The sequence below is a fragment of the Perognathus longimembris genome, chromosome 6 (genome assembly GCF_023159225.1).
Source record: "Perognathus longimembris pacificus isolate PPM17 chromosome 6, ASM2315922v1, whole genome shotgun sequence".
NCBI classification, from domain to species: Eukaryota; Metazoa; Chordata; class Mammalia; order Rodentia; family Heteromyidae; genus Perognathus; species Perognathus longimembris.
In genome coordinates this window covers 79,298,816-79,368,102 of record NC_063166.1, presented here as the reverse complement: position 1 = coordinate 79,368,102, position 69,287 = coordinate 79,298,816, and the positions used below count along the sequence as shown (strand labels likewise).

The 69,287-nt window shown below is 47.9% G+C and overlaps 3 protein-coding genes across 6 annotated transcripts; 2 read left to right on the top strand and 1 right to left on the bottom strand.

Annotated features, from left to right (window-relative positions):
- Window positions 1-14,802: 14,802 nt before the first annotated feature.
- Mocs3 (molybdenum cofactor synthesis 3) lies at window positions 14,803-16,802 on the bottom strand. Its single transcript, XM_048349626.1, has one exon. The coding sequence runs from the start codon at window positions 16,760-16,762 to the stop codon at window positions 15,380-15,382; it is 1,383 nt and encodes a 460-aa protein (XP_048205583.1). The 5' UTR covers window positions 16,763-16,802; the 3' UTR covers window positions 14,803-15,379.
- A 223-nt stretch (window positions 16,803-17,025) lies between these two features.
- On the top strand, window positions 17,026-38,335 carry Dpm1 (dolichyl-phosphate mannosyltransferase subunit 1, catalytic). 2 transcript variants are annotated; one of them, XM_048349623.1, is made up of 9 exons: window positions 17,028-17,215; window positions 19,025-19,124; window positions 26,065-26,098; window positions 28,712-28,788; window positions 29,105-29,130; window positions 31,699-31,794; window positions 35,024-35,092; window positions 36,429-36,543; window positions 38,048-38,335. In XM_048349623.1, exons 1-9 carry the CDS (start codon window positions 17,055-17,057, stop codon window positions 38,150-38,152), a joined length of 783 nt encoding a protein of 260 aa, XP_048205580.1. In that variant the 5' UTR covers window positions 17,028-17,054; the 3' UTR covers window positions 38,153-38,335. The 2 variants fall into 2 exon arrangements, with proteins under 2 accessions (XP_048205581.1, XP_048205580.1); XM_048349624.1 differs by lacking the exon at window positions 35,024-35,092 and having other exon boundaries at window positions 17,026-17,215.
- A 3,067-nt stretch (window positions 38,336-41,402) lies between these two features.
- On the top strand, window positions 41,403-67,132 carry LOC125353888 (activity dependent neuroprotector homeobox). Of its 3 annotated transcripts, none has more exons than XM_048349620.1 (5): window positions 41,403-41,537; window positions 43,438-43,612; window positions 59,003-59,115; window positions 61,353-61,445; window positions 62,980-67,132. In XM_048349620.1, the coding sequence occupies exons 3-5, from the start codon at window positions 59,008-59,010 to the stop codon at window positions 66,088-66,090; spliced, it is 3,312 nt and encodes a 1,103-aa protein (XP_048205577.1). In that variant the 5' UTR covers window positions 41,403-41,537; window positions 43,438-43,612; window positions 59,003-59,007; the 3' UTR covers window positions 66,091-67,132. The 3 variants fall into 3 exon arrangements, with proteins under 3 accessions (XP_048205577.1, XP_048205579.1, XP_048205578.1); XM_048349621.1 differs by lacking the exon at window positions 41,403-41,537 and adding an exon at window positions 45,992-46,150 and having other exon boundaries at window positions 41,850-43,612; XM_048349622.1 differs by lacking the exon at window positions 43,438-43,612 and having other exon boundaries at window positions 41,421-41,537.
- Window positions 67,133-69,287: the final 2,155 nt, after the last annotated feature.

The following is a 69,287-nucleotide window of genomic DNA, read 5'->3' as shown; positions in this document are numbered from 1 at the left end:
GTTTGGCTGGCTCCAACCAAAATTGCTCATCTCAAAAAGGCAAAAAGGAAGATCATCAGTGAGATTTTCAGTCGCCTCCGCGTTAATTTTGACATCGGGAACAGCGCGGCACGCCCCCTTCCCGTCTCGCTGCGGTGCGGTATGCTTCGGCCAAGTGGCCACGCTCCCTGGACAGTTTGGGAAGCCTACCGAGCCCCCCCAGACCCCCTATGTCCCCACAGACTGACAGAGCATCCACCCAGCCCACAGAGGGACCCAGGCCAGCCCAGGGGGTTCCCCATGCCCAGCCTCACAGACACATATCACTGTCCTCCTCTCCACCCCGGGTGCCTCGATGCCCTGCCGTAGCCCCCGACGGCGTGGCCCAAACCCTGGCAACTGTCCATTGTGTTCAGGGCCCCCCAGGTCCGGCCCTGCCCTCTCCATTTTCCCACTCACCTCTGCCGTGTTCATCCCTCTGTCCCTCCAGCCTCCTCTGCGATGTCGCGCCCGCTCCCATCTCCGAACCTTCGTACTTAATGACAAGGGACAGAAAGGAGGAGAGAGAAAGAGGATCGGAGATCCGAGCAGTGTTTGTGGAGGATTGCACCTTACAATTGCATCTTGCCCCCCCCCCCACACACACCCCCAAAACTCACCTGCCGAAGGCTGGTTTCCCCACGGTGGGGCCCACGTCAGATGATTCACCATCTCATTGGCTATCGGGAGGTGGTGGAAACTCCGGGGTGGGGCCTGGTTGGAGGAGGCAATCCCCGTGGGCGTGTCCTCGCAGGACGAGGCTCCTCCCCCTCTCTCTGCTTCCTGGCTGCCAGGAGGCGAGCAGCTCAGCTCTACCCACTGCCTCACCAGGCCACACACAGGCCAAGGGAGTGGGCAGCTCAGCACATCCTCCTCTCCCGTCCATCTCCTCCACTGCAGAGCGCCGGGCCAGCGTTGTGCTGTTCAGCGTGGGAGGCTGGTTCCCAGCCCCTCTGTCTCTTACCCTCACCGTGTCTCCCTCCGTGGCTGTCCCTGTCTTCTGCCTGCCTCGCTCTGTCCCTTTTGCTCTGTTTTCTTAGTCTCCTTCTCTCTTTGTTTCTGTCTCTTTGTTCTCTCTTCTCTGCCTTTGTCTCCTGCCGTTCTGTGGGTGTCCCTTCTGTCTCTCTGTCTCTCTCTGTGTTCTGTTTTATCTTTGTCTCTGCTCTCTCTCCCTCTCTTCTGTCTTTTCACTTTGCTCTCTGTCTTCTCTCTCTCTCTGTGTGTCTGTTTCTCTCTCTCCTCCTCCTCCTCCTCCTCCCCCCTCTAGCCCTTCTCAGGCATACCCAGGGCTCAGCAGAATGGAAAAGCCATCCTGGCCGCATGGCCTCATTAAAGACTCTCCTGACACCTGCTTCCCGCGACTCGCAGCTCAGCGCCAGGGCTCTCGCTCATTAGCCATCTCCTCCCAGCCCAGCCCAGCCGGTGCCACGGCCATGGGCGCTGCCACCCTGGCGAGGTGACACCTCAGGTTTATGGAAAGTGCTGTAAGACCAGAGTGATTGCAAGTGGTAAGCAGGAAGTGGAACGTGGAGCCTTTAGAACCCGGCACAAGAGAAGGGGATGGGAGGTTGTACCCCTACACTGAAGGACAGAGGCCAGGCTCGCTGTAGTCAGGGACCATCTCGAGGATTCTGATCTGTCCAGGAAGACACGGCTTGGCCATCGTCTGGGACTCTCATGGGACCCCCTGGCGTCCGTTAGGAAATGGCACCTCAGGACACCACGTAAGCTGCTTCCAGAGCAGACAGACTTAGATCAAGACCTCTCCGCCTCTTCAGCAAGAGACGCTTTTGTCGCATGGACCGTGACTGCAGGGAGCCCAGCTGTCAGTCAGAGGTGATTGACAGCTGTTGTGATTGTGGCCAGCACCCCTGTCCATCGAGGGGGGCTTCGTGGGGCAGCCTCTGCTTAGGCAGCCGGTACCGTAGCCTCGCTCCCCGGCTCAGGCCGAGCTCAGGCTTCTGCAGGCTGCAGCGGGTAGGAAGGGAGCGGAGCGGCCCCCATTCCCAGGCCGCTCCGAGCCGGGCTGGGCCGGGCTGGGCCGGGCTGGGCCGGGCTGGGCCGTGGGGTGAGACAAGCCCAGAAATTGCCTCTCGCAAGACCTGCCGGGGCACCAGGAAATTCAGCCATCCGACACACGATGTTTCGATGCATTCTTTTTAAAAGGTCAACTAATGCCAAAAATCCTCAAAGAATAAAATGTCAACATGCAAACTAGATCTGTCTCTGTGCTTGAGCTGCCCAGCCCCCACCCCACCCCCCACCCCCGCCTGGCCCGTCCCGGTGAGCTGGAGACACGGCGACGCATGGGGAGTGCGTGAACACGAACATGCGAGTTAGAGGAAATCATGTCTCACGCTGTGGGGCCGGTGGACAGGGTCTGGGCAGCGAGGGGAAGCGGAGACCGGGCAGCCGCCCCGATGATGCTGCAGTCAGAGGACATCCGGGGCCTGGCGGACCTGAGGAGGCCTCTCCCTGGGCTGCCACTTCCTACAGACAGGAAATGACCCCCTGACAGGAACATGCCCGTCACGCGCAAATCCACCCGGCCAGAGCTGCGCCGCCCACCTGCTGCCACGGTCCCTGTCCCCAGAGCCCACTGGGATCGCCCAGGATTAGCCAGCACACAAAGCCCTGGCCCAATTGCCCCTTCCCCTGCTAACTGCCCCACTCACCAGGCCTCTGGGGGCCACCTCCCACGGGCCCTGGATACTGGAAGGGGAAAACTGCCCCTGGAGGGTCACCGTCATCCCTGCCCTCCGATAAAGATTAACCTCCCCGCCCCCCCCTGAATCCTCTTCTAGACGCTGTGTCATCGCCAGGCACATCTGTCGTTATGTGTTCCTGACTATTTTTTTCTTTTGGTCACTTGTGGGACTTGAACTCAAGACCTGAATGCTATCCCTGAATACTATCCCTGAGGCTAGTGCTCAACCATTTTGAGTCACAGTGCTCCTTCCAGTTTTCTGGTGGTTCGTTGGAGATAAGAGTCTCATGGACTTTCCTGCCCAGGCTGGCTTTGAACCATGGTCCTCAGAGCTCAGCCTCCTGAGTAGCTGGGATTACAGGCGTGAGCCACTGGTGCCTGGCTGTTCCTGACCTTTCTATCCCTACATGGCAGTCAGCTTCTGAAGGCAGGAACTGCTCAGCAGGGCCCATGTAGAGACACAAGGAAAGAAGAGCCTGCTGAGTAAATGAATCTGTGAGCCCCCACTTTTAATACACACGTACACACACACACACACACACACATGTCACTTCTGGGGTGATGATGGTCACACTAAGGGGGACAGTCCACCCCAGGGCCCCTCATGGTTTCTACTCAGAAACAGACTCTGTGTGTGTGTGTGTGTCTGTGTGTGTGTGTGTGTGTGTGTGTGTGTGTGTGCCAGTACTGGGGCTTGAACTCAGCCTGGATGCCATCCCTGAGCTTCTGTACTCAACTAGCACTCTACCACTTGAGCCACAGCTCCACTACTGGCTTTTGGCTGGTTCATTGGCAATAAGTCTCATGGACTTTCCTGCCTGGGCTGGCTTTGAACTTCAAACCTCAGTTTGCAGCCTCCTGAGTAGCTAGGATTGCAGGGGTGAGCCATTATCTACCAGCATGACCTTTGCTTTTGGATCAGATGTTGCTAGGACACTGGGGCTGGAACTGGCCTGTGCAGCCAGACCCCAGAGCCCAAAAGACTCTGTTAATTCGCATCTCTGGAAGGCAAATACCATGTACTCCACTAACCCGTAGATGTCCAGGCTCAGTCTGTTGGAACCGGTTTAAGGCCACCGGCAGGTTGCAGGGCCTGTGCCAGTTTTACGGTTCCTCAGCAGTTGCTCCTCGGCAGCCAGGGGCCACAGGCCAAGCCCCGTAGACTCGGTCTTGGTGGCAGGTCCACTCAGTGGGGGCCAGGGGACTGCTGGGTGGGCAGCTAGCCATCCACAAGAAGACTCATCCCTCGGCAGGTCCAGGGTCTCCAATATTGGCTTCATTTGAGCCACACTGAAAGTCGAAGAACCCAGCATCACAGAAAGCACTAGAAGGTCAAGGACAACTCCAAGGAGCCTAGAAGCTTCGGAGCCAGATTATGTCAAGTCCGAAGCTGTGAGAGCCTCAGACATGGCGTGCACCACTGGGCACGTTAGCAAACGCACTGGAGTGCCCCGTTCTGCGCTTGGGGTGCCCTCCCCAGCAGGGGACGGCACCTCAGGAGACAGTGGGGCCTACAGCAAGGTGGACAGCTGGCGGCCCCCGGGGCGCTGGTGCTTCCTTTGGCTCCTTTCCACGTTTCCCCCGGGGCTCCAAGGCGCTCGGCACCTGCTCCTTGGCCTGGGCCACGGCTGCTGCTTACAAGCGCATTTCCCACTTGGTTACCAGAGGCGTGGCAGAAAGGCCATTGGAGACGGCCTCATTAGCATGCTGTCTCCACGGGGCGGGTCCAGGCTGCAGGCCGTCCACTGGGAGGCCCTTCCTCTCTGTTGTGAGGCTGTGTGGGGTGGGGTGACATCCTGCCGGGACCACCCATGAGCTGGGTGGCCATGAGCGGCTTACTTAACCTCTCTGCACAGTTTCTCTCACTTGGAAAGAGGGGGGGAGTGAGGATCTTTCCTCTCGGGGCCATGGGGACAGGAAGGGACTGAGTAAGGACCATGCAACAGAGTGGAAGAGAGCGCAGGGCCGGCAGCAGCCTCGTTCTGAAGCCATATTATGTGGACTGTTATGTCCCCAAGTAGCAGAAACCCAACTCAAGCCGGCTTGTGGAAGACCATGGGAGGGGCCTATCACAAATACAATCAGCTTCCAACGCAGCTACCCTAGGTCGTGCGTGGTTGGGCGGTGAGTTTCTGTCTTACGATTGCCTCTCTCATGTTCCACTCCTGGCAGCTCCCACCTTTTCCCTCATGACGACAACATAGCTGCGGGAGATCAGACTCACCTTCTCACATCCACATCCACCCAGGTATCTAAATCCTGAGATTTGCTCCGACTGGAGCAGCGGGGATCCCTTGCCCAGCTGTGAGCCAATCCGTGAGGGTCTGAGGAGGAGCGGCGCTCTGATTGGTCAGTCCCGGAGTCTGTGCTCTGGGAGTGAGTGAGGGGTGAAAGGTCCAGCCCGAGGCCCAGCCCGAGGCCCCGCCCGAGGCCCCGCCCAGGCCCCCAGGGCGGGAGGGGAGGTGCCATCCTTGGAGCCAGGGCCAGTGGCTCACGTCTGTCACCCCAGCTTCTCAGGCGGCTCAGAATCCCGGTGTGAAGCCGGCCCCGGTAGCAAAGTCCCCATGAGCTGCTTATCCACAGTTTACCACGCAAAAACCAGGAGTGGAGCTGTGGCTCAAAGCGGTGGAATGAGCACTAGCCTTGGGCAAAGGGCTCAGGGACAGCACTCAGGCCCTAAGTTCAAGCCCCACAACGGACCACAAAAGGGGAGGAAGGGTAAAGAAGAAGGAAGAAAAGGAAAGGAAAGAAAGAAGGAAGGGAGGGAGGCAGGGAAAGAGGGAGGGAGGGAGGGAGGAAGGAAGGAAGGAAGGAAGGAAGGAAGGAAGGAAGGAAGGAAGGAGGGAGGGAGGGAGGGAGGGAAGGAAGGAAGGAAGGAAGGAAGGAAGGAAGGAAGGAAGGAGGGAGGGAGGGAGGAAGGAAGGAAGGAAGGAAGGAAGGAAGGAAGGAAGGAAGGAAAGAAAAGAGTAAATATTTTTTAAAGTTTAATGAAGTTTTCCTTCCGGCTCAGTGCTAGCACGGCGCCTCTCGGGGTGTCAAGCCCAGGCAGCCACTCCGCGCCCCAGAGACGGGGAGAGGGCAAGGGGGCGAGAGGGCGCGTCTTTATTCCCATCTCCTCGCGGGGGCCTCCAGCGATGGCTTCCGTCGGTGCGTGCCATTTCATCCGCACGTAGCCCGGGCTGCGGAGGCGAGGAAAGCGACAGATAAAGGACATGTACAACCTGTCACCTGGGCGCCGGGGGAGGGGGAGGCTGGGTGATCAGATAAACACCACGGCCTGCCATATGGGCCACCATGCGCTGCTGCCAGCGTGTGTGGACTTCAGGCAGAAACGCTGCCGGCTGCCGACTTGGCCTGGGCGCCCAGGGCCTGGACAGCCGGGGGGGGGGTTGGGGGGGTGGTAGCGTTCACTGCGGAATACAAGCTTGCTTCCCCTGGTTGGGGGGGGCGGCACGGCTCTGCTCCCCAGCTCTGCAGAAACTGCTGCTTGCCGTGCACCCCAGGGTGCTCTCAGACACCCCCGAATGGGGTCCCAGGACCAGCAGCATAACATCACTGGAGGCTTGTGGGAAAATTAGGTTCTCAAAGCCACCCAGCCCTGGGGAGGGGGGAGAGGGGACACACCACAGTCTGCATTCCACCAGGTCCACAAGGCAGGTAGAGGCCCCAAAACCACGCCAGCGGGCCCTAGGCAGCCAGGCGAGGGGGCTGCCTGCTGGGGAGCTGACCCTCTAATCCGTCAGGGGCTTTGATTTCAAGGCAGGATGGATCAGGCCCTCCAGGGTGCCCAGCCCCTGCGAACAGCCACTTGAAGGGGGATGCATTTCTTTGAGCTCCGGGCTTTGGAGGTTTGACTCTAAGGTTGCCAGGCCTTGTGGCTTCACAAAACAGCTCACCCCTACTGCGAAGGTGGGGGGCAGGGGGCGGGCTGGTTGAGGCACCTGGGCCGTTCCTTGTCCTTCAGCCCCACCTCCTGGCCATTTGTGGAATGACAGCCTGATACTGCTGGTGAATATCCAGACCCCAAGTCACCCCAGCCCCAAGCCAGGGCACTGCTGTTCTACGGGAAAAGGCTCAGGTTAGGCCTGACCTTGATCTGTGGCCTGCGTTGGCCCATGCTGGCTCCCCTCAGGACAGTTCCCAGGTCTTCGCTCGCCTCCGCTGCCTGTGAGAAATCAATGCACTGCCCCGGCCCCCCTCCCAGCCCGGTCTTCAGATGCCTGGCTCTGTCTGCCACCGCTCCGGCTCTCACAGAGACAAGCACACTGCTTTCTTCCACATTGTTATTACAAATACTCCCATCTTAAAGTTGAACACAGGGGCCAGGAGTTTGGCCTAGTGGTAGAGCACTTGCCCCATATACATGAAGCCCTGGGTTCGATTCCTCAGTACCACAGAAAAAGCCAGAAGTGGTGCTGTGGCTCAAGTAGTAGAGTGCTAGCCTTGGGCAAAAAAGAGCTCAAGGACAGTGCTCAGGCCCTGAGTTCAAGCCCCAGGACTGGCAAAAAATAAAATAAGTTGAAGACAATGCTTACACGGGATAGGAATTTGAGGGTCTGCAGGAAAATATCCTTATGTGTGTGTGCAAGTGCACATGTGTGCAAGTCCTGGGGCTTGAACTCGAGGCCTGGGTGGTCTCCCTGAGCTTTGTTGCTCAAAGCTAGCACTCTGCCACTGGAGCCACGGCTCTGCTTCTGGCTTTGGGGTGTTAATTGTAGATGACATTCTCATAAACTTTCTTGCCGAGGCTGCCTTCAAACCATGACCCTCAGATCTCAGTCTCCTTAGGAGTACAGGCGTGAGCCACAGTGCTCAATAGAAAAAAGCTTTTGAAGAGAAGCAAGGGGGCTGAGAAAGTGGCACTGTGGTAGAGCGCTTGCCTAGCATACATGAAGCCCTGGGTTCGATTTCTCAGCACCACATATATAGAAAAAGCCAGAAGTGACACTGTGGCTCAAGTGGCAGAGTGCTAGCCTTGAGCAAAAAGAAGCCGGGGACAGTGCTCAGGCCCTGAGTTCAAGGCCTAGGACTGGCAAAAAATGCATAGGTCTTATGACTTAAAAGTGAGACTAAAGTGTTTTTTAAGCTGGAAAAAAAAGTTGATTTTAAACGTTTCAAAGCAGACTGGACAAGAGGGATTTTGAAATGCTCTGGCGCCCCCTGCTGGCCCCACGCAGTGCTGCCCAGCGCTGCCCAGTGCTGCCCAGCTCCAGCATGGTCGGTTGTCCGGGAAAGCCCCGAAGCTCCCACCTCCCCCGGCTGGTCCCGAGGATGCAGCCCTGCAGAGCGGAAGCACGCGACACACCTGCGGCTGCGGCTCAGGTGTGGAAGGTGACCGAGGCTCTGTGGCCGCCGGCCCCTCAGGAATCGCTCTGCCACAGCTGGGGACGGCCCAGGTGCACGGAAAGTTCTTGACCTGCCCCTTTGATCCTCCGCTGTCCCTACAGACAACCCCAAGTTTCTCCCTCAGGCCAGCTTTGTGCATTTCCCAAACCTACCAGCTGGGTATGTCTCCTGCCCCTGCCCGTTTATCAGCCACTGTCTACACTGCCTGCCTCTCACTCCCTGGTGCCATTCTTCTCTTTAAACCAAAGTTCTTCTGTCCCCAGAAGATGGCTGAGGGGCTTTCGTCCCCCCGGTGCACGGCATGCCATGCAAATAAGTATTCTCCCTCACTGAGCTCACTGACAAGCCATTTCCATCTCCAAAACGATCGCCCTCAAAGATCTGTTCATCAGCAGGGAGCCGGTGCTCACGCCTGTAATCCCGGCTGGTCAGGAGGGAGATGTGAGGATTGCGATTCAAAGCCGGCTCAGGCAGGAAAGTCAATGAGACCCCCTATCTCCAAGAAATCAACAAGAATCGGGAAGTGGAGGCTAAATAGCACCCAGTGGCAGAGCACCAGCCTGATGTGAAAACAAAACAGCAAGCGCACGGGCCTTGAGGTCAAGCCCCAATACCAGCGCATGCGCGCGCACACACACACACACACACACACACACACACACACACACCAGGCTGGAACCAGAGAGAACTAACTGCTCAGTCAAGGTGAGCTGGGTGTGCAGAGACGGTGTGAACCTCAGGCATGCACACACCCCGGGTGTGCAGACCTGGACACGCACTAATCCCCTCCCACTTGGCAAACGCCGGGAGCTGCTCGGCTCCCGCTCTGCGCCTGGCAACAGCAGGCGTGTGGACAGCGCGAAGCACGACAGGGTCCGGTGCCAGGGAAGAGGGGGCCCAGAGCCGCTGGCGCCGCCGGCTGCCAGCTTGCCCCAAAGCGACGGGGAGGAGATGGCAGGTGCCGCCCTGGGGACCCGGGGACCCAGCAGGGAAGCCTGACGGGTGGCCGCTGTCAGGGGAGGGCTGGACACTCGCGAGGTGCCCGGAGCTCCAAGCAAGCTGCGAGTGGAGCTGCGGCTCAGGGGGTGGAGCACTAGCCTTGCACACAAAAAAGCTCAGGGACAGCGCCCAGGCCGCTAGTTCAAGCCCCAGGCTGGCATGTGTGTACACACACACACACACACACACACGCTCAGAACAGCTCCCAGGCCCTGAGTTCAAGTCCCAAGGACTGGTACAAAAAAGGGGGGGGGGCTGGGAATATGGCCTAGTGGTAGAGTGCCTGCCTCCCATACATGAAGCCCTGGGTTCGATTCCTCAGCACCACATATATAGAAAAAGCCAGAAGTGGCGCTGTGGCTCAAGTGGCTGAGTGCTAGCCTTGAGCAAGAAGCCAGTGACAGTGCTCAGGCCCTGAGTTCAAGGCGCAGGACTGGCAAAAACAAACAAAAAGGGGGAGAGGCAGAGAAGTAATGAATATCATAAAGAGCAAGGCTTACTGAAAGGGAAGGCAGAGCAGAGACTCTGTAGAGAGGGCCCAGAGGAACTAGTGTCTGCTGAAATACCTGGGAACACGGGCTTTAGCTTTATTAATTCTTTCCCACTGGGGCTGGGAAGGTGGCCTAGTGGTAGAGCGCTTGTGTAGCATACGTGAAGCCCTGGGTGCGATTCCTCAGCACCACATACACAGAAAAAGCCAGAAGTGGCGCTGTGGCTCAAGTGGCAGAGTGCTAGCCTTGAGCTAAAGAAGCCAGGGACAGTGCTCAGGTCCTGAGTTTAAGCACCAAGACTGGCAAAAATAATAATAATAATTAATCTCCTCCCGCTCCAGGACGAGAGCCCAGGCGCCAACTGAAGTCCCACACTGGTCCCTGCCACAGAGCACAAGTGGGGTCACGCCCCATGGAGCACACGCCATTCCCTTGCTATCGGCATAACCTTTGAGCGGGAAACCTAGCGCTAAGAGCAGGAGCCCAGGGCACTATGGGAACAAGAAGTGCCATGACCGGCCACAAGTCAGCCACATATCATGTCTGCCACTTTCTGTCTCTAACCTACAGAACCGTTCCCCTTTCTTTCCCTCAAAGGAGAACTTCCTCAGTTTCCCAGGGAAGCTCAAAGGCCCGGTTGGTTCTGGCAGCAGCTCCAGTTCCAGCTTCTCCTGGAAGTTCCCTGGAGAGGCGCTTCCCACGCCTCCCTGCCCTGGCTGGCTTCAGCCTCCTGAGCAGCGGGGACGCCCCGCCTGAGCCACAGGTGCCTGGGCTTTAGTTTGTTTCAGGTAGCTTGGCAAGAGGGAGGGATGGAGGGAGGGCCTCCCTATGGTTACCCAGTTCCTCTAGTCTCAGTCCCCTGGCAGCCAGATTACAAGTGTGATACATTTTAAAAGCAAATGGTAACAAAGTAACTGAAATGTTACCACTTACACTTTCTAAAAGCATATATATACACTAGACACTATGTTGAAAATGAACTATACAACATGTGGGTGGGAACCGGGAAGGAGAAGACAGGAGGTAAAAACCCGGAGAAAGCTAGGGAAGGGTGCCACCTTTCTAAGAAGAACATTAAGCAGGCACTGGTGGCTCACATTTGTCGTCCTAGCTACTCAGGAGGCTGAGATCTGAGGCTTGTGGGTCGAGGCCAGTCCAGACAGGGAAGTCCGTGAGACTCTGATCTCCAATAAACTACCAGAAAACCAGAAGTGATGCTGTGGCTTAAAGTGGTAGAGCGCTAGACTTGAGTGAAAGAGCTCAGAGGCAGTGCCCAGACCCTGAGTTCACGCCTCCTGACGGACCAAATTTAGACAGGAAGGAAGGAAGGAAGGAAGGAAGGAAGGAAGGAAGGAAGGAAGGAAGGAAGGAAGGAAGGAAGGAAGGAAGGCAGGCAGGCAGGCAGGCAGGCCAGAGGTAGTATGGCTGCCTGTAGCTTCTCAAGGCTGAGGTAGGAGGATGGGTGGAGCCCAGGAGTTTGAGGTCAACCATAGGAGCATGGCAAGATCTTATCTCAAAACATAGTAAGTGTTGGGCTGGGAAGGTGGCTTAGTGGTAGTTTTCCTAGCAGGCATAAAGCCTTGGGTTCGATTCCTCAGTATGACATACACAGAAAAAGCCAGAAGTGGTGCTGTGGCTGAAACTGGTAGAGTGCTAGCCTTGAGCAAAACAGCTCAGGGACAGCACCCAGGTCCTGAGTTCAAGCCCCACAACCAACCAAAAAAAAATAAATAAATAAAAAATAAAAAACCGTCTCAGACTTTCCTGGCCAAGCTGGCTTTGAGCCACAATTCTCAGACCTTAGCCTCCTGAGTAGCTTTACAGTAGAATTACAGGCGTGAGCCACTGATGCCTGGCTCTGAGATTACTATATATGTGGTTATAGTGGCTCAAATCCACATTGCCCAGAAGGTGGAGAATCCTGGTGAGAGGCCAGCCCGGCATACACGTTTGATTGTCCTCTTCAAGCAGCCAGTGGCTGGCGTAGGCCTGAACCTCTCTCAGTAACAAAGAGAAGTGTGAGCAGGAGGATCACAGTGCAGACCAAGGAAAACCCAACACAGAAAGGGCCGGCACGGTGGCCCAAGTGCTAAAATGCCATCTATGCAAGCTCAAGATGCTAAACTCAATCCCCAGTATTGCACCCCACCCCTCAAAAAAAAAAAATGACCTGGAGCCAGGCACCGGCGACTCTCGCCTGTCATCCTAGGTACTCAGGAGGTTGAGAACAGAGGATCGAGGTTCAAAGCCAGCCAGGGTAGGAAAGTCCGTTGAGACTCTTATCTCCAATTAACCACCAGAAAACTGGAAATGGCACTGTGGCTCAAGTGGTAGAGCACTAGTCTTGAGCTGATGAGCTCAAGGACAGCGCCCAGGCCCTGAGTTCAAGCCCCATGACCGAAGGAAACAAAACACAAAAACTTGAACATAATTTTTAATTACATGTATGATGTTCCTTCAATACAGATGCTTAGGGAGTATATTTTGCTTACTTTAAGCTAGAAGCAAATGTTTAAAAGGCTAAGAAAAGCTGGGTGCTGGGGCTGGGAATAGGGCCTAGTGGCAAAGTGCTCGCCTCCAGTACATGAAGCCCTGAGTTCGATTCCTCAGCACCACATATATAGAAAAAGCCAGAAGTGGCGGTGGGGCTCAAGTGGCAGAGTGCTAGCCTTGAGCAAAAAGAAGCCAGGGACAGCGCTCAAGCCCAGGACTGGCAAAAAACAAAACAAAACAAAACAAAACAAGCTGGGTGCTAGTGGCTCAAGCCTACAAGTCTAGAGAATGGAATCTTGAGGCCAGCCCAGGTGGAAAAGTCTGAGACTCCATCTCTAAATAACCAGCAGAAGACAAGACTGGAGACCTGGCTCAAGTGGCACAGTGCCAGCTGAACAAGCACCAGGCCTTGAGATGGAACAAAAGTAATGCCAAAAAATAAATAAAGGTTGGGAGAGTGGGAAGGGGAGACCCATCCTTTCCCATGGGACCCTGGAGATCTTAGCACCCCACTTACCCCTCCTCCCGCCTTGACAACCCTTGTTTACCGGCCAGCTTCCCAGGCTGAGGCTGCTTTCCACTTTCATCAAACTAAGTGGGCCGGCCCTGGCCATTACCCGTGGGCTTCGTTCTGGGCACGCCTTCCACGATGCTGGCTCACCAGAGTGCACCGAGGCCGGCTTGCTGTGAGGGGAGCTCAGGATGCTCCATTGCACGTGGCTGGGAGCGTCCTGTTCAGAGACTCAGAAAGACGGTGATTTACCAGGAGGAAACCAACCCACTAGAAGGAGGCGCTGAGCCCAGGAGGAAACCAACCCACTAGAGGGAGGCGCAAATAGGTATACAGCTCGAAGAAAGCACACCCTCCAGCCACAGCGCCCAGAGGCAAACCCCAAATCCCACACCAGCCCTGGACCAGCACCAGGAGCTCCTGAAATAAAACCCAGCCTGCTGGTTCTTACCGTTCCAAAGCCCTCAAGCCTCCAGCTGCCCAGCCACCTCCACCCCACTTTCCTGGGTGGCTTCCTAAACACTCCAGATCCAAGCTCACCGCCCCCACCCCCAGCCTCAGATCTTCCGTCACTAGAACCTCACCATTCAAGTTCTGGGACTAAAATGATCCCGCAAGAGGCCACGCCTCACCAACCTACGCCATGTCATCTTCCTTTCCTTCCCATCCCACCTCTCAGTTTCCTTTCTGTTAAGGCACTGACCACTAATGTAGTTGATGTCGCGCTAAGTGGAAGCCATGGCAACAGAAAACGTCTTGTTTGTTTTAGCGCACAGTTTAGAGCTAGTACACTAAAGGTACCTGATGATGGCTGCGTGTGTGCCCACACGTGTAACCGGTACTGGCATCTTGAACTCTGAACTCAGCGCCTGAGCACTATCATTTAGCTCGAGACTGGTACTCCACCCCTTGAGCCACAACTCCACTTCTAGCTTTTCACTGGTTAACTGGAGATAGCCTCATGGATTTTTCTACCCAGGCTGGCTTTGAACCAGGATCCACAGATTTCAGCCTCCTGAGTAAGCTCAGTTTAGAAGTAAAACCGTTATCAAGTTCAAAGCCGATCAAAATGTAAAAGCCCAGCTGCAGTCTTCACAGAAGATGGATTTTTAAACACTAAACGGGGTCCAGTCTTGTAGTAAGCATCTGTCACATCCTTAACAGCCAATCTTTTGAAGAAACTTCTACTGGAGAAAAACCCCGGTTCTATCTTCTTACCAGACACGGGAACTCAAATTCCCGGCCTGCTTTGCAGGTAGGCAGGCTGTGCGAAGGCTGCCCACCAGACTCCTTCCTGTGTCACTGAGCCCCTCCCTTGGGCTGGGGAGGAAGAGCGGGGGCTGCCCGCTGACTGTGGCCACTGCTGTGGCTATTTCCTCCCGGGCCCCAAGCGATGGGGCAGCAGGAGCTCCGGGGGAGCCCAGTTTTACACATGGTTTGGGGCATTTCTCTTGGAAGGCATTCTCTGAATAGAAATAAGACCCCAAAACATGACCAAAAAAAAAAGACACCAAGTTGACCTAAATATACTCCCAGAACCACTGGAGTCACAATAAGACATGAAAATAAAGGCTTATCTCAGCAAGGCAAAATTTACTTCTGCAGAAGGGGGCACCATCCTCCAAAATCTGACAAGCCGACAAGCAGAACACGTGCAGCAGGCCCGGCCACTCTGCTCTAGTTGCTTAAGCTCAGGTTCCCAATCTGCTCCCGACTGGCTAGCTTTAAGACATATTTATGTAAGGTGACCACTAAAAGCCTTTGAGTTAAGAACAACAGTACACAGCACCCTCAAAACATAATCACACCCTCTGCTGTTTCTAGACTGATTTAAGGCGTGTCCTCGGAGGTGTGTCTCAATTCCATGGGGGGGGGGGGGGTAGTGGTGGTGAAATCAGTTTAAGAAAAACTTTACATTTCAAAAATATTCCCTATCCTAAAGTGGTTCCTCCTTTACTTTCAGGTCAAAGCTGTACTTTTAAGGAAAACACTTTGATAGAAAATGCAGTTTTTGGGGCTGGGGATATGGCCTAGTGGCAAGAGTGCCTGCCTCATATACATGAGGCTCTGGGTTCGATTCCCCAGCACCACATATACAGAAAATGGCCAGAAGTGGCGCTGTGGCTCAAGTGGCAGAGTGCTAGCCTTGAGCAAAAAGAAGCCAGGGACAGTGCTCAGGCCCTGAGTTCAAGCCCCAGGACTGGCACAAAAAAAAAAAAAAGAAAGAAAGAAAATGCAGTTTTTCTCACAGTTATACCGTCATGATAAATAAAGTTAGACTGTTTAGTACATCTTAATTCCAGGCACAACACAGAAGCTGGGGATGTGGTTCAGCAGCAGAACACAGCCCAGCCTATGGGAGACCCTGGGTTGGATATCTAACACTACAAGAAACAAACAAACAAACATAAAATGGACAATTTAGAGAAATTTTTTGACTGCAGGAAGTGGAGAAAAGGAAGCAAGACAGGTAAATCATCCGCAGCTTAAAATACAAAAATCAGGTCATATTATATTTCATGCATTCAAGTCGTCCCGCAAATGTTAAAAACACAGGTGATTCTCAGAAACAGCACAATCCACTCGTGGTAGTCACGTGACACCTTCTAAAGGGTCCAAACCAAACTGAGGGGCTGAGGATGTAGCTCAGGAGTAGAGCGCTTGTCTGGCAAAGACCTATGTTTCGCCCTCGGCAATGCAAGAAAACAAGAGACACGAAAAGTGCCCTATAAAAAGGAGTCTATGACAGAGGCAGTGTTGCACCCTATCGGGCTCCTCCCCGGTATGATTTGTTGGTGGGGTGTACCCGACGCCTCAGTACTGTGGGAATGTGCCGTCGATTTTGGCAGCCCAGGTCATGAGGCCTCCCGCGACGTCCTGCACTGTCACTGGGTCTAAGCCTTGGGCTGTGGCTAAGGACTGCAGGACCCTCACAGCTTTCTGAGAATCATTTCCCAGTTTGCAAATCACATAGAGGGGGAGGGTGGCCCCTCCCTGGGTGGCCCGCTTCCCTTCCCGGATGGCTTCTCCTAAGAGTTTCAGGCTCTCCGCATCCCTCCGTTCCAAATGTTTCAAAGGGATGTGTAGGGCGTGAGGCAAACGACAGATGTCCACTTCCACCTGCGGCCTGACGTCGAGCAACAGGTGGGGGGCCCCGGAATCCAGGAGTCGCTTGTAGTCGGTCACGGAAACCCGCTCCTCCGGGCTCAGTAACTGCAAGGAGCGGCACTTATCGGTGGCCGAGGAGCCGCAGAAGGCCTCGTAGTCCTGCAGGTGGGTCACGGTGGGCTGCTCCCCGCAGGCTGCGCAGTCGGGCCGGCGCCTCCGCAGCTGAATCGTGCGGAAGCGCCCTCCCAGGGCGTCGAAGAGCAACAGGCTGCCGCTGTACGAGGGACCCAGACCCGCCGCGATCTTGAGCACTTCCAGGGCCTGCAGGCAACCCAGTACTCCCGTGACGACGCCGAGCACCCCGCCGTCCGCGCAGTTGGTCACGGTCTCCGCCGGGGGCGGCTGCGGGAACACGCAGCGGTAGCAAGGCCCGCCGTCGTAGTGGTAAACCGTGATCTGGCCCTCGAAGCGCAGGGCGCTGGCGGAGACGAGGGGCCGGCCGGCCAGCACACAGGCGTCGTTCACCAGGTAGCGGGTGGGCACGTTGTCGGAGCAGTCGGCCACCACGTCGTAGCGGCGGACGAGGTCGAGCGCGGTGGCCGGGGTCAGGGCCTGCACGTAGGGCACGCACTCCACCGCCGAGTTGAGGCGCCGCAGGGAGGCGGCGGCCGAGAAGGCCTTGGCGCGGCCGGCCAGGGCCTCGCCGTGCAGCACCTGGCGGGCCAGGTTGCTCACCTCCACCACGTCGTAGTCCACCAGGCCGAGGCGGCCCACGCCCGCGGCCGCCAGGTACTGCGCCAGCGGGCAGCCGAGCCCGCCGCAGCCCACCACCAGCACGGACGCCCCCGCCAGGCGCAGCTGCCCGCGCACGCCCAGCTCGGGCAGCACCAGCTGGCGGCTGTAGCGCAGGATCTCGGCTCGCGACAGGGCGGGCTTGGGCGGGAGCGGCGACACCGGGGCCGGGCCCTCCGACTCCGCTGCTCGCTCGGCCCGCAGCGCCGCGGCCAGCCTCCGCTTCAGGGCGCTCAGCTGCTCCTCGCGCTGGGCCACCTCGGCCTGTAAGGCCGCGACGTCCTCGTGAGCAGCCATAGCGCCCGCCGCCGGAAGCGCGAGGACTTCCGCTTCCGGCCTCCGGTCGCCTAGCGACCGGGGGAAACCAAGCGGCTGTAGGCGGCTGGCGGGGGGTTGGTGAGCAGAAGAGCACCTTGTGGAGAACTAGCCCAATTTTCAAACGTTTCCTAAGTTTTTAGGCTTCCAATGGAACCATCCCGATGCCTTCAGACAAGGGCTCCGTCCCCCCAGCGCCCCCCCTCTCCCCACGCTTGGTACGGTCCCGGGCCGATGACGTAGTTCCGCCTCCGGCGTCGCGCGCAGTTCCGCCATGGCCTCCGCGGGGGTCGGTCGCGGTCGCCCCGGGTCTCGGCGGGAGCCCGGAGGCCGCTCCCGCGGACGGGACAAGTACTCGGTGCTTCTCCCCACCTACAACGAGCGCGAGAACCTGCCGCTCATCGTGTGGCTGCTGGTGAAGAGCTTCTCCGAGAGGTAGCGCCCCCGGCCGCCCTGCCCGAGCGGTGAGCTCCGCTGGCTTTCCCCGGCCCGGTCTCGGCCGTTGGCCGCGCGAGGCAGCCGAGCCCTGCTGGCCCTGCTCCGGCCCCTGTCCTACCCTGCCCGACCCCCTCCGGCCTTCGCAGGACGAGGACGCCCCTCCAGGACAGCAGGAGCGGGTCTTGCCGGGCTCTTTCCTGCCCCCCTGGGCTCCGGGAGGCATCCATTTATCATCATGCCTCCCCCGCCTGTGTCTCCGAAGCGCTGCCCCCATTGTAATGGGCGGCGAGGCTGGGAGCGCGGCCGCTCCCGGCTCTAGGCCGTCACGACCCACCGCCGAAGCCAGGAGTCTGAGCGTGCGCTGCTCCCTCCTCCCCCGGTGCTTATGTAAGCCTGGGGTTCCTGCCCTGGTGCTCGGCTAACCCCTCCGGAGACGAGAGGGCCGGGGATCGTCGCTTATCCCTGCCGGGGGTTTAGTGTGGTAGCTAGGACCGGAAATGTTGATGCTTGGATGTAGAATTGCTACGCAGTTACAAAATATCAAAGTAACTAGAAAATCATGATGCCAGTGCAAAATAAACATGGCTTACGGTTGGACAAATGAGATCGTGCTGTGAAATCTTTTGAAGGGTTGGGTTTCTTTTCACTTCAGTGTATGCAAACATAACAGATGACCTTGGAAGTTAAGGGATATTCCGTCTGGCTACGTTATTTAGCGCGAGCTTGTCAGTGAACACAGGCTATTTGGAGGGTTGTGGTGGTGTTGTTTTCCACTGTGGCTTTTGTTTTACAAATGAGAACGTGTGGATAGCTTTTCCCTACTTTCCAACGCTTAGAAAAGTACTTGACAGGTAGCTAGTTTTTCATTATTCCGTGTTGCTGCAAACACGGATGCAAACTAGTTGAAACTGCTGTGGAAACATTCATTAATTGGTGAAAGCCATTTGTTTTTATTGTATGTTAAGTAACTGCGCGAAAACGACGGGGTGGTTGTTGTTTGTGCGTCAGTCCTGGAGCTTGAACTCAGGGCCTGAGCTCTGTTCCTGAGCCTTTTTGCTCAAGGTGAGCATTCTACTACTTGAGCTACAGCTCCACTTCCAGCCCCAAACCGTATCCTGTCTTGCTCCTGGTTTTTATTCTGATTTTACAGTGTTAGGGAGGTGTAGCTGAAGTGGAGAGGGATGTAGTGTTTCTCGGTTTTGTTTACGAAGCCAACTTCAGTCATTCTACTAGGAGTAACACCTTTCATGTTGAGGGATGTATTATTATGGAAGTTAATGTACTGTGGTAAGTGGAAGTCATTGTATATTTGAAGAATAGACTGGTTTTGAGGGATTTTAACTTTTTCTAAGCCTTTAACAATGGAATGTTTTCTGGTTGATTTCCTTGCAAGATATCTTAAAACGAGATAAAGAGGAAACTGTTGTTGCCTCCTTTTCTTTCATTTTTCTTGTCTTAAAGTGGAGGAGACATGAAGGTGTCCATGTGTACATCTTACAGGCAGTCAGTTTCCACTTAGACTGATGAGAAATTAAAAACTTATTTTGGGGCTAGGAATATAGCCTAGTGGTAGAGTGCTTGTCTCATATATGTGAAGCTCTGGGTTCCGATTCCTCAGCAGCACATATAGAGAAAAAAACAGAAGTAGCCCTGTAGAGTGCTAGCCTTAAGCTAAAAGAAGCCAGGGACAGTGCTCAGGCTCTGAGTTCAAGGCCCAGGACTGGCAAAAAAAAAAAAAAACAGACTTATTTTGAAATTTAAGACACTGTCTACAAATATTAATGCAAGTCTATTTATTTATTTTAGTGGAATCAACTATGAGATTATAATCATAGATGATGGAAGTCCAGATGGAACAAGGGATGTTGCTGAACAGTTGGAAAAGATCTACGGGTCAGACAGAATTGTAAGTTGCAATGAACACTTTCCTGTCATAGGAGTAATATTTGTATTGGGACAAGACAATGCCTTGGGGCTGGGAATATGGCCTAGTGGTAGAATGCTTGCCTCATATACATGAAGCCCTGGGTTCGCTTCCTCAGCACCACATAGAGAAAGCCAGAAATGATGCTCAAGTGGCAGAGTGCTAGCCTTGAGCAAAAAGAAGCCAGGGACAGTGCTCAGACCCTGAGTTCAAGCCCCAGGACTGGCCCAAAAAAAAAAAAGACAATTCCTTAAAGTGATGTTTGCCAAAAACTGAACAGATGACAGGTATCTTTTATGTCCTTGGGATTTAAACCGTTTTTGATTGTGCTTAAGTCTTTCCATATCCAGTGTATCAGAGTGGTGGTGATTTTAAAGCAAAAGAGGGAGCGGAGCTTCGGATGCCCTCTGATTTTTATGACTGATTCTGTAGGTACATTTTCTTGAATGGCAAAATTAAAGTATGGCATTCCTGAGGACTGTGACAGAATAGAATTACAGTTCTTGTGTGTTATATATTTCTTTTCTCTCTTACTCTTGTACTTTCAGTATACTGTCCATAGCCAGGATCTTGTAGTTGGGAAAGAAGACTGTGTCCTCGTGAAACCTGAATGACTTTAGAGCTGTTGGCATTTTATTTTTTTTATTTTTTGTGCTAATCCTGGGGCCTGGGCGCTGTCCCTGAGCTGCTTCTGCTCAAGGCTACCACTTGGGCCACAGCGCTACTTCTGGCTTTTTCTGTTAGTGTGGTGCTGAGGAATGGAACCCAGGGAGGGCTTCGTGCATGCTAGGCAAGCACTCTACCGCTACGCCACATTCCCAGCCCCGTTGGCATTTTAAATTGTATCTTGCAGAACACTTCCATAAGAAGAGATTTTCTTAAGCTGTAAGTTTTAGATTTTTCCACTGTCCCTTGAAGCCTATACTTCATAAGAGTAGTTTGAATAAATGCCAAGCTTGTTTTACAGTAGCTTCGTAATTTGTATTTATTACTAGTTTGGATTTGTAGGCATTTCTGTATATTTATTTGTAAGTTCTACTTTGGATCATTTCTGTGACCCAAAAGCATATAATTAATATTTAGACTGCATTTCATTTTCCAGGTATGAGATTTATATTTATCATTTACTATAAGCCAGTATCTCAGTTTCAGCACGATTGATGTTTGGAGTAGATTACTGCTTGCTTTGGGGTTCTGTCCTGTGCAAAGTAGGATGTTCACTACCATCTCTTTGCTCTGCCTCTGAGGTGCTCATAGCAACCTCCTTCTCACTTGGCCACCAAAAGTGCATCTGGAGGATGTTTGTGGTCCATGTCCACTTGTGGACAAAGTTCTCTCCTCTCCGACAGAACCACTGCTTCAGAAAGAAATACTGATACTTGGCTTTCAAGAAATGATGATAGGACATCATAAAAACCATATTCTTGATTAATCTCGATAATAGAAATAATGTCTACAACCATTGTTGAGTAGAGGCCCAGGTGAGTTGTAGGGAAAAGTTTACCAAATGTTTAATCTCAGTTCACCTCTACTGTAGATTCTTTCTGTCCGTCTCACAAATGAGTCTGTCCTATGTCAGTCATCTTTGGAAATCTAATGCACAGAACATGGAAGTAAAGAAACAATTTTTTTAAGTCAGCTTGCTAGTGACTTAGTGCTATGTTCATGTTTTTCTTTCAAAAGCCATCTGCCAGTGCTACTTCCCATTATGTATAAAATAGTTTAGCTACTGATTAATCTGGCCATCACCATGGAGTTTTAGTACTTTAACATAATAGTACAGCCTTGGGGTATGATTGATTGACTGATTGATTTTAGGGAATGCCTACTAAACCAACCTTTCAAACTGTAAAACAGCATCAGCTTCAAAGTTCCCATATCTCCTGTCAGCCCAGAAGACCAAAAATAAGAAAAGAAATAGCATTCGCTGTTATAATTTCCTTCTGGTGCTAGATAAAAATCTCTATGTATTCATTTTGACCTGTAAATCACTTAAAAGTAGAGTGGGGCACAGTGATTCATACCTGCAGTTCCAGCTACTTTGGAGACTGAAACAAAAAGAATGACTGGACCCAGGAGTTGAAGATCAAATGGTCAACATTGGGAGACTTTGTCCCCCCTTAGGACACTGCCCCTCAAAAAGAAAAAATCACAGAGTAGAAAAATGACTTAAAAATTATGCCAGGAATGGTGCTTACTTGCATTTAAGTGAATATGTACATTTAGTTGTGGCAGAGAAAAATGACTGAGAGCAGCTTGGAATTCCTCAAATAAAGTACCTAGCACACACAGATAACTTTGTCAGCCAAACTAGCCAAAATGAGTGCTTCAGAGAAAAGCCAGGACTACATTAAGACTTTCTAGGCTTGATAGTACATACTTGTAATCCCAGTAAACTGAAATAGGAGAAATTGGGAGTTCAAGACCAGCCTGGTATGTGCCTCAAAATAAAACAACAACAAAAACTACCTCACTGGGCACCAATGGCTCACCTTAGCTACTCAGGAGACTGAGATCTGAGGATTGTGGTTCCTGGTTTGAAGCCAGGCAAGGTAGGAAAGTCCATGACACTCTGATCTCCAATAAACCACTCAGAAAAAGCCAGAAGTGGTACTGTGGCTCAAGTGGTAGGGCTCTAGCTTTGAGCACAAAGAAGCTCAGGGTCAGTGCGTAGGCCATGAGTTCAAGCCCCAGGACTGTCCCCCAAAAACCCTCTTAACTCTAGCTGAGGAAACTGAGGCCAGAGATTAGATTATTTTCTAAGATTATAAATAGTTAACTAAGAAGAGCCACTTTTATTTTTGGTATTGGTTTTTGGTACTGGGATTTGAAATCAGCCTTGATTTTCCAGGATGGAGCTCTATGACTTGAGCTATACACCCAACTCAATCAACACTAATAGTGTAGTGGGACCATAGAAATATGAGGGATACTTAGTCTATACTGATAACAGACCTTAGAGACCAGAGATCTGGATTCAGCCTGTGTTGACTGCTCTCGTTGGCTTGATCCAGCTTGCTCTGTCCTCCAGTGTGAGATCAGGTAAAGCTACTCTATTTTGTCATTTATAGTGTTCAGCGTGATGATACACGTGTACATGGTGAAGTGGTTACCTTGGGCAGGTACTGTACACATCCAGCATCTCATGGTTACCCTTGTGTATGCATGCATGTGTGCTTGACTGACTGGTGTGGGCACTGACAATGTGTTATCACTCTGGGTTGGCACCCGAAGTGTAAGAGTGAGTGCCTGTCTAGCGAACGTGAAGCTTTGTGTTCAAACTTCAGTACCACCAAAAAACGTGTTTGTAAATTTTAAGTATGTCATAGGATAGTAGTAACTGTAACTAGCCACCATTCCATACACGAGATTCTCATCTTACAGTCTTATATTTCAGCATTATTTCTTACTAGTATTTTCTTATCAAGATCAGTACCCACACCAAAAAACAGAGCATTCATGAAATAAAAACTTCAAAATGTGAGTACACATAAAAAACAAAATTGAGTTTCACTAAAGTCTCAAAAGAAGGAAAAGAGAGCAGTTGGGCTTTTTTTTTTTACCTTATTAGCATACATTAGTTGGGGGAGGGGGTTATTGTGACTTTCCTACTCATGTAGACAAAGTATTCTAGACAGTCTTAACCCTCCCATTACTCTCTTTCTCCCATCCCCCTTCCTAAAACAATTGCAACAGGTTTCATTGTTCCACTTATACGCATTGCAAGCTACCTACTTTCTTTTTAGCCCAGCCCCCTCCTGCCCATGCCGCCCCCCCCCCCCAACCTGCATCTTTCTCTGCCCCCTGCCATAGCAGGTTTTCAGATACAGCCAAGCCTGGACCGTGACCTTCCTTCCTGTGCTTCCTGCAGAGCTGGGATAACAAGTCCTAAGCTACTGACCTGTCCTCAAGTAATTGGGATTCTAGTAATGAGACACAGTATTTAGCCACAGTGGCCTTTCTTGGGGTTTTGTTTTGTTTTGTTTTTTTTGCCCGTTCCAGGGCTTGAACTCAGTCTTGCTTCACTGGCTCTCTGCCACTTGAGACACACACCCCACATGCTTTTTGCTGTCGCCTGACTCATTTTCTTCTTTGTCTTCTTTCATTTTCTTCTTTTTAACTCCAGTGTTTTAATACCGATGAGATTAGAATAAGTCAACAGGTTCCCCCCCCCAAGTTTCATCTGACAGCAATTTCAACCCTCAGAAATATTTATCTATACCTTTGTTGTAGTGGAGGGTAAAATAAAATACATAAAATTCCATATGTAGTTACACTTTTAAACAATTGCAGCTTGGAATATTTTCTACTAATGATGTTTTTCAACAACTTCTATGGTAACTTCTTACAAAATAAGCTTTTAGTCAATCATATGATAGTATTACATGAAACATTTATGAGTAAATATAGCTACAAGAGTATATACACAAGTTTCAAGGACTTCTGAGCTCACTGATTTTTCCTCATGCAGAACATAAGAGAGGTGGCTCTGTTGTGCCTCTCTATGGGTCCGGAGTCCCGGTGCCTACATGTCATCTGGCCCTGCCTCACAGAGGGGTCCACTAAACGGGCCAGGGCATGTGATAGGTATTATTAGGGCCTGGAGGAAAACACATTAAATAGAAAAATTCAGACTTAAATGCACAAAGGAATAAGTACTTACACATTCTTTTTTTTGGGGGGGGGGGCTGGTCATAGGGCTTGAACTCTGGGCCTGGGCCATGTCCATGAGCTCTGCAGCTCAAGTGTAGCGCTCTACCACTTGAACCACAGCGCCACTTCTGGTTTTCTGGTGGTTAATTGGAGATAAGAGTCTCATGGAGTTTCTTACTAGCTTTGAACTGTGATCCTCAGATCTCAGCCTCCCCAGGAGCTAGAATTACAGGCGTGAGCCACCCGTGCCTGGCAGTACTTACCTTCTTGTAAATTGTATGTCTGCAGTAAAACAGAAGTTGCCTTTGATGGACACCTCATAATCTGCATCACAGTCTCCCCTGGAGGATATGTAGGCCAGTAGTTTGGTAGGAATTATCTGTGGAACTAGGTAGTACAGTGCTGTTACTTCCTTTTTTTTTTTTTTTTTTTTTTCAGTCCTGGGGCTTGAACTCTGGGCCTGAGCTTATCTTTGGACTCCTCTTGCTCAAGGCTAGCACTCTACCACTTAGCCATAGCACCACTTCCAGCTTTTTCTGTGATTAGTTGGGCTGGCTTCAAATTAAGATCCTCAGATCTCTGACTCCTGAGTAGCTAGGATTACAAAAATGACCTACCAGCGCCCGGCCTAGTGTTTCTTTTTAAACACAAATGTAGTCCTCCAGTGTCACTAGTACTTGTGAGGGTGCTCTGGAGATGTTCTGTTTCTAGAGTCCCACACTTTTCTCAAATCGCTGTAATAATGTCCTATACTCCATCTAAACGTTTGGACACTGAAAATTATAAGTATAAAGATGTTTTTAAAAGAAAGATTTTTTAATTGTTTTACTTCTCAGAGTTTTTTATTTTTTAATTTGTTCTGGGAAGGGTCTTCTTTCTCTTCCTCCCTGTCCTTTCCCGCACTCCACCTTTGGCTAGCCCTGGGGCTTGAACTCTAGACCTGGGGACTGTCCCTGAGCTTCTTTTGCTCAAGGCTAGCACTGTGCTTCTGGCTTTTTCTGTTTCTGTGGTACTGAGGAATTGAGCCCAGTGCTTCATGCATGTTAGGCAAGCTCTCTACCACTAAGCCATATTCCCAGCCCTAAAAAGAAAGATTGTCTAGCTGGAACAGGGTTGTAGAAAATCACCAGATAGCAGCAGATACCAGGTGGGAGTCAGTATTTTGTCAGTAACTGTCAGTCACAAATACATCCTGGCTTTGATGTGACATAGCTTGTCTGGTTTGTTCTTTGACTTGTAGTTGTAGATAACTATTTACCTATTTTTTTTTCTCCCCACAAGCTCTTCTTTACAGAAACGTACCTTGTTCATCTTGTTTCTCCCCAAGGCTTTCAGTAGATTGCATGTAGTTTTGTTTGTTTGTTTTTAATTATTTGATCCTGTTTGACCTGAAATGAAAATGCTTTGTTTAGAGATTTGCTATCTGAAGCAACCTGCTCACCCAAGGCCAGTGCAAAAGAGGACAGCATCTGTTATGATCCAGCCAGAGGCACAAACTGAGCAGTAAAGTGAAGGGCCACATAGGAAACAGAAAGTAATTTACAAGCTGAAAAAAAAAAAAAAAAGAGGGCTGGGGATATGGCCTAGTGGCAAGAGTGCTTGCTTCGTATACATGAGGCCCTGGGTTCAATTCTCCAGCACCACATATACAGAAAATGGCCAGAAGGGGTGCTGTGGCTCAAGTGGCAGAGTGCTAGCCTTGAGCAAAAAGAAGCCAGGGACAGTGCTCAGGCCCTGAGTCCAAGCCCCAGGACTGGCCAAAAAAAAAGAAAGAAAATGTAGTCACCTTTGAAGAATATCGCTTATTACTGGACCAGTAGAGAATGAGATGTGGAAGTATAGAGGCAATCCGAGTTCATGGAGGAAGAGCGAGCGGTGAGGAAAGTAAACACAGCTACTAGACAGACACTCAGGAAGAAGGGCATAGGATAAGGAGTGAAAGCCTCAGATTTTTTACAGGAAAGAATCAGATAGAGCAAGCACTAGATATAAAGATAATATTGTTTAAATAAAAGAATAGTGTCACCAGAAAACAAATGCTAAGATTTTGCCTGTCGGGTGGTGGTTTAAAAATATTGATTTTTCTCCAAAGCTGAATAAACTGTTGATTTGTTACCAAACCCTTTTTTTTTTTACTTTGACAAAAAAGGGTTAATCATATTCTATTAAGATCTACTAAGTATAGCTATGTTTCTATTAGAAAAGTAAAATAAAATTTAAAAGTTAGATTTTTATTTACTTGTCTTAAAATAGTTTCTTATTCCTACAGCTTTTAAGACCACGAGAGAAAAAGTTGGGACTAGGTAAGTAAAATACCTATATCCTTAGTAAAATTTCCCATTACATCGTTTCCAAGTTTGGAACAGAGCCAAACACAACCTTCTATGATGGTTTTTAATGTTCTTAATGACATTCAACTTCACTTGGGTGGCATGTATACCCAGTTAGGAAAACAAACTACTCTTTAAGTGTTTTCAGTAGAGGGAGTTTAATACAGTGACTCTAATTAGACCAGTGAAGGAAGTGTTGAGAAGCCAGGGTGAACCGTGGAGTGCTATGAGATGAGAAAGGGCTAGAGGTGCCGCCACCCTACAAAGATAATGGATCCACAGTGGAGGAGACAAGACTTTATACATTTAAAAGATGGTTTTTTTATTTCTAAAAAAGAAAGCTTTTTCCAGCTCTTTGCCTACATCTAGAGTATCTCAGTCAATTTTGAGATAAAAATCTGAATGCCTTTATTTCTGTTGTTGGTCATAATTTGTTATATTGAGAACTGGTATGCTTCTTTTGTGGCCTAGGAGTAGAATTCATGGCCTCATCATGCTAGGCAAACACTACCACAGCTCTCTTTTTGCTCTATAGGTTTTTAGTTAAGATCTTACAGGACTGATGCCTTTGGTGTGGCTGGGATTACAGATGTAAACCACCACACCCAGCCTAAGAACTGGAATGTTTTTACTGAAAATTTTGGAAAGTATGGAGAAAGCCTAGATCTTAAGAATTGAAAGATACTCTCCTGAAGACCCTGGCATCACGAATGTCCTGAGAATCTGAATGCAGAGGGTCCTTTGAGATGGAAGTGATCTGGAAACAGCCGTTGAAACTGTCAGTCACTGTCAGCCAGACAGTGATACTCTCAAACACTGGACAGTCACTGCTTTTTCTATTTTTTTTTCTCTTTCCTTCTCTTTCTTTTTTTGTTTTTTTTCTTTCTGGTCATGGGGCTTGAACTCTGGGCCTGGGCACTGTCCTTGAGCTCTTCAGCTCAAGGCTGGTGCGCTACCACTTTTAGCCACAGTGCCACTTCTGGTTTTCTGGTGGTTAATTGGAAATAAGAATCTCAACAGACTTCTTGCCCAGGCTGGCTTTGAACTGTGATCCTCAGATCTCAGCCTCCTGAGTAGCTAGGATGACAGGTGTGAGCTTGGATAGTCACTTCTTAGCCAAGTTGTTACAAGAGCTTAGTCTTCCCGATAAGAAACTTGTTACGGTTTTCAAAAATGCATGCTTCATTTTTTAATTAGGAAGCAATCATTGTACATATTTATGGAGTACAATACAGTTTGTATGTAATATATAATGATCAGATGGGGTAGTCGGTGTATCACTTTAGACATAACGGTTGTATATATTGAAAACATTCAAAACCTTTGAAATACTTAGGTATTGTCAGCGGGTCTTACTGTGCTATGGAGCTGTGGAACATGAGAAATTATTCTCCTAATTGTGATAGTTGGCTAGAGAAGGCAAGAATTCCCAAGTCTTGCTCCACACATTCACCTGATAAGTAACTGACAGCCGTGCCATCGGCCCTACACTCCAATAGGGGTCCAGAGTCCCTGGCTGAGAGAAGGTCTTTAGTGGGCAGCTTTTGTGAAAGCAGATTTGGGATGTTGGGAAGAGCGGAAGCAGAGGGACTTGTTAGCTAGAGGTGGCAGGAGTGAGACAGAAGCAGGACCTGGGATGAACATGCCGGTGAGATGAGATAGTGGGATTGAGAGGTAGGTGGATATCGGATCAGCCGCAGCGGTAGAAGTTCAGAAATCATTGGCAAAGACAAGTAATCAGTGACCATTCCTAGACGTGTCAGGATTAATAGAAGAGGGAAGAAGCAGGAGGGGGAGGGGGAGGGGGAGGGGGAGGAGGGAGGAGAAACGTTTCCTTTTGAAATAGACAGTGGCGATCACAAGTGGAAACCTGCTATGTAGATCGGGAGTTCTCAGAAGAAGTCTGATTCTTTCATGCCTTGGGAGGGCACACAAAGGGTTTTTTTTTGTTGTTTTTTTTTGGCCAGTCCTGGGCCTTGGACTCAGGGCCTGAGCACTGTCCCTGGCTTCTTCCTGCTCAAGGCTAGCACTCTGCCACTTGAGCCACAGCGCCGCTTCTGGCTGTTTTCTGTATATGTGGTGCTGGGGAATCGAACCTAGGACCTCATGTATCCGAGGCAGGCACTCTTGCCACTAGGCTATATCCCCAGCCCCCAAAGTTGTTTTTTTTGTTTTTTTTTTTAATGATGAGAATATGATCATTTTCTATAATCTGAGACTTTGGTACCATTTCTTTATTAACCTGGAATGGAGGTAGGATTTTTTTAAATTGATATCTGAAAGCATGGCCAACTTCCCTTTTTAAAGTTTATTATCCTTGTGAATTACTGGGGATTGACCTAGCCTTGCACTTGCTAGGCACTCACTCTATCACTTGAGCCATGCCCTCTGCTTAGGCCTGCTGCCTCCTTATACTCGCAGTGCACATGAGCTCAGGTACCAAAGATGGAAAGTTACCAGTTTATTAGCTTTCTTTGTAGAGAGGACTACGTTTGCTTTTTGGGTACCAAACAATTTCTTCTTTGGTTGCACATCTGCCTAAGCATTTCTGGTAGTGTTGGTCATGTGTGAATACTTTGTTTTTAGGAACTGCGTACATTCATGGGATGAAGCATGCCACAGGAAACTTTGTGATTATTATGGATGCTGACCTCTCACACCATGTAAGTGGCACGCTTCTCCAGGAGCATGCTTCTCTAGGAGCTGTTGTCAAGAGCCCTAGCTTGGGGCTGGGAATATGGCTTAGCAGCAGAGTGCTTGCCTTGCATGCATGAAGCCTTGAGTTCGATTCCTCAGCACCACATAAACAGAAAAGGCCAGAAGTGGCGCTGTGGCTCAAGTGGCAGAGTGCTGGCCTTGAGCAAAAAGAAGCCAGGGACAGTGCTCAGGCCCTGAGCCTCAAGCCCCAGAACTGGCAAAAAAAAAAAAGTTCTAGCTTATTTTATACTAAACTTGCTGTTTGTTTTTTCTAAATTTCAGCCAAAATTTATTCCTGAATTTATTAGGTAAGTACTGATTCCAGTATTTGAAAGACTTATGGTCAAAACGATTGATCTTATTGTCGGTTTTGGACTTAATGTTATTTTTAGCTCTAATAAAAAATGTATGTGCTGTCCCTGTTCGGGCGCCAAAAAAAAAGAAAAAGAAAAAAGTATATGCTTTAACTTTCCTATCGAAAAAAGAAAAACTTATTTGGGTACCACAAAATGGTGTTTTAGAAGTCCAGAGGGTATTCAACCAGTACTATCTACACTCTTCTAGACTGCAGAGAAGGTGAATTTTCTCTTGGCTCAATTAAGCCTTCGGTCATTAGAGTAAAACATCCTGGGCAGATAGGGTTGATTCCAACAATAACAAATTGGTTCTCACCAGGAACCCTAGATAATTCATCACATTACAAAGAAAGCACTGTAATTACCCCTAAGATCTAAAAGACACTTTATTTGCTAAGCTTTGCTACTAAAAAACTATAGCATAGAAATAGAGCATAAGGGCTGGGAATGTGGCTTAGCGGTAGAATGCTTACCTAGCATGCTTGAGGCCCTGGATTCGATTCCTCAGAACCACATACACAGAAAAGGCTGGAAGTAGCATTGTGGCTCAAGTGGTAGAGTGTTAGCCTTGAGCAAAGAAGCTCAAGGACAGAGCCCAGGCCTTGACTTCACTCAAGCCCCAGGACTGGCAAAAACAAAATTCAAGAAAAGAAACAGAGAGCTGGCAATGTGGCTTTGCAGTAGAGTGCTTGCCTGGCATGCATGAAGCCCTGGGTTCGATTCCTCAATACTACATAAACAGAAAAAGTCACAAGTAGTACTGTGTGACTCAAAAGGTAGAGTGCTGTCCCTGAGCAAAAAGAAGCTCAGGGACAGTGCTCAGGCCCCGAGTCCCAATAGAGCATGACCAAGAAGACCTAGTCGTAATACAAACATTGTGCCAAATGAGAAAATACTGAATCATTTCTAGTAAATTCATAGATGGGTAAGCCAGCTGCTGTTCAAGATGGAGATTCAAGTAGTGCAGTAAGCTATGAATGTCAGGAGATAGTGGAAAAGGAGATGCAATTCTACTCGTTTCTAGGTGCTAACAGTTAAATTCCTAGGAATCCCAAGAGAACCTGTGTCAATGAGAGTTGGAAACGATTGTGAGTGTAAGCTAAGTGATAGGAAAACGGTGAGATCCTGTCAAGAGCTCTCTGTCATACTTAGGAAAAAGTCCAAACGCCTTTGTCCCCCCAAGCCTCTGCAGCTGTCCCCTGGCTCCCTTTGGCCTGGCATTGTGACCCTGCCCTTTGCTTTCCAAGCCTCCAGTGTAGGCAGGCATACGTTGTTTCTCAGTTCTCTCAGAGCTCATTGCCTGAAACATGCCTGCCCTGTTCCATAATTGAAGCCAACTGCTGTTCATGCTTTGGCCTCTGCTTCAGGGCGCCGTCACCTCTCTGTATCTCTAGTACTCAGGTGCTTCTGTAGCCCATTAAGGACCAGGTGAGAAGAGATACAAGCCAACTGGATAGAAGAAATTTGAGTAGCTAGCAAACATAATTTCCTTATGTGCAACCAGGGAAATACAAATTCAAATAGTTATCACCCAGTACTTGGTCAAGAATAAGACTTTTAAGGGCTGGGAATGTGGCTTAGTGGTAGAGTGCTTGCCTAGCATATATGAAGTTCTGGGTTTGATTCCTTAGTATCACATAAACAGAAAAGGCCGGAAGTGGCGCTGTGGTTCAAGTGGTAGAGCGCTAGCCTTGTGTTCAGAGGCTCAGGGACAGAGCCCAGGCCCTGAGTTCAAGCCCCTGGACTGGCAAAATAAATAAAAATAAAACTTCAGAACAGTAATGTCTAGTATTGGAGAAGGTATTAAGAAGAACACACCCGGGTAGTGCTGAGGGAAGTGTGAGTTGTAGAACCATTTTGGAAAAGTTGTGTTGGGGGAAGGGAGCTTACCATGAAAACAACCACAATTTTGTATTTAGTCTAAACTTTGTTGCTCTTTGAAGGAAAATTTTTTTTTCCTGAAACATTTTTCTTGTCAGCCAGCAATTTTTTTTCTAAGTTTTCTTAAAAATGGAAGAAGTAAGACAAAATCTAAACCATTCAATTATACAAGATGTGTGGCTCTATTTTTAAAAGCAAAGGTGATCTCATGATTTGTAGGATGTCCATGAGTCTATCTATGCTATGATTGTTAACTGAGGGAAGCCAAGTCACAAAGTGCATTTTTGGTCTACCTTTGTAAATGCATCCTCAGAGACAAGGGGTCCTTTGTTTATTTTCAGGAGTCATGTGATCATTTTCAACTGTGCTTCCCTTAAAGGGGCAGGAACAGCATGAAGGAGGGATTGGGGAAAATGTGTAATTCTACTAATACCCTGTAGGGCAAGATGGTTTCATGTGGTTATTTAAAAATGAGTAATAGAAAACAGTTTTGAAAGCCCTGCATTAAACGTACGTAAGTCCTATTTCCTTTGCATTGTGTCTTTTCTCCGTTTCCTCATGGTTCTCTTTGTGTAGCTTATGCAGATACCTGTTGAAACTCGAAAACTTTTTCTAATTGACATTTTTTTTTTCTTACAGAAAGCAAAAGGAAGGTGATTTTGATATTGTCTCTGGAACTCGATACAGGGGAAATGGAGGTGTATATGGCTGGGATTTGAAAAGAAAAATAATCAGGTACATACACAGGTGCTACAATTTTTGTTAGTGTAGTGGGGTTTGAATTCAGCAGTCATATTCCTTTGGATTGTAGGATTGGCTCGTAACTGTAGGTTGAAACTCTCCAGGTAGTTTCTTACCTATAATAATAATACTGTGGTGGGGGGGGGTAAAATCTTGGTTCCAAATATTTTATTTTAGATATTTGTCAACACAAACCTTTGAACCTTTGGTTTAAATGGTCTGGTTCTGCCAGTATTCTACTAGACATTCAGCTTTTTGAAGTAAACCATTCTTCAATAATTTTGTACAAAATTTAAAATTTCCACCAGTATATCAATATTTTTATCAAATGAGACTTACATTGAGAAGCATAGAGTAAAGGGGAATTGGAGTCAAGCCAAGCCTGAGTTAGAAGTTTGTCATTTAGTTGTTACTTTGTATATTTTACCATTCTAAAGTTTACTTCCCTAATCTCAAATTGGAAATAAGACCTGCTGCCTCCCTGTTGCTAAGGAACCATCCTGGTTGAGCGATAGAACCACTTGTTGCGATTCTGTGGGTTTGCTGGTGGCATCTTCACCGGGTCACCGGGGCCTCGTGTCACACAGCCTCCCAAGAGCCCGAGGGTCACCTCCGTTCATGTTGTTGTCGCCTGGGGCCAGCTTCCTGCAGGGCAGCCTAGCTAGAGCAGTGTCTGAGCACACAAAGGCACCAGCCCCTTGAATGCTGGCCATGTCACTCACACTGGGAGAAGGGCATTTTGGTCAGAGAATCCCCCCTCATCGTCAGGAGGGATTGGCATACTTAATCTAGCTCACCTACTTCCAAGGGTTTTGGGAAGGTGAGCTTTGTTCCTATAATCAATGTCTTTTATCACCCACTTCATTCCTATAGAAGAGTCTCTGAAGTTCATGTCAGTTCTACCTTAATTATGGAACCTTAGGGTAGTCTTTTAAAATATTGACTGAATAGCCTTAATTTTCTGTGAAATGAAAGGGTTGAATAAGGCTGGCTTTTAATCCTAATAAACACTGGAATCAAGACTGGAGGTATTATATAGCTTGTGTGGTTAAGGCCCTGAGTTCATAGCTCCATTACTGCCAACATTGGAATCTCCCCAAACTCAGACCCGGCTCGGCCTTTTTGTTAGTCCCCCGTTACCACCACTGCAGACATCGGAATGGAAACCTTCAAGGACAGACGGAAGCATTAGCACTTCACTGGCTCCCCTGTTCACAGGGACCACCCACCCAAGTTGGAAGACCAGATTAGTCTCTTAACAGTGGTCTGTATCAAAGAGTTCTGGAACCAATCTTTTACTCACCCTCCCTCGCGTGGTAACTTTAGGTCTCATTAGTATGGCCCACAATTGTTATTCAAACCCAAGCCTGGGTGACTTAGAAATTTTAATCAAAAGACTTCAAGTTAAAGCTAGACAAGGTGGCACGTGTCTAAACCCCAGCAGTTTGGAGGCAGGAGGATCAAGAGTTTCAGGCCAGCCTGGGATATTTAGCAGGATTCCACTTCAAATGAAGTTTTGAAAAATAAAAATGGGGACTGGGAATGTGGCTTAGTGGTAGAGTGTTTACCTAGCATGCATGAAGCCCTGGGTTCAATTCCTCAGTACCACATAAGCAGAAAAGGCCAGAGTGGTGCTGTGGCTCAAGTGACAGAGTGCTAGCCTTGAGCAAAAGCTCAGGGATAGTGCTCAGGCCCTGAGTTCAGGCCCCAAGACCGACAAAAGATTTTTTTAATAAAATAAAAATGGCCAGGTGTAATTCCTAGCTACTCAGGAGGCTGAGGTCTGAGCGGTTCAAAACCACCCCAGGCAGGAAACTGAGACTCTTATCTCCAAATAAAAACCTGAAGTGGAGCTGTGGCTTAAGTATTACAGCACTGGCCTTGAGCAAAAAAAGCTAAGGAACATACAGCACCCAGGCCTGGAGTTCAAGCCCCAGTACACAGACACACACACACACACACACACACACACACACACCATTATTTTTCCTAGCAGTGTAAATATATGCACATAGGCAGTTATAGACACTGCGCAGCTTAAAGGTCTCTTCCGGGAGATGAGGTGGTACAAACACCCTTGGATGTGCCTTTTGCTGTCGTCGTTGGCTGTGGCCTTACTGCTAACTCTGCCTTACACTTGGGCCATGCCTCCAGAGTGGCTTTTTGCAGGTTATTTTGGAGATGAATTCTAGGGAATTTTTCTGCCCCTAGCATTTAGGCTGACAGTGCGAGTCCCTAGCACCTGGCAAGATACTCTTACAGGTATTAGAAATACATCGAAGAGAGATGTGGTGCTTTAGCCACCATCCCAGCCATGTTTCCCAACCTTGTGGATTATATAAAGGTGGTCCTTGCCTGTGAGGCCATGGCTTTGGAGAGAAACTATTTTCAGGCTGCCCAGAAAGAAAGCTTTTTCCTACGAGTAAACATTCCAAATGGCTGCCGTACAAAAATCACTTCCTTTAGATACTTGACATCATTTTGAAATGTTTAATAGTTATTGGCCACTAGTGCTGATGGATTGTTGATACTCAGTTGTGTTTGAAGCTGTTACTGTAAAGCTGTTGTTACAGACTGAAAGTTGGTCTTACCAGAAGTCCTATGTGAATAGAAACCTTCCCCAATAGGCTCTGGGAGGTAAATAGGCCTGAAAGGTACCCTGAAGACAACATGGCCCCCACTTGTGATCGCTGTCCTTAAACAGAGAGCAGAGAACTTGCTCCTTTCTCCTGTTACTTAATTGTGGGCTTTCTAGTCTCTAAAACGGAGAAATCTGCAGTTTAAACCACCCTGTGTCTAGTGTTCTGTTACAGTGCTAATGGCAATGGGTGGATTTCCAGAGATCACCTGATAATACGGAGCTCTCTCCCACTGGCCCTCCTTCAGTAAGGTGGAGCCCAAGCAGAAATTCTGCAAAGGTGGCTACCAAACCCATCTCTATGGATTCTCTTGGCTGTGCTTCTCATCAGGGAAAGCTTGGAAAGATAGTTACTGTATTATTCTTTTGCAAATTGCACTCCCAAAGAGGAAAATTGCTTTTCTCTGGAAAATGAGTATCATATCTCATTTCACTAAGTGAAAAAATCCCTTTGTTCTAGAGAACTAACATTTTTGTGAAATTACTTGAGCATTTGTGGAATTCGTGTAGCATTTTCACACTCTGTTCTTGGATTTGTTTCTAAATTATATTTAACAAAGAAAATCTGATTGTTTTATTTGGCAGCCGTGGAGCCAATTTTCTAACTCAGGTTTTGCTGAGACCAGGAGCATCAGATTTAACTGGCAGCTTCAGGTACAGTGAAAGTCCTTGCTCTTCCTTCCCATCTGAAGTCCCTGAATTACAGTGGCTGTTGTAAAGAAATACTTTTTACCAGGCCTTGGTGGCTCACATCTGTGAGTCATAGCTACTCAAGAGGCTGAGCTCTAAGTATCAGAGTTTCAGCCCAGGCTAGAAAGTTAATGAGGCTCTTAGCTCCAACTAGCGTCCTGAAAACTGGAAGTGGGGCTGTGGCACAAGGTGCTAGAGCACTAGCCTTGATCAAAACAAAAAGCTCAGGGACAGCACCAAGGCCGAGTTCAGGCCCCTTGACCAACAAAAACAACAACAACAAAAGCTTTTCGGATATCCCATCCTGCTTTTGCTCTAGAATGCTAGAAAAGGTGGACTGAAACTCCCTGTTAGATGCTAGTGAGTCCTAAATATCTCCTCAAAGGAATGTTATGCTTTTCCTACAACGTTTAAGTGCCGAGCTTATTCCCTTGAGCATTAGCCTCCACTGCTCATCTGGAACAGCATGAAGAACAGCATATAGCAACTTCCTGCAGCTTGTACAAATACTTAGGGCATTGTCTGCAGAAAAGTTAAAAATCTTTTCATGCCCATGAGAAGTCTTTTCACTTACCTTATTCTCTATATGGGAATGTACTGTGTGCTCCTAACCAAGCCTGGAGACAAGCCTGCGGTCCAGGTCACACCCTTAGGCATTGTAGGTCCCAGAGGGTCCTTCAAAGAGAAACTGCCACCTTAGCTATCATAAGTAAATAAATAAAGGTAAGAATTGCTGCCTCCTTGCCCACTGATTTAAATAAATTTTTAAAAAGGAGCTCCTTGCTATTCAGGTTTGCCCAGCAAGCACTTCCCAGCTCCTCTGCCTTCCTCTGTAATTCTGCGCTCTAGGGACCCGGGGCTGCCTTAGGCTGTGCCTGCCTCTGTAAGAGTCTTCATGGAAACCATCTCCACCATTACTACTGATCCCCTTCTGGGCCCCAAGAATACATTATTGCTTCATCATCCTCTGTCAGTTCTGGGGTTCCAACATTTAGTAGAACAGTTTCTCCCTGTTCCAGTTTACATGGAAATGCTAAGGAACTTTATAAACAGTAAAAGTACTGTATCAAATGATTGAATTACTGTTGTAATGAGTCCTAATAATATGACAGTTCTCTTGAAGACACTAAGAATCCCTTCCTACTTGCTTGAGATAAATGAGTCATGGGCATCACCCGTGAGAACTTTTCTCCCAGCCAATGGCTAGTGAGAGTTTCAGACTTAATCCCACTGAGCGCCCTGCAGTCACCAATCATGCAGTGTTTATCCAAGCCTTCATACATGTTCTCGTTTCTTACAGATTATACCGAAAAGAGGTTCTACAGAAACTAATAGAAAAATGTGTTTCTAAAGGCTACGTGTTCCAGATGGAGATGATTGTTCGGGCCAGACAGTTGAACTACACTATTGGGGAGGTAAGAAGCCAGGGCAGGTAGCGAGTGTGTGCTCCTATAAAGGAAGGGGACGGCACAGACCTGACAGACCCCACCTCCATGTTGCAGCGCTGGCCTGTGGGCCTCCGCGGGGGCACCGTTTCCATGCACTGTTGGTGAGGGGATTCTGCTTTGTTCCCATAACTCAGCCCATGGACCACCTTTCCCCAGGGAATCTTTCCAAATTCTCCAGCCCCGAATCTTAATCTCAATAAGCCTACTCCCTAGCCTCTCAGTTAACAGGCACCTGAGAGACAGGGCAGGAGACTTGTTCAAACAATAAGTTTCCCCAAGCCAGACCTGCACCTTAAGCTCTCCAAACTCTTTGAACCCTTGAGCTACCTGTGACCCTTTACCCCCACCCTTTGACCCCTCTAACCTGGTGCCCTGCCCCCACCCGTGACCCTTTTAACCTCTCCACCTTTGCCCAGCCTGGTGTCTCCTGACTCTGCTCAGGTCACTGTGGCTTCCCTCTTCAACTTCCTGTTAAAATTGATCTGGTCTGTTGAGGTCACTTTCTGCTCTCTCTTTATTCTAATACCCTCAACACTTGGTTTCCTAACAAGTGTGAAAATTCAAGTGCCTTTAAAACTCTATTTAAGACTTATTTGCATACTTGTACAGGGAGATTTCATTGTGACACATACATTCATGCATACAATGTACCCCATACAACCTCACTTATCACTACTTGTGGTGGGGGGTAGTTGAACTCAGGACCTCAGGAGTGCATGGAAGGCCCTATACTACTTGAGTTAACCTCCCCACCCCCACCTTTTGCTTTAGCAGTCCTGCCTATGCTTCCTGCATAGCTGAGATTACAGGCTCATGCCACCGTAATTGGCTTATTGGTTTGGTAAGTCCTCAAACCATAGTCCTCACTTTCTCCACCTCCAGAGTAGGTGGGAACCACTGCCCAAGTGCAGTGTTTCCTTTACATAGTTACCAGTGCCGCCTCCACCCTGCACCTTTCCTCTGGCACGCGTTAGGGTGAGTTTCTTGGATGCTTTTCCTCTTGTCACAACCACCACTGCATGGATCCATGGATCCCATGTGCCATTTCCTGTGACAAGTGGAAAAGAGATTGCACAGCTTCTTATATTTTGAGCTGGCTAGTAAGCTCTTAGGGAAGTCTCACTTATCAACTCATTTACAATAAGGCAGTTGCCACCTAGAATGCCACTTATAAATGCTGCAACAGCAGTTACTAACAGGACAAACTGAAAAACGAAGTGAAAGGTCATTTTACATTCTGAAAGTATGTTTGTTCCTTGAAGTGCAACCTGCAATTTGAGTAACCCAGCCTAATAAGCAGGGTTGATACTTTGCAGATGGTTGTAGACTGCATTCTAATCCTGTTCTTGATGATAAAGGGAAGGATGGACAGTTGCTTTGTGAACCTAGTTAAAGAATTGACCTATTTCTCTTGTATTAGTGCTGCACTTCATGGTTGTAAAGACTGACTTTGATTATATTTTTTACCCAGGTTCCAATCTCATTTGTGGATCGAGTTTATGGCGAATCCAAGTTGGGAGGAAATGAAATAGTCTCTTTCTTGAAAGGATTATTGACTCTTTTTGCTACTACGTGAAAGAAAGTTACTCATTTATTCTTACCATGTTCATTTCAATGTAAAAGTACAAGAAGCCTGGTTACTGATTAAAAATGTACTCTTACAGCATGAACATAAGGTAAGGTACATTACGTACATATCTTTTCTCTAGAAAAAAAATCCCATTTTGTACTCCATATTAAAAGTTACTGGTTTAATGAATGATGTTCTTGATTTTTATTTACATTTAGCTATATTAAAATATAAATAAATGCACATGGCATAAAATGTTGCTTTCATTAGAGTTTGTGGATACAGAGTTTTGGTAAAGACTGTGGTACTCATTACAAAACTATAATATCTCTGTACCTGATAGGTGTTAGGAAAGAGATTGATTATATCTTCAAAATACATGTGGTTCCTTCTGCATAATTAAGAAATACGGGGTCTCTGTCCTTTCCTATAAATATACCAAATTTGTGAAGCCAGATAAAACTACATTTAGAGCAGTTTAGAATAGGGTTTTATAGGAATTCAACTACTTGACTGTCTATTTAAATATATGTGAATCATGAGCTGCTTGGCAGGCAGTTGGTTACATAGATCTTTTTAGATGCTTGAGTTTTTTGTTTTGAGCAAAAACTTCAATCAGTAAGAAAACAGATTTTACTTTGCTTTATCTCAAGACATTTTTAAAATTTCACAACCTTCAACAAGGCTTGAGCCTTTGCTAATGGAGTGAGAATCTTATAGGAAGATTCTTTCATTCATCCAGAAAAATGTTCTGGAAGTTAAAATGAAGGATAAGATCTAGTTCAGATTCCTTTGTGGATTAAAAGCAAAAAAAAAAAAAAAATCCAGGTTTAAGTTACCTAATGATATTTAGTGAATAGTGTGTTTATTCAATGCTTGACCATTGGATATACCAGGAAACTGATTTTATCCCCCTCCCTGCGACAACTCTGAAATGAAAACTAGCCAAATGCCAGTGTCTCAGGCCTATAGTGCTAGCTACTCAGGAGGCTGAGGTCATGGTCTGAAGCCAACTTTGGCAGGAAAGAAAAAGCAGAACTGTGGCTGAAGTAATGAAACTCTAGCCTTGAGCAAAGCACCCAGGCCTCTGAGTTCAAGTCCAAGGTCCATCAACAACAGGAAAAAACTAAGATGTTTAGTGTCGTTTTGAAGAAGCCTCCTTCCCCAATGGTGAACCCAGACTACACAGTATACTAGGACCAGTATTAATCTAGTTCCCTTTCACCAAGAACAGTTCTGCTGGCCCTGCTGACCAACTTTTCTCAAGGAAGTGACTTCTCTCATTATGAGCATCCAGAAAATTCATCAGTGCTTAGTAAAGTCACCTTAAATTTAAACTAGTAAAATACTATTACTAGAGTAATAGAATTATAGTATTCTCAATTCGTTTTGGTGTTGAGAGTCTACTTTTAGCCCAGTGCTTTGCAAGTGTCCAGCTACATGGAACAGAAATCAGTCACCTCAAAGAACCCAGTCTTTTCTGTTATTTCCACAATCGCTACATTATCTTACCACTTGGAAGTCATTTTTTTAAAAGTCTGGAGTATTCTGATGCATTTTTCATAGTAAATCTGGCGATTTCTTAAACACTGTGTATCTCTAAACATCTACATCTGAATCCAGAATCCCTTTTTGCTTCATAAATGAAGCCAAGGATGAACTCAGGGGACCTGTCACCGTGTTTGTATTGTCACTGCTCAAAATCCAAGCATATCCATGGAAAACTAGAAAGCAACTTTGTCTATTTCATCTTAGCCTGTCTTCTGCAGTGAGTAGATGGTCCACCCTTACCCTCTAAGCCCAGTGCTTTGCCCCCAACTCCACTCCAGCCTTTGAAACACCTTGTTCCATTTTGTTTCCATTGAAATTCCCATACTGCTGTTGGAGATACATTGTGTCACAACTGCCACAGCTCGTGGAGTGCTGTGGGGGTGGAAGTTGGCTAAAGTTTCCAACCAGATCTCCCATCCGAGCCGCAGTTGGTGTCACAGTCAGGTTCTCTTTAGGTTGTACACAAGCGTGCCGTAGACCCCACGGTGAAGAACAGGGTTCGGCGGACCCTCCGCCCCGGGCACGCGCGGCTTTTCTGCCTTGGGCTGGTGCTGGGACCTGACGGTGGCCGAGGCCCCCGCTGGCCACGTCGGGTCCGTCCCTAAGGCCTCCAGGGCGCCCCAGGCCCGGCCCGGACGGGCAGGCTCGAAGCCCTCGCACCTCCCCGGGCCCGCCGGCGTCCCCGCCCCTCCCGCGGCGGCCCAGCTGAGCGCGCGCGCCGAGCACGTGGAGCCGCGGGCGGCCCGCACTCCCCGCTCGCTCGCCAGATGTAGTCCAGGCCCAGCTGGGCCCGCGCAGGGATCCCCGCGCGGCCACCTGACTGAGTGCCGGCGTGCTGCGGCCCGCCGCTGCTGCCTCCGCCGCGGGCGCTGCGGCCGGGGGAAGGCGCCCGCCGCGCTCTCGGGCCCGGGAGCGCACTGCGGCCATTATCCACGGCGCCTCCTAGCGGGTCAATGGCAAGTGGCGGTTCTCGCGAGAGCTCCCCCTCGCTGGGGATTATATAATCTCCCCTAGGGCGCGGGTGGGGGTGCCGGGGGGGTACCCCCCGTCGGGAAAAGTTGGGTCCCAGCGCGGGTGTGAGCAGGTGGGGGGGTCTGGGGGGGCAGGGGGGAAGGGGTGCTGTCCCCACGGCCCCCCCCATCTCAACTGGACAATAAGTCCTCTTATGCTAATGAGGACTTACGTCACTTCCGCTCTTTCTCGGCCGCCATTTTGGCTAGGGCAGGTTCGGGGACTCGCTCCGAGGCGCTTGTATTGTCTGCTGAGGGGAGACGCGGGATCGGCCCCCCTCCCCCGCCGCCGCCGCCGCCGCCGCCGCCGGCCCGGTCTCCCCTCCGCCGCCCGCCGGGGCCCATGAGCTGGGCTCCCGCCCCCCGGCCGCCGCCATCTTGTGCCCCCTCCCCCTCCCGCGGGCAGCGCCGAGGGGATTTTGGCGTCTCCTCAGACACAGCTCCCTCTCCCGGTCCCCGCGGCCGGAGCGAGAGCCGCGCGGCCGCCGCCGCCGCCGCCGCCCGCCCGCGCCGGTGAGGCCGCCGCCCGCGCACCCCGCGTCTCCTCCCTCCGCCCCTCCTTTGTCTGCACCGCTCGACGCCGCCGCCCGCCGCCCGCCGCCCGCGCGGGACTGGAGGAGCCGCTCGCGCCGCCGCCGCCCGCCCGCCCGCCGCTCTGCCGCGCCCGCCGCGCCCCCCGGCAGCAGCCGCGGCCGCGGCGCGAGCCGGACCCCGCCGAGCCGGAGCGCGACGAGGCCCCGGGCGCGCCCTCCCCGCCGTGCCGCCGCCATCCACCCGCCGCCCGGCCCCCGAGCACGCCGGCCCCGCGCGCGCCTCGAGGCCGAGTCGAGGTAAGTCCGCCGCGCGGACCGCGGCCCGGCCCTGCCCCGCGCCCGCCGCCCGCGGACGCTTTGTGCGCCCCGCCGTCCGCACGCGCCCGCCCGACCGCTACCCCGCTCCGCTCCGGGAGCCGGGCGCCTCCTCCCGCAGCCCCGACCCTCGCCGGCCCCGCCGCGCCGGGCTTTGGCAGCTCGTGGCAACCTCCCCACCCCGCCCCCAGCCGGGACCCCGTTTCTCCCATCCCGAGGGCTGGCCCCGGCCGCCCCCTCCCCCCAACCTGCTCCCCGCGCACACCCGAGGCCGGGAAGGGGCCTTCTGCCCGCTCTGCCCACCCTGCGCCGGGGAGGGGGAGGGGGCGGGGGGCGGGGAGCAGGCATGGCACCGAGTGGAAGTCTTTGCCTCCCGGCGCAGCCCTGTCTTCCCCGCGTTCCAGCTTCCCTCCCATCCCAACCAGAGACCCCCTCAGCTGCCTAGGCAGCACGACCTCTCTTACGAGCTTCCTGAGCCCCAACTTTGCAGTGAGACCGCAGAAAACGGAAATCCAGAAAGCTCCAAAAAAGACGATTTTTTTTTAATGCAATGAATGAGAGTAGTTCTCTGAGCAGCCTCTTACTCAACCTCTTCTTTCCTCTGGGCTGTCTCCCTGCCTTCCCCTCCCCCCAACCTGGATGCCTGACTGCTGGAAAAGGCGCGATTGCTTCTCTTCCTCTTCTGCCCAAGACCCAGCTCTGAACTGAAGTCTAATATCCTTTTTAGCCACACACACCCCACACTGAGTCTCAGTGTTCCAGCATTCACCAGTTCCTCTGCACGGTTCTTGCCATAACCCCATTTCACAGACAAAGGCTTAGGAGGGAAAAGAACCCAGACTGTTTCCTGTTAGCCATTTTAATGCTGGCCATCCCCACACACCCAGTTTCCATCCCTGACGCTGCTCGTGCCTGTGTCTTGATCCTTTAAAACGTAGGAAATATATATAGATAGATATATACATATACATATCTTAGGTAGCTTGATAGTTTCTTTATAAACGTGCATTGTTGCTTCTGGTTTATGGCCATGAAGAAAATACCAGCCCCCACCCAAAATGCACTGCAGCCAAGTCGGCTAAAGGCAATGACTGTTGGAGTCAGTAGGGGGCGCATTCTTTGCACTGGGTAAGGCTGCAGAGGGGGGAAGGGCCCCTGAGCTAGAACAGGATGTGCTTCACAGCGCCTTCTACAGACCATGGGAAAATGGGCCCAGCCAGACACACACACACACACACACTTGCACTCCTAGGTGGTGAGCTGACAGCAACATGGTGAAGAATTGAGTCAAGAGCAGTGATTTTATTTCTTCTAAGAAATCCACTCTGCACTTTGGAAAGTTTTCTCTTTTTTTACTTTTACAAAACCATTGACTCTCAGACAAGCCACATTTATTCTTGGAGACTCCTCTTGGCACATCCTTGGGTCAGAGGTTCCCTTTCTTTGGAATTCTTTCACTAAGCTTTGAGTGTATCAACGTGTTTCTCCAAGGTCAGGTGGTAAAGAGTTTAAAATCTGAAGAGTTAACAGGTTTGGGGTATTGCTCATTAGTCCATATCTTTCCAGCTCTTTGGAAGGTTCAAGTCATTATTGAAGGGTGTTAGACTTTCATGGGGTGGTAATTTCATGAGCATGAGAGATGGGTGTCATGATTTGCAAAGCTTTGTTGGTAAACTTCAAGCCCTTGTTGAGTTCTTCATTGACGAGTCAACAGAGTTGATTGTAAAATTTTTGGTTCCTCCCAACTTTGGTCTTGTGGTTGCCATGTGATATGTCGGTAGCCAACCGCCTTTGCAAGTGTTGACACCAGTCTTCTGTGGACACCCACTTTCTTAGGGTGTGCTGATTTCTATAGATTTTACTCCTCTTGTTATTTCCATAGGTGTGAGATGCACAATGCGAAACCTAGGCCCCAGCTTTTGCACCATGATGCACAGGGTTGTACTTTTGGTACTGAACTGATAGGTGGCCTAGTGGTTATGCCCTGTACTGCCATTTTGAGGATCTGGACTCCGTTTCCTGCCTTGCTCTTTGGACTACATTGTCAATTCACACCGGTGGGTATATTCGTTTTGGAGGTTGGGAACTGCAGCAATAGGGAAGGCAGAGACTTCCTCCTCCTTCCAAAGCCAACACTTTTCAGCCTAGCCACATTCCTCGGGGAACCGGTTAGAGCTGGTTCTGAACACTTAACAGAAAAAATGACTTAGGTTTGTTTAAGAGAGAATTTAAAGATTTGAAAGAATTGTAGTCATTTGTATTCTATCCTCTTGTATGAAGAGCTTTATTCTCAATCTCAAGAGTTACTGAACTCCTAAAACCCTTAAAGAGCCAATGCCAATGAGACTGATGGGGTTGGGGGTGGTGACTTGGTGGTAATAGAGAGCTTGTCTCACATGCACAACACCCTGGGTTTGATCCACAGCACCTTGCAATAAAGATCTGATGAGAAAATTTTCGCCTTTTTCTGCTCTTGTTCTTGCTGCCCAAGATTGACAGGGGGGGAGGGGTTGGTATTCACTGATACTTTTTAAAGATGTTGTTGCAAGTATCTTGCATATGTTAAGATGAATTGATAATCCAAAGGATGTTGTTGATACATAGTTAAACAGGTGCTTAAAAGATTAATTTGCCATTGATAATTGCTACCTAGTAGCATCTTGATGAATGAACATGAGGCAAGTTGGTGTGGGTATTTTTTTAAAGTGATAATCATTTGTTAATATATATGGCATTATTTTAATTTGAAAGTGCTGTTTAGATAAAAATGTTGACCTGTATCTGTTGATAGTTACAAGTTCTTAAAAGCAGTTGGAAGAGTATGTGTTTGATGTGAAATTTATGTAGGTGCTTTCATTTGGTCTTACTATAAATGAGATGAATTGTTAGGTGATGTCTATAGTGTCGATAGCCATTTTCCCATTAAAGAAAAGCTTGTTGTATGCACTTCGGAAGCATGTACTTTGTTATTTCAAAGGTTTCCTGGTGTTGACACTAAAGGGAGAACACACATGGGTGTGAAGGCTAGATTTTACAGTATGTAACCTAAAGGTTCATTGTACAATAAACAGCTCAATTAACTAGAGGCGATAATGGGCACCCTGTATAATGGAACTTTAAGTCAAAATTCCTTTATCTTAACCTTTGTTGAAAATTTTCCTAAGACTTCTATCATAGAAGCTACTCTGTGTTGAAACTATCCAAGTCTTACGGATCCTGTGTAGGAAATAGGAGCACTTGGATTATGAATTTCTAGTGGTTGTTTGACATGCCAGTTTTGGAAGTCTTTGATTTTGAAAGTACTATAAATTTGTTTTCCTTAAATTTCTCTTTCTCCTTGAATTTATATCAAAATGAAACTTGACAGTGTTGAGCAGATTTAACTTCAGCACCACTTGCAGGTAACAGACAAGTGGGAAAGCCTGGGTACAACGAAATTGTCCCCTTCCTTGAAACACATTTTGAAAACATCTTATTTAAAATATTTGTAGAAATTTAAAATATTCAGATAAATTGCTGGTTGCTTATTTAAATTGTACACACAGACTGTCAGCAAATAAGTTGTGGTGATTGCCATTTTTTTAAAAAATGGAACCTTTGGTATAAAGGAAAAATTAGGAATTAATTTGTAGAGAGAAGAGATAAGAGAACAACTTCAGACTTGTGTATTTTCATTTTGAGAATTGGGTGTGACAAAATACAGCATCAAAACAAAATAGAGTAACAAAGCACAGTAGACTCTGACAGATTGAACCCATTAATTGATGGGGTATGCTTGCACATAAACACCAATTAGAGTTGGAAATGATTGTTACATTACTACAGGTAAGATACTAGAAGTGTAGGTTGGAGATAATACATTTTAATATGGGGGGGGAATACCAAATCAAATGATTTAAGAGAAAAGTTGGAACTTTTTAACATTAGAATGTAATTTGCATTTCTCACCAGGGTGCCCATGGCTGTTGTGCAATGGGATACTTGTTAACCTGGACTTCCAAGGGACATTTAGTGCCTTCTATCAGAAGTAACACCCTTTCTGTGAGAGTTTAACCGAGATTTGTCTGCCTTTGAGGACCTGTGTGTTAGAAATGCTGCTCCCCTGTGTGAATGGTGTGTTAACTCTTGACATGTTACTAGTGCCACATGAACTTAGGATGTTTTCCTCCCTAGCTTTGTAAGATCTTGTGGTATTCCTGGTGCTATTGCAGTTTTGCTGACACCCACTACTGTCAGGCCTGTTACATTCTTAGTGTGGAACCTTACTTTGAAATTGGTAAAAGCAAAGTCCTGTGCCAACTGACTAGTTTCTTGAATGTAAACACTGTTTATAAGTGGCACCTTGCACTTAGCCATTGAGACACTTTATGAAATAAGCTGTCTGTGTTTGCTGAGCCCGTGTGGTCATTGGAGTATATGCCTTTTCTGTTTCTTAGGAGAGGAGGAAGATTGTGCTCCCTTTCTTAGTGTGTAACAACTCCTTAAAACCCGCCTTCCGTCATGACCTGCGTTTACTGTCTGCCAGTTTAGTGAGAATCTGCTCTGCCTTACTGGGAGAGGCCTCTTTTCACAAATTATCCTGGCTTCTCATTGAGGTACCTATGCCAACTTGATTATGTGGGGGAATTGAGACAGGAAGTAACAGGTAAAACACAGTCTACCAACTGTGTAAAGTGACTGTTTTCATTGGGGATGCATGTTTTTATTCTTTGCTGTGGACAGTGTACGATTCTTACTGCTGTTTTTGTCACAGGCTTTCCCCTGTCTCTGTGCATGTGTTCACTGTCCCCCGCCAGGCTTCCTGGGTTTACTGAGCTTGCTCGACCTTAGCTCCAAGTTAGCTGCTGGAGGATCCTGGAACTTGTCAAGAATCTCAGCAGTGTTCCAGAAATAAAGGTCTGGGAAATAGGGGAAGAGTAGTGGGACATAGAAGACTTTGAATAGGTTTAGCTGAACATAAAAATAAGTCTCTTCACATCCTGATACTTTGTCTAAATAATGTTAGTGGCTAGCCACTTATATTTTCCAAGTGATTATAAGCTACTCAATTCTCTCAGTACTGTCCTTGTTAGATAAATAGGAAAATCAAGGCATCACCACACAGAGTAGTGAAGTGAGTATATCTGGGCTGGTTCCCCCGCCAGTGCTTAGGAACTTAAGAGTACTCCTGTGAGGTGTTTCACTAATGAGGGCTCCAGTGAGTGCTTGCTAACTTCATAGTGATGCTTTGTGCTAATACAGTCAGCCTACCCCTATGGATCCCAAATGGGCTCTACAGTTAAAGAAGCTGGTGATACACATCCCCCCAGGCTGAAGTGTAGTATCAGTTTTACTGGTAACCTTTAGTTGACGGAGCCTGTGTTTGGTCTGAAGTTACCTGGTAGGGTCTAAAAAGAAACATTGCTTCAGATTCCCTTGCTTTTCCCAGTGGTTTTGTTTAAGGCAGTCTTCTATTCTGTCTCTCCACTGAGCATTGGTTTTCCTAGATAATTGCTAGGTTCTCCCACACACACACACCCTTCTTTCCCCTTCCATACTTTGTATGATCTGTAAGAGCTTGTGGAACTTGTGCTTAGCTTGAAAATCTGTAATGCTTCCTTCTCTGGTGGAAATTAGTAGTTTATTGGAAATAATTTTGTAAATGGCCTCTTGTGGTTTTAGGGGGAGGGGGTTGTTGTTGGTTTGGGTTTTGGTTTTGTCAGTAGTAGGGCTTGAACCCAGGGCCTGGGCACTGGCCTTGAGGTCTATTTGTTCTAGGCTACCACTTTGAGCTACAGCACCACTCCAGTTTGCTGGTGATTAGTTGAAGAGTCTTGCACGCTTTCCTACCCAGGCCTTCAATCTCAGCTTCCTGAGTAGTTAGGGTTACAGGCAAGAACGACTGGTATCTGGCTGCTGCTGCTGCTTTTTTTTAGGTCCAAGGCCAGGACTTGAACTTAGTGCCTAACACTTTCCCTCATTGACTAGTGCTCTACTGAGTGAGTCACACCTCCAAACCCATACGTGGTCTCATTTGAAACCCTGGCATATCTGAAGAAACTTCAGCCTGGTGATATGTGTCAGGACATAAGAAATTCTACATTAGAACTATAAATTTAACAGAATCTGTGCTCTTGTGAAAGGAGATTAGTAGACAGAATCCTCATGCAAGGATCTGGCTCAAAATCAGCTATACTTGACAAGAAAACCCAAGTAAAGTTCCTTGGGGAGCCCTCAGATGGCAAGACCTGCCACATGAATCCACATGGGGAAAAAAATGCCTTTTAGGAAGCCTTAATTCTGGACGTGGCTTAAAAACTGGAGAGGAAAAGAAATCTTGAGCATGGTTTAGACAGATTTATTGTTCAAGAATGTTGAGAAAAAATACATTTCTGGAAGTGGAGTTGTGGCTCAAAGTGGTGGATGGAGCACCAGCCTTGAGCAAAAGAGGCTCCGGGACAGCGCCCAAAAGAAAGAAAAAAGAGAAAATACATTTCTTGTTATATGGAAAAGTTATTTCTGAGTGTTGATAGAGCATGAAAAGTGTATTAGAGAACCAAAAGAACTTTTGTTTTATGTCCTTTGCACGTAAAGATACAGCCTGCTCTATAATTATTATAAGTAGGCATATCTACTTGCCCTGTTAGGCCCACTTATGAATTAGTTCCCTTTCTCTCAAGCTAAAATTTTCACCTAAACTGACAAAAGCAAAATTGGCTCTTAGAAAGGCAGCAGATACCTAACTTTTAAGTAGCAAGGCATCCTCCTCCCATTTCAAATAAAATTTTATGTGAGCCTTGTACACTGATGAAAGGTTAGGAGGTCAGCCCTCTGTTTGCTCAGCTTTCACTTTGTCTCTCCAGCGTCATCTTCATCTTCATCTATACACGTGTGTAGCCCAGGTTAGCCTCCAACTTAATCTTTTGCCTCTGCTTCCTCAGTGTTGGGATTGCAGGAGTGTAACATCACACTCAGCTGTATACACAATTATACTTACTCAGGAAGGTAAACTGAAAACTGTAGGTAAAGTTGGTGTTAGAAATTCTGGATTCATATCTGAAATCTAAATTCTTTAAGGAGAAACATGGTGTCCAGTTAAAGGGACTAGTCCTAAATTAATCTGAAGTGCTTCTTTGAAAAGGAGGGACCCAGCCTTGAGCACTTCAGAGACTAGGGCAGGAGGATCACAAATTAGAAGCCAGACCACATAACTAGAGCTACATAGTAGCAAGTTTGGGCTACATAGTAAAAGCTCTGTATCTGGCAAAGGAGTGGGGGGAGGGGGAGACACTAATGTATAAAATCTAGATAACACTTCTGTGTTCCTACATTTGAAAGTACCAGTGAGCTTATAAAGTTAAGATACACTATAACTTGAATAGCTTGCTTGGATGTACTGCAAAAAAAAGTGTAAGTAGGGCTGGGAATATGGCCTAGTGGTAGAGTGAAGCCAGAATAGCTCTGTGGCTCAAGTGGCAGAGTGCTGGCCTTGAGCAAAAAGAGGCCCGGGACAGTGCTCAGGCCCTGAGTTCAAGCCCCAGGACTGGCAAAATAAATACATAAATAAATACAAATGCTGTTTATAACGTGTATGTGAACAGATGTTGTTATGGCAACATTCTCATGTTATTCTCAGGAATAACAGTCTGAGCTTTTTACAAAGTTAGAATTTTTGGTGGGTATTTGAGAATCAGATCACCAGTTTAAACACTAGCTTTCATCATCTTGTTTAGCCCTGGCATTTGGCTCTGGTTATGCCAGAAGGAAACAGGCTGTTAGAGGTCGTGTAACACTTTTGAGTCAAAAAGGTGCAAGGCAAGGGCTTAAGCACTTATCTGTCTAATTCTACAGTAGAGTCGCAGTCACTGTACCTTCCATCTTTTTTCTAACAATGAAAGCTTTACTGTCCTACATCACCTAGCTCTTAAAGAAGTTTTACATTCTCTTCATATAAATTTCTATTCCTGAAAATAGTAATTTTACTGGGAAATGCAAACTTTGATTTAGGCGGTAAGCTTCACTCTTAGAGAAGTCCTTTCCCCTCTCCTTGTTTTGGTTTTGGGATGGGTGGTACTGAGATTTGAACTCTGCCTTGCACTTGCAAGACAAGTGTTTTTTAACCACCGTGTCCTGCCTCTACCTATCCCTTCTCCTTTTTGTTATGACCTCAATATTTTACTCCTTCATGCCTAAGTCGGTGGTTTTGCAGGCCTTTCAGATTGAGTAGGTCTGGAATGGGCTTAAGCTCCCACAGGTGATTCTGGTGTTGACTAGGTCCAGCATCCATTCTATTCAATTGACGTGTGTGTGTGTGTGTGTGTGTGTGTGTGTGTGTGTGTGTGTGTGTTCGTGTGTGTGTGTTCGTGTGTTCTTGTTCTTGAATTTCAGGTCTGAGTGCTACCGTTTTGAACCACAGCACCACTTAGGGTTTTGAGTGGTTGATTAATTGGAAATGAGTCTCACTGGAACTTTTCTGCCCCAGCTGGCTTAGAACCAAGATATTTAGATCTCAGCCTCCAGAGTAGCTAGGATTACAGATGTGAGCCACTGGTGCCTGACGTCTGGGTCTTTCTTAATAGGACCTCCTGGATCTGCAACCAGGTTATTCCTCTTAAAGTGTCATTAAAAATCACTTCTTAGGATACTTGCCTAGTATCCCTAGGTTCAAATCTTGGCATAAGAAAAAGAAAAGACATCCATCTCTCACTTTTCTACTGCAATATGTTTTCAGGTACCTAGCAGAGATGGCAACAGACAGTAACTTCATGTTCAAGGATCCGCCCATCTTATTTGTCCTCAAGCACCTTTTCAGCCTTGTCACTCATGATTACCTAGAGCCTTGACAACAGTCTTTCTGCTTCCTGCAGTAGCTCTTAGGAGCCCTTGTGTTCCTGCCTCTAGCACTGCACCTGTAGTGATGTTGTCCAGATGCGCATCCTAAGCTCCACAGCTACTTCTACCCTCTGCTGAGCATGAACTCTCTTTTTAAAGATATTGGCACATTCAACATACATTACATATTGTAGATATCTACGGAACATCTGTCTTTTAACCCTTTTCTAGGCAGAGACTCGTTGAGTCTGTACTGAGTGCATGCTTTGTGCCAGCCACCAACAGAAAGGCTAGAAATGCAGCAGGGAAAAAAAAGAAATCAAGCAGAATACTTGTAACGGCCTTCTTTGTCTTGAGTGGTGAGGTGGCATCCTCTCCAGGAGCACGTTGTAAGGGTTTGTTGATGAAGATGCATGGTGGTTGTAATATCAGTTGTAATTTTGTGTAGCTACATATCAGCTATATGGGTTATGGCTTCAGAGAATACGTATAAATGTGAAATCACCTGTGATGAGCATCTCAAATGAAAGCTTTTAAGTCACTGTGTAATTATTTGATGATTGATAATTTCAGGTACCAAGCTGTTGGATTTACCATTATATTGTTAGTTTGTATGTAAACTATATATAAGACTTAAAATGCTATATCAACATTTTTGCCAGTTTTCTTTTTAAAGGGCTTCACATTTTACTTTTACTGAGACCTCTTTTTGTTGTTGTTCTCTTGCAGCTACTTGAAAGAAAGAAAAAGGTTTTTTTTAAGTACTTAAAGTTTTGGGGCCACTCAAGTTCCACTAATATACTGCCGTAGAGATAGTAATTTAAACAGTGTCCAAAGTAGTCTAAAAAAATGCGGTGGGGCTGGAACTATGGCCTTAGTGGCAAGAGTGCTTGCCTCTTACACATGAAGCCCTGGGTTCGATTCCCCAGTACCACATATATAGAAAACGGCCAGAAGTGGCTCTGTGGCTCAAGTGGCAGAGTGCTAGCCTTGAGCAAAAAGAAGCCAGGGACGGTGCTCAGGCCCTGAGTGCAAGCTCCAGGACTGGCCAAAAAAATAATAATAATAAATAGATAAATAATTGCGGTGGTCTTCACATCCAAAGGCTTGCTATAAAGGATCTGCTCTGTTCAGAAAATCATCATAACAGATGCATAATATTTTTGGCAAAGTCCCTCAATGATAAATACCCCTGATTTCAAATCCCACCCACCCTTAAAATTCCGCATACTTTACTATTTCATAGTGGTTGTATTGAATTAAATTTTCCAGAAGTAACATTTTTATCTAAATGTATAGTTAATGCTGATAAGATACACTGAACAGCATCAGATGTGCAGTTGACATCTTGAATACTCCTTTCTACCATATCCACTTCAAGAACTTTCTCTTATAAAATTGAAATTTTGTGTGCATTTAGCTGTAACCCTGCTTTCCTCTTCCCAGCCCCTGGCAGCAGCCATTCTGCTCTGTGAATTATACCAGTCTCCCTTATGAGCCTGGTCTTGCAGTATTAGTCCTTCTGTGACTGGCTTAAGCTCAGTATATTCAAGATACTGTTACTGCACTTGAGCCATACCTCCAACCCAGCTTGTAGATGGAGGTCTCAGGGTCTTGTTGTTTTCCAGGGCTGGCTTTGAACTGAAATTCAGGCTCCTGAGTAGTTAGGGTTACAGGCATAAGCCACCTGCTGCCAATTCAAAAACAGATTTTTTTTAAGGTAGTTTTTTTTTTAATATAGTAAGCCTTGGAAATCTCCCTCCTTGTTGGCAGTTTCAGATGGTTTTGTTGTTTGAAAGTATTTGTACCATACTCAGCTTCAGCGTTTTCTTTCTTTAGTTGATGATAGTCATATATGTGAAGTGGCTTCTGTCAACACACATTTCAGGAGCATTAACTTAAAAATAATCCCAAACTGGGCACTGTGACTCACACCTATAATCCTAGCTACTCAGAAGTCTGAGATCTGAGGATCATGGTTCAAAGCCAGCATGGGCAGGCAAGTCCATAACACTCTTATCTCCAACAAACCACCAGAAAACCAGAAGTGGCGCTGTGACTCAAAGTGGTAGAGAGCTAGCCTTGAGCTGAAGAACTCAGGGACAGCGCCCAGGCCCTGTGACTGACAACAATAATAATGATGATGATAATAATTCCAGAAGTCGAGTAATAGTGTTGTCAGGTTCCATGTTTGTTACTTCCACAGAGCCAGAAATGGAGCTGTAGTCAAGTGGTGGAAAGAGAAAAAGCATCTAGCTCTGAGCAGAAAAGCTCCAGGACAGCACCCAAGCCCTGAGTTCAAGCTGCAGAACCAGCAAAAAAATAAAAATAAAATAAAATGCTTGTGAATGGAGCTGTCTGTCCATTGTGCTGCAAGCCATCAATGATCTTTCATAGGCGCCTCACTATAGGTGATCAGGTGTGGTGACTCACTGTTGATCTGAAGTGCCAAAAAATACTACTTTGAACTTCTCTTGTGTTTGATATTATATTTAGATAAATATCATCTTGTCTTGCAATTTAGTCTCCCTTCAAGAAAGTTATGAAAACTTAATTATAAGAAACTGAGGGCAGGGAATATGGCCTAGTGGCAAGAGTGCTTGCCTCATATACATGAAGCCCTAGGTTTGATTCCCCAGCACCACATATACAGAAAATGGCCAGAAATGGCACTGTAGCTCAAGTGGTAGAGTGCTAGCCTTGAGCAGAAAGAAGCCAGGGACAGTGCTCAGGCCCTGAGTCCACGCCCCAGGACTGGCAAAAAAAAAAAAAAGAAGAAGAAGAAGAAGAAGAATTCATAGTTAACATGAAGAAAATGGGTTTGTGTGTGGGCAATATTGTATATAGTGCTCTAGTAAATAAATACTTTTTATTAAAGTGGGAAGGTAGTAAAACTCCAGTGTAGCCAATTAAGAAAAGCAAACAAGCGGGGCACTGGTGGCTTATGTCTATAATCCTAGTTACTTTGAGGCTGAGATCTGAGATGAGGATCAAGGTTCTTGTTACCTCAAGTCTATCTTCTAATCTAGAACATTCTGTTCGTAGATAGTTAGAATCACCTGCTTGCTCTGTAGTGGTTGGGGTTGGGAGAGAAAAAGGCTTTGGTGCTGCCTTTCTGAGAGCAAAAAGCTGCTTCTCTAAAAAGGAGCAGTGACTGAGTTATTGCTGCCAGTCTGAATGTTGGCTGTCGGTATGCTCACTGAAGGGTGGTTCCGTTTGTAAAAATAGAAATAGATAGCATTTTTGTAACTGGCTTAAACGTGGATGTTTACATGTCCACTTTGGATGCAGACAGGAACTGTCAGAACATTGTAGAAAGTTATTGAGCAGAGTTATTATACCTGCTTTATAGGAAATGGGGCTTGCTAACATCTCTACTGGTGTGTTATATGAGTTTGGAAATGTGAAATAATAACAAAGATTGTACACTACAATGTGCCTTGGAAATGCAATCTATACACATAATTTAGAGGCTCTTTTTCCTTCCTGGCTTGATTCTTCAAAGGGTGATAGTTTGCTTTTCTTTCTTTTCTTTTTGAAATGGTAGGGATCAAACCTAGTCTTGAGGGTGCTGGGTACATGCACTAGTACTACTAATGAGCTTTACCACTGAGCTGCCAGCCCTAGCCTGAGTGGGTTATTCATTCGTTTGTTCATTCATTCATTCATTACTTTTGTCTTTGTCACTTTGTTTAATCTTGTTTTACTTTCTAATGGCATAGTATGAAGTACTCTTCTACCTCTAAAAATTAGACTAGCTGGTGCCACATCCTGATCAGGACCTTGAGCCACTAGCCTGGCAGTGTCATCCTCTGGGTTCTCCTCCATCTTCCTGGCCCAGAAGAACTGAGCCTAGCCTTTGATCAGACCCAGAGTTTTTAGCAGAGTGCTTGTTTTGATAGGTAGTTAAACTAAGTTTGTCAGCTGATAGACTCTGCTTTCAGTTCCCAACGTATCATAATCCTTCCCCCCTGTGTAGACTGGAGGTAGATTATCTCATATTCTAGGTTGTCTGACTTGGCCTACTCTCTCAGTACTTGAAGTAAGAAACACATTTGCTCCAGATACTTGGGAGAGTAGTCACACACATATATATATTTTTTATTCCAGCTATTGACTCTTGCTTTCTAAGAATACACAAGTAGGGATTTGGCCTGAATTAGTAAAACTATAGTGTTTAGGACCTCCATCATAGGTGGAGAGAATCATGTGCAAAGATTGATAGGAAAGGAGGTGGTTAGTTTAGCCAAAAAGGAATTTAATGCTTACCAGAAAATAAATTCCAACTGAGCACTGGTAGCTCACACCTATAATCCTAGCTAATCAGGAGCCTGAGATCTGAGAAGCATGGTTCAAAGCCAGACCAGGCAGGAAAGTCAGTCTCTTATCTCCAGTTAACTACCAAAATTAAAAAGAGATCTGTATCTCAAGTGAACCTTGAACACAAAAAAAGTAGGGACTTGGGCTGGGGGTATAGCCTAGTGGCAAGAGTGCCTGCCTCGGATACACGAGGCCCTAGGTTCGATTCCCCAGCACCACATATACAGAAAACGGCCAGAAGCGGCGCTGTGGCTCAAGTGGCAGAGTGCTAGCCTTGAGTGGGAAGAAGCCAGGGACAGTGCTCAGGCCCTGAGTCCAAGGCCCAGGACTGGCCAAAAAAAAAAACCAAAACAAAACAAAAAAAGTAGGGACAACACCCAGAATTCAAGCTCCGCGACCTACACAATAACAACAAAAATTAATTCCTGGACTGGCGACATGATTCAAGTGGTAAAACAATTGCAGCAAGCGTAGGCCCTAAGGCCCTGAGTTCAGTTTCCAGTGTCACCCTGAAAAGCCCTTTCCATTGTGGAAAGAGCATTTACATTGAGCTTCTGTAGCTTCTTTTAGCTTTGACAGTGCTTTGGCTCTTTCCATATAGTGTTTTTGTTTTTTACTAATAAAATCTGAGTCAAAGTATTTCTAAGAATAATATCTTCTGAAATTTTTCTATTCCTACTAGACCCTTTCACAAGTGTTACTCTTTTGCAGAAGATACTCTCCATTTTCCCTCATGAGTGTTTACTCCCTATCTGTGTGCCCATTGACTCTGCCAAGACTTTTTTTCTGCTGGTCTTGGGGCTTGAACTGAAGGTCCTGGCGCTGCCCTGAGCTTCTTTGTGCTTAAGGTTAACACTGTACACTTCACCTACAGCACCACTTTGTGAGTCCTGCCTTGGGGGTGGCTTTGAACTGCAATCTTCAGATCTCGGCCTCCTGCGTAGCTAGGATTACTGGCGTGAGCCACTGTTGCCCAGCTACCAAGACTTTCAATTTCAACAAAGCAGATACAGAAATGATGATGTGCTTGCCAGAATGATGGTGCCTGTGTCTGAATGAGCTGGGGCAGAAGAGACGGGCAACACCTGTGGGCATCTCGCTCTGTTTTCCTCTGGGCAGACAAGCAAAGTATCTGAGCTCTATTGCCTGAGGGCCAGACCACATCTTCCAGAAGCAAAAGGGGGGAAACTATATCTTCCAGCACTGTGACTATTACAGTGTAAGTCCCCTGGAAATGATTGCTGAGCAGGGAATACAGTGCTATTTCAGTTGGACATTTTCTCTCTCTTCTGCCATGAGCAGAACTGGTTATGGGGTTTTTTGTTTGTTTTTTGCCAGTCCTGGGCCTTGAACTTGGGGCCTGAACATTATCCCTGGCTTTCTTTTGCTCAAGGTCAGCACTCTGCCACTTGAGCCACAAGCGCCACTTCTGGCCCTTTCTATATATGTGGTGCTGAGGAATTGAGCCTAGGGCTTCGTATACAAGGCAAGCACTCTTGCCAGTAGGCCATATTCCCAGCCCTGGTTATGGGGTTTTTTTTGTTTGTTTGTTTGTTTGTTTGTTTTTGGCCAGTCCTGGGCCTTGAACTCAGGGCCTGAGCACTGTCCCTGGCTTCTTTTTGCTCAAGGCTAGCACTCTGCCACTTGAGCCACAGCACCACTTCTGGCCATTTTCTATATATGTGGTGCTGGGGAATCGAACCCAGCCCTGGTTATGGGTTTCTAGGAGGAGCTCTCCTTGGTGGTGTTGGGGTAATGATGCTGACCTATTAAGCAGCCAGCACGATAACCAAGAAGACTAAAGAGGATTGGCTACCAGTAGCAGGGAGTGGGAAAGATGCTGACTGCAGTCCTGTCAACCTCTAGGTCTGTGACAGTTTTTAAGATTGTTAGGAATCTTCAGCCATAAAAGTAATGATTATATGAGGGAGGGTGTAACAAATATGACAAGAAATGTACTCACTGCCTTATTATGTAACTACCCTCTCTGTACATCACCTTGTCAATAAAATTTAATCAACTAAAAAAAGTAATGATTATAAATACTTAGTGGAGATGTGGCTCAAGTAATAGAGCATCAGCCCTGAGCAAACAAGCCATGTGAAGCCAGGTGCTAGTTACTCATGCTTGTCATCCTAGCTACTCAGGAAGCTGAGATCACAGAATCCTGGTTCAAAGCCAACCTGGGCAGGAAAGTCAGTATGAGACACTTATCTCCAGTTAACCACCAGAAAACAGGAAGTGGAGTTGTGGCTCAAAGTGGTAGAGCCCTAGCCTGGAGCAAAAGAGCTCAGAGATAGTGCCCCGGCCCTGACACCCCTCCCCACCCCCCAAAAAAAAAGTGATAGCTTGAGGCCCTAAGTTCAAGCCCTAGTACAAGCATGCTGACACAGTACATATACATATATATCTCTTTGCTTTGAAAAATGAAATAGCCCTTGATTTCAGGAAATTTTTAGTGGAGATTTTATTTTTTAAGCAATTGTTTGCTTATTCCAGGCTCAGGAAATGTCTGTTCTGGGAAGGGGAGCTGTGTGGCTAAAGGAAGGATGACTGCTTTGCTTGTCTTCTTTACTGGCCTAGCAAAGAAAGGGCAGGGACAGTAGCCACTGCTTCATAGGTAGCAGGACTGTGAGCCAGCAGAAATGTTGTTTGTAACGAATTTCCTCTTTAGAGCCCAGTTAAACTTTGGTACATCACAGAGGGTATTTTGAGACATCTAAGCTATGGAAATATATCTAGATTTGTAATTTCTGGGAGTTCTTGTTTGAGATTTCACCTTTTTCTCTTTACATTTTTTATAGTTAACATTGATTTTTTTATTGGAGTAATAAAGCAGCGTAATATTTTATTACACTTGGGTTAATTGACTTGCAGTTTACAAGTGGTAGTCGAATTCAAAGTAATACCTTTATTGTTAGAATATCGATTTTCTAGGCTGAGAATGTGGCTTAGTGGTAGAGTGCTCTCACCTTGCATGCATGAAGCCCTGGATTCCATTCCTCAGCACCACATACACAGAAAAAGCCGGAAGTGGGTGCTGTGGCTCAAGAGGTGGAGTGCTAGCCTTGCACAAAGAGAAGCCAGGGACAGTGCTCAGGGCCCTGAGTCCAAGCCCTAGGACTGGCAAAAAAGAAAAAAGAATATCGATTTTCCTATGTTAAATTTTAGTTCTTGGTGCTTTGGCATTTGTTTGTGCTGGTATGATTTTAGAGGTATTCTGCAAAGTTATTTTGGATTCAGATGAGTTAAATTGATGGTAAATTTTCTACTATTTTATAGAAGCATTTATAGTCACATTATAAACCTTACAAAGTATTCTCAAACCACTCAAATTTTGCCAACTATACAAACCAAGGTTTGTATTTAATAAATTGATCAGTTTTTAAATTCATGTATTTAATAAACTGATCAAAATTTCTGACTTGATGTATTAGGATTGTTAAGCAGTGTTTTGAGTCCCTTATACGTCCTGGCTTTTCTATTTCGAAAGGATCCCTAAAGCCTGTGCGGTTGCCATGTGCTCTGGTGCTGAACCCAGCCTTTTTCCCTCCTCCACATTTAATCCAGACATGTGAGTCCCCTTTGTCCAGGTGTGCTTTGCCGGCTGAGATGTGGACAGACACTGCTAAGTGTACTGTTTAAGAATCCTGTACAGCAGGGGCTGGGGATATGGCCTAGTGGCAAGAGTGCTTGCCTCGTATACATGAAGCCCTGGGTTCGATTCCCCAGCACCACATATACAGAAAACGGCCAGAAGTGGCGCTGTGGCTCAAGTGGCAGAGTGCTAGTAGCCTTGAGCAAAAGGAAGCCAGGGACAGTGCTCAGGCCCTGAGTCCAAGGCCCAGGACTGGCAAAAAAAAAAAGAATCCACAGCAGTGAGCAGGACCTTTCCCAGCCAGCAAAGCTCCCCAGCCCTCCCAATTGTTGGTAGTCATGGTGAGAGGGTGAGCACTTTTGTATTTTCAGAGGTTCATCAGCACAAGGTAAAAGCACTCATACTAAATTTTAGAATAATTACTTGGTTGGTATTCTTTCTCTAATTCTCAACTTCAAGTTTATTGTTAAAATTGCTCTTTAAAACAATCAGAATTGTGTCAGGTTAGACCCAAAAGTCAGTCTCTCTAATAGCAGATGTTCTATTAGAAAATAGAATCAGTGAGCACTTACTTTGTTGCAAACTCTTAATAGTAAACAGGGTTCTCCTCTTGTTTTGTCAGATAGAACCAGGGTTTTGGGGTCCTGTAGCAGTGCAATTAGTAAATATTACATGTTGTACCTGTTTTGACTTTGACTTAAATTTTTTTTTCCAATAGAAACTATGTTCCAACTTCCTGTCAACAATCTTGGCAGTTTAAGAAAAGCCCGGAAAACTGTGAAAAAAATACTTAGTGACATTGGGTTGGAATACTGTAAAGAACATATAGAAGTAAGTAGCATGCCGTTTTTAATTTTAATGTAACTCCACTTCTCATCCATTATTGTGTTTCGGGTCAGGTGTGATCTGGATTTTAGCTACAGTACTAACTTGGTCAGCTTTCTCAGTTAGTGTACTTGTTCCCTTCTCCCTAACATGGGCTCTTTCATCTTTGCATCCTAAGCAAAAACAGCTGTCTTGAGAGATGTCAGGCATTGTACCAGGTACTTTAAAATTGCCTGTAACTTTAGTGCTTAACACTTTTGAGGGAGGGCAGGAACATAGAAATTCTAGTCTACAAATTGCAGAAGAGAAATGAGGAGTAGTTCCAGCTCACAGCTGAGGAAAGGACTGCGGGAGTCCAGAGTCTGTTCACATTCTAAGAGTGTTCTGGATGACTTTCTAGTTCTTGGGGCAAGGTTGTTGGGGCGCTTGTTGTCTCTCCTTAGGATCTGAGCTTTTGTCGGCCCTTTTGGCCCTCTGGAGACTACTATCCCCCTTGTAGAGCAGTTCAGCCTTTGTAGCCTGGTGGAGTTTTTTATAGTCTATGAGCAGTAGCCTCCTTTTTTTCCAAATCTTGTCACTAGTTGGTCAGAGCCTTCTGTTGAAGTGTTGAGAGGTGTTTTCCCACGAACCTTTTAAGTTCCAGCTGGCCAAAGACTGCAGCTGCCTTGTTTGGCCATGTACCTCTGTCACCCAGCCCAGGACTTGGCACATGTAGTACCTGCTCTGAGCATGTTTGATGACTGGAATCAGAAGTTAGAGCAGTTCATTCATTAAACATTTTCCTCCTGTGTGCCACTAGTAATATTCCAGGACCACATCACAGAAGCTGAAGTTTCTCAAGAGTGGGCTTCTTGAGTGGTGGGTGTCCAGGGTGGGAGGAGTCCTTCTCCAGCCTGCCTGGGGCAGGCAGATGTTCTGGATGAGACAGTCCATTTGCTCCGCCCTCAGTGGGCAACATCTTCACAGCGGTCTGCTTTGATTTGTCACTCCCATTATTGCACACATTCTGTAACTCTGGAAGTTGCTTGTACTTGATTTTCCACCCAGAACTATGATGCATTTCGGAGCAAGGGGAACGTCACCCTAAGGTTACCTTCCTAGACTGGTGGAGGTGGCATTTAAATTTTTACTTAGGAATATGAATTCAGCATATGCTTACTTCATTTGAAAGTAAAGCTATCTTTCCTTTTTTATTTTAAAAATCCTAAATTTCAGCTGAGCTCCATGGCTCAAGCCTCTAATCCTAACTATTTAGGAGGCAGAGATCAGGAGATTGCAGTTTAAAGTCATCCTGAGCATCATCTTCATAAAACTCCAGCCAGCGGCTGGGCTCGGTGGCACATGCTTGTTGTCTCCAGCAGTACAGGGAAGCAGGAGCAGGAGACTCACAGCCCAGGCCAGCTAATACGTAGAGAGACCCTCCATCACCGGCAACAATGCCACTGGGCACTGGTGGCTCACGCCTATAGTGCTAATAACTAGCTTAGCTATTCAGGGAGATCTGAGAGTCAAGGTTTAATGCCAGTTGTGACAAGAAAGTCTGTAAGATTCTTATCTCCAGTTAATCACCAGAAAAGCTGGAGGTTGGAAGTGTGGCTCAAGTGGATAGAGGGCTAGCCTTGAGTGGAAAGGCTGGGTCCCTGAGTTCAAGCCCCAGTACTGACACACACAAAATTGCAAAAGGAGCTAGAGGTATGGCTCGGGTAGTAGAGCACCTGCCTAGCACATATGAGATCCAATACCACCAATGATTTTGCTTTTGTGCTGGTCCTGCAACTTGAACTGAGGCCTTGAGTGCTGTCCCTGAGCTGCTTTCCTGCCAGGGCAGGCTTCAATCCATAATCCTCATATCTCAGCCTCCTGGGTGGCTAGGCTCATAGGAGTGGGCCACTGATACCTGACCCATCAACACATTCTTGAGTTTCCTTCCTGACTCAGTCTCCCCGTTTCCTCTGCAACCCCCATTGTTAATTTTTCTTCAGTATCGTACCTGCAGTGACCGTTGCTGGATCGTCCCACGACTGTAACCAGTACTGCCCAAATGGTAGTAATACGTGACTGCATTTTTTTACCTAATTACAACTTCCAGTACTTTATCAGAAAGCTGGCTGTTGACTCTTTAACACTCCTACTTTAGTCATTGGTAGGATTGGTTTTCTTGTGTCTTTCCCTACCCCTAGTTTAGATGTAGACTTGATATCATATAGTTGATACTATTATAAACTTCTTTCACTGTTTTCTAGGATTTTAAACAGTTTGAACCTAATGACTTTTATTTGAAAAACACTACATGGGAGGATGTAGGACTATGGGACCCTTCGCTTACAAAAAACCAGGTAAGTACATGTACAGGGATATCCCTCAGTAACAGTAGCCGTGGTGCACATTTGCAGCTATAGCCTTTCATACTCCACATTGTTCGTGGCAGCTATAGAATGTGGAAGGTCTACCGTGTGTGTGTGTGTGCGCGCGCGCGCGTGATGTAAAAATGTAAGTAGGGAAAACTTAGGAACAACTTGTTGCTGTTTTTCTCATGAGATTGAAACTTCATATAAGAATCAAGGAGAATTTTATTCCTTCCAAGTTCTGAGGCATATGATCCACCAGTATTGCCTCCGGAAGTGCTTTGACTCTCCAACATTCTGTTTCTCCAGTTACCCATCACTGTCCTCTGTCTTTGTTGCCAACCTTGTGTTTCTAGGAAGAAAAGAGCTAAAGTCCTGCTCCATGTTGATAGCACTATCTCTGTGGGTTACAAATTTATGTTAAAAACATTAGTCTATGGCATCAGCAGTTATCAATAGATGAAGATATAAGGAAGATACAATTTTAGGTGGTATTCCTTTCTCCATAGAGAGAAGTGATTGTCTGTTCCAACTCTTGACATATTTAGCAAATAATCTCTACTTTCAACTCGAAGAAATTGGAGGGAAATCTTACTAACCCCTAGGAAAAAGTGTGAGCCAGCAATCTTCAGAGTGGGACGCTTTCTGGCGGGACACTTTCTGTGAGGCCTTAGCCTCAGATGATACAAGGGTTGAGCTTTGAGGAAGAGCATTTCCATTTTGGTTCCAACCAGTATCTGAAGGAAAGCAGGTTTCTGGGGAGAAAAGAATAATGTCTTACTTAACAAACATGTTCACTTCTCTTCATCTAAGGGGATCAACCCCAGTAATTCTGGAAATTCTTTGGTGTTGCTATATTCTGCATCACATTATTGCCTTGTAGGATGGATACTTCCATTTAAATTCTCCATTCAAGTAAAAGAAGCTGTCATTTCATCAACCCTTATGAAACTGCTCTTGCATGAAAAGAAACAGCAAGGCCTATAAGAGGAAACTGACGTTCCCAATCAGGTTTCTGGTCCACAGAAAAGTCTTGAGTGCTAAAGTGTACTTTAATTAGAGATTTGCCTTTTTGTATGAGAATTTTTCCATGATGGAAAGGATAAAAGGTGTACGTTTTTACAGTTACCAAATTGCACTACAACCATCTAGGCCACTTTACTCTATTGTAAGTCTGAGCCTTTAGCAGCCTCCTGATTCGTGTTCATGTTAACGGATGGTTATTTCTGTCCATGTTTATCTTGAAGCCATTTGCCTCTGGCTTGCCTGAAACGAGTCAGTAAGTAGAACTGGTTCTTTCTAAATCCTGAGGGTTTGACTTATGTTAACCTTTTCACTTACATTGGGGGACATAAAAGATACTTCTCGTAAATCCTGCAAGAGGAAAATGCATAGTGAGATCAGTGCATGGTTACAGTTGTTCTAAAACAGCCTCCTGGGGGTTCCGGGGGAAATCGAGGAGCCTGTTGCTGCCTCCCTGAGGTGGCGTGCTCATGTCTGACACTCGCTTCTGCTTTCTCCTTAGGACTACCGGACAAAACCTTTTTGCTGCAGTGCTTGTCCATTTTCCTCAAAATTCTTCTCTGCCTACAAAAGTCATTTCCGGAATGTCCACAGCGAAGATTTTGAAAATCGGATTCTCCTTAATTGCCCCTATTGTACCTTCAATGCCGACAAAAAGACTTTGGAAACACACATTAAAATATTTCATGCTCCAAATGCCAGCGCACCAAGTAGCAGCAGCCTCAGCACTTTCAAAGATAAAAACAAAAATGATGGCCTTAAACCTAAGCAGGCTGACAGTGTAGAGCAGGCTGTTTATTACTGTAAGAAGTGCACTTACCGAGACCCTCTTTACGAAATCGTTAGGAAGCACATTTACAGGGAACATTTTCAGCATGTGGCAGCACCCTACATAGCAAAGGCCAGCGAGAAGTCACTCAATGGTGCAGTCCCCTTGGGGACAGGTGCCCGCGAAGAGTGCAGTATTCACTGCAAGCGATGCCTTTTCATGCCCAAGTCCTATGAGGCTTTGGTGCAGCACGTCATTGAAGACCATGAACGCATAGGCTATCAGGTCACTGCCATGATTGGGCACACAAACGTGGTGGTTCCCCGGTCCAAGCCCTTGATGTTGATCGCCCCCAAACCCCAAGAGAAGAAGGGCGTGGGGCTCCCAACGAGAATAGCTTCCCTCGCTTCTGGAAACGTCCGGTCTTTACCCTCACAGATGGTCAGTAGACTGTCAATACCAAAGCCTAACCTAAATTCCACAGGGGTGGGTGTGATGTCCGGTGTGCACCTGCAGCAGAACAACTTTGGCGTCAAGGCTGTGGGCCAGAGCTATAGTGTGGGCCAGTCCATGAGGCTGGGCCTGGGTGGCAATGCCCCCGTCTCCATCCCCCAGCAGTCTCAGTCTGTGAAGCAGTTACTTCCGAGTGGAAACGGGAGGTCCTACGGGCTTGGGACGGAGCAGAGGTCCCAGGCCCCAGCCAGGTACTCCCTACAGTCTGCCAGTGCCGCCGCGCTCTCCACAGCCCAGCTGAAGTCTCCGTCCCTCTCCCAAGCACAGGCCTCCAGAGTGCTCAGCCAGGCCAGCGCCAAGCCCGCGGCCGCGGCCACGGGCCCTCCCCCGCCCAACACCTCCGCAACCCAGAAGTGGAAGATCTGCACCATCTGTAATGAGCTTTTCCCTGAAAATGTATATAGTGTGCACTTCGAAAAAGAACATAAGGCTGAGAAAGTCCCCGCAGTAGCCAACTACATTATGAAAATACACAACTTTACTAGCAAATGCCTCTACTGTAACCGCTATTTGCCCACAGACACCTTGCTCAATCATATGTTAATTCATGGTCTGTCTTGTCCATACTGCCGTTCAACCTTCAACGACGTGGAGAAAATGGCTGCTCACATGCGGATGGTTCATGTGGACGAGGAGATGGGGCCCAAGACGGATTCCACCTTGAGTTTTGACTTGACGTTGCAGCAGGGCAGTCACACGAACATCCATCTCCTGGTCACCACATACAACCTGAGGGACGCCCCCGCCGAGTCCGTGGCCTACCATGCCCAGAACAACCCTACCGCCCCTCCAAAGCCACAGCCCAAAGTGCAGGAAAAGCCCGACATCCCTGTGAAGAGCTCGCCTCAAGCTGCGGTGCCCTACAAGAAGGATGTTGGGAAAACGCTGTGTCCTCTTTGCTTTTCCATCCTCAAAGGACCCATCTCCGACGCCCTTGCCCATCACTTACGGGAGCGGCACCAGGTCATCCAGACGGTGCACCCGGTGGAGAAGAAGCTCACCTACAAGTGCATCCACTGCCTGGGCGTGTACACCAGCAACATGACGGCCTCCACCATCACGCTGCACCTCGTGCACTGCAGGGGTGTGGGCAAGACCCAGAACGGCCAGGACAAGACGAACGCGCCCTCGAGGCTCAACCAGTCCCCAGGCCTGGCCCCGGCGAAGCGCGCCTACGAGCCAGTGGAGTTCCCCTTGCTGAAAAAGCGGAAGCTCGAGGACGACAGCGACGCCCCTGGCTTCTTTGAAGAGAAGCCCGAAGAGCCCGTTGTTTTAGCTTTAGACCCCAAAGGGCACGAGGACGACTCGTACGAAGCCAGGAAGAGCTTTCTAACCAAGTATTTCAACAAACAGCCCTACCCCAGCAGGAGAGAGATCGAGAAGCTAGCTGCCAGCCTGTGGCTATGGAAAAGCGACATCGCTTCCCACTTTAGTAACAAGAGGAAGAAGTGTGTTCGCGATTGTGAAAAGTACAAGCCGGGTGTGCTCCTGGGCTTTAACATGAAAGAACTGAATAAAGTGAAGCACGAGATGGATTTCGATGCCGAGTGGCTGTTTGAGAATCACGACGAGAAGGACTCGAGAGTCGCCATGAGTAAGACTGTGGACAAGAAGCTGAACCTCGGGAAGGAAGACGACAGCTCCTCGGATAGCTTTGAACATCTGGAAGACGACTCCAATGCCAGTGGCAGCCCCTTTGACCCTGTTTTCGAAGTTGAGCCTAAAATTCCTAATGATAATCCCGAGGAGCATGTGCCGAAGGTGATTCCCGAGGAGGCTCTGGAACCCGAGGAGAAGCTAGACCCAAAGGAGGAGGATGGCTCCAAGTACGAGACGATTCATTTGACTGGGGAGCCAACCAAACTGATGGCCGAGGCCTCTGACAGCGAGGACGAGCACGACGACGCGGCCGAGTGGAAGGACGGCGCCTCGCCCTCCGAGAGCGGCCCCGGTTCCCAGCAGATGTCAGACTTTGAGGATAACGCGTGTGAGATGAAACCGGGGGCCTGGTCCGACGAGTCTTCCCAGAGCGAAGACGCGAGGAGCAGTAAGCCAGCTGCCAAAAAAAAGGCTGCCCTGCAAGGCGACCGGGAGCAGGTGAAGTGGAAGAATAGTTCCTATGGAAAAGTGGAAGGGTTTTGGTCCAAGGACCAGTCGCAGTGGAAGAGTGCGTCCGAGAACGCCGAGCGCTTGTCCAGCCCCCAGATGGAATGGCAGAACAGCGCCCTTGACAGCGAGGAGGGGGAGCAGTTTGACGGGGTGACTGACGGCGTGGCCGAGCCCATGCACGGCAGCCTGGCCGGAGTGAAACTGAGCAGCCAGCAGGCCTGAACTGAACGCCTGGCTCCCCCGCCAAGGGCGCAGCCACTGCTTTCCCAGCCTGACCACAGAGCTGGCTTGAACCGCTACCGCCTGTGGGGACCGGCTGGCGGGCTGCGGGGGACACGTGGCTATTTCTCAGTCGATGGCGCACTATTGGTTGGCTGATCTTGCTTCAGACCTTTCTCTGGTAGATAGGGTAACTCAGTGTGACAAGCCAGTACGGTGGTGGCTCAGGAACGCTCGTGTGGCGAGCAGAGGCTTGCTCCATCCGCCCCTCTACCCTCCTTCCCACTGTGGCCGTGTGGCTGGGTCGCCTTGAGGGGCCGTGTCCCAGCTCACGTGGTGGGGAGTGCAAGCCGGCGTGCAGGCTACCAGTCTAAGTGTATAGTAACTCTGGGAAATCAACCCTTCTTTTTCACGTATTCATTCTGGATAGCTAAAATGTATATTTGTACAGTCTTTTAGACCTATTCAAGTGATGCTTATGATAATTGTTATTGTGTGCTCCATCTAGATTCGTTTCTGTCTCTTTTTTTTAAGAGTTGCCCTTGCTGTGTAATAAACGCTGTATCTAGCTTACTTAGCAGAAGCTTGGACCTGCGCTAGTATGGACCTTTGGACAGGCTTAGTTTTTGCACATAATCTTGTACAATCCTGGAACAGAGGCCAGCCACATAAGATATATATCTGGACTCTCTTGTATTATAGAATTTTTCTTGTTCTGAGTATCCTTGACATTACAGCTGTCAAAAAACTATTTCAGATACTTTTCTGAAATCTTTTAAGGTTAAAAAAAAATCACACACAAGAACTGACTTTGCAGCTACTAATTTTGACACCTTTTAGGTCTGTATAAAAGTGTGATGTGTTAAAGCAGCAAGCACAGTTGTGCTGCGTTTTGGATATTTAGTTTTTTCTTTAGTTGAACACCATCTTGGTGTTTTCATTTATACCATCTAATATATGACACACTGTTGTAGTATGTATAATTTTGTGGTCTTTATTTCCCTTTGTATTCATTTTAAGCATCTAAATAAATTGTTGTATTGTGCTTAATGTAAATACTCGCTTTATTACACACCACGGTCTCCTGTGTGCAGTCTGTCCTGGCCGCTGGCTGCCCGGCATCCTCGCTTCCGGCGAAGTGGCAGCCAGTCACCCCGGAAGAGTGGGAAACCGGCATCATCTGCTGTCTCTCAAGACATCTGTGACGAATAGTTTGATTTTGTGTGTTTGTTTGGGTTAATTGCAAAAATAAACACCCTTGAGTTTTTCAGCTGCCTTTGTTAAGGAGCTAAAGGTTTGGGTGATAAACAAACGTGAACATAATTTGACAATACTTTTGCCAGTGGTCTCTGTGCTCTGTGAGAATCTTTGTTCTGAGTGACTTGGGCATTCATTTTCACTTAATTATGGGGTCAAAGTGTGTGAAAGCAACAGCTCCTCTGCCTTCTTTTCCAACTCCTGGGGCCTCTTGCCTTACTGTAAAGTGGGCTTTGGAGAGCCCATCTCAGGCCACGTTTACTGTGCATAGACTTCCAAGAGCAATTCTGCTTAGGAGGGAGGAAGCTGAGGAAGCCGTCTTAGGCCAGCAGTTGTGTCACTTTGCTCTCAGGACACCGGCTTGCAGAAGTCTGAAGTGGCAAGTTCTAAGACCCTTTCCAAAAATCAAGACTTGCTACCTGAAGCTTCTAAAATATCTGGCTTTTCAAGGAAGTCGGTGGGCCTTGAGTGAGCTCAGCCCTCAGGGCAAGGGGGGCTGGTATGGAGTGCTTTGAAATGTTAGGTGTTCCCAGATTAACATGCCACCTGTTACAAGTAAAGCCATGCAGCATTTGTGGAGACCAGTCTGGGGCAAGGGGTGGGGGGACGGACGACTGGAGGTGTCCTGGCTCACAGGGGGCTTTGCAGTGACCACACACGGATCCCAAACTGGAAATGGGTGGCAGAAGCCCTCATTGTGTCTCAATAAAGCCATATGTATACATGCATACATATATGTACATACAGATGTGTGTGTGTGTGGATGTGCTAGTGCCAGGTGCTGGTGGCTCACCCCTGTTCTACCTGCTCAGGAGGCTGAGATCTTGGTTTTTTTTGTGGCCAGTCCTGGGGCATGGACTCAGGGCCTGAGCACCTGGCTTCTTTTTGCTCAAGGCCAGCTCTCTAGCTCTTGAGCCACAGAGCCTCTTCTGGCTTTATCCTATATATGTGGTGCTGAGGAATCGAACCCAGGGTTTCATGTATACAAGGCGAGCGCTCTACCTCTAGGCCGTATTCCCAGCCCTAAGGCTGAGATCTTTAAGGTCCATCCAGTTCAGCACCAAAAATAAGAATGGACGTGGAGCTATGGCTCAAGTGGTAGAGGGCTAACCTTGAGCAAAGACCTCAGGGACGCCATTCAGGGCCTGAGTTCAAATGGGGGGGGGGGGGCGGCGTTGATGCTGCTTGCTTCAGAGTGAGCTGGAGGTGGTTTGGGTTAGAAGCCAGGGCCGTGTGCCACCTGCCATTGCACTGAGCCGATCCTGTAGCCTTTCTCATAAAGCCTTAATCACAGCCAGGACCGTCCTGCTTTGGGTTTTGTGACCTTCGGCCGTGGTTGCCGCGGGCGCCGGGGCCTCGTGGTCGGGGCGAGCTTCCTCCCCGCCAGCTTTTGCTCCCATCCTCCGGGACGAGGTGAGGCCTGCCTTCAGAACGGCGGCGTCCCCTCCACCTCCGCGTGCGCAGGGACTTGGCCCTCCTCGCCCGCAGCCCCGCCTGCTCTAAGCTCGTCCATCTTGGAAGTGAGCTCCCATCTGCGGGGGGGGGGGGGGGAGGGGGGAGCTGCTTCCGGCCTTGTGACCCCGGCCGCCCTGACCCTGGGAGTGCTTCCGGCCTTGTGACCCCCAGCCGCCCTGACCCTGGGAGGCGGGGCCAGCCGTCAGTCTCCAGGCCACCGATGCCACCCAGCGTCTGTGGGCTCCACGGCAGAATGAGAACTCAAGCTTTAAACCTGCGGGGCGCGGCTCTGACCCCACGCGGTGCCCATCGCCCTGTGCTGGCCTGCCTTCCAGAGGGATGGAAACCGGCCGGGGGCCCGGGGATGAGGGGCGAGGCGGGGGGCGCACCCCACCCCTGCCCCGCGCGCTCCCTGCGCCTCGGCCTCCGGGCCTCGTGCGTGGTCCGCGGTGCTGGGGGTGGAAGCCGGGCCTTGAGCACGCTCGCCA

Coding starts and splice junctions, on each gene's coding strand:
- Dpm1 (XM_048349623.1), top strand. CDS start 17,055: ATGGCCTCCGCGGGGGTCGGTCGCGGTCGCCCCGGGTCTCGGCGGGAG. Junction 19,125..26,064: donor TCTACGGGTCAGACAGAATT/GTAAGTTGCAAT, acceptor TTATTCCTACAG/CTTTTAAGACCACGAGAGAA. Junction 36,544..38,047: donor TGAACTACACTATTGGGGAG/GTAAGAAGCCAG, acceptor TTTTTTACCCAG/GTTCCAATCTCATTTGTGGA.
- Mocs3 (XM_048349626.1), bottom strand. CDS start 16,762: ATGGCTGCTCACGAGGACGTCGCGGCCTTACAGGCCGAGGTGGCCCAG.
- LOC125353888 (XM_048349620.1), top strand. CDS start 59,008: ATGTTCCAACTTCCTGTCAACAATCTTGGCAGTTTAAGAAAAGCCCGG. Junction 59,116..61,352: donor ACTGTAAAGAACATATAGAA/GTAAGTAGCATG, acceptor ACTGTTTTCTAG/GATTTTAAACAGTTTGAACC. Junction 61,446..62,979: donor CTTCGCTTACAAAAAACCAG/GTAAGTACATGT, acceptor CTTTCTCCTTAG/GACTACCGGACAAAACCTTT.